The following is a 54,911-nucleotide window of genomic DNA, read 5'->3' as shown; positions in this document are numbered from 1 at the left end:
TGAATTTGTCCTCTAAGCCCTTCCAAAAGTGGCCGACTATCCAACAGCCAAATACCAATCAGATCTTGTCATCCCTCCGAAAACTCCACTAGCCTATCATCACTCTCAGGGTTAAAGGAGAGAAAGAGAAACTCAAACTCTTTGCTATCCCTACAGAATTTTGCATGATCTGGTCCCTGCCTACTTATTTAACCTCATTTGTACCTTCCTCCCTCTGGTCATTTTTGCTGAATGTTCCTTCTGCCTGAATCATCGTTTTCCTAAACCTTTGCCTGACTACTTGCTTCTGGTCATTCAGGTTTCAGCCCAAATTTCACCTACAGGTAAGGTTGCAAGAGTTAGCAAATAAAAATACAGGATGCTTAGTTAAATTTGAATTTCAGACAAGCAATGCAATAATACATTTTAGTATAAATATGTCCCATGTAATATTTGGGGCATACTTATACTAAAAAAATTGTTTATGTGAAATTCAGATGTGATTGGGAAGACTTCCTTGGAGGTCCCAGTGGTTAAGAATTTGCCTGCCAATGCAGGGGACACAGGTTCAAGCCCTGGTCTGGGAAGATTCCACATGCAATGGGGCAACTAAGCCCATATACCACAACTACTGAGCCTGCACTCTACAGCCCATGCTCCAAGACAAGAGAAGCTACCGCAATGAGAAGCCCACTCTCAGCAACTAGAGAAAGCCCACATGCAGCAATGACGACCCAGGGCAACCAAAAATAAATTAATTAATTAAATTTAAAAAATCATTGCATGATTTAATTAAAAATATGATAGGGTTTTTGTTGTTCAGTCGCTCAGTCATGTCCGACTCTTTGTAATTCCATGGGCTACAGCACGCCAGGCTTCCCTGTCTTTCACCATCTTCCAGAGCTTGTTCAAATTCATGTTCATTGAGTCAGTGATGCCATCCAACCAACTCATCCTCTGTTGTCCCCTTTCCCTCCTGCCTTCAATCTTTCCCAGCATCAGGGTCTTTTCTAATGAGTTGGCCCTTTGCATCAGGTGGTCAAAGTATTGGAGCTTCAACTTCAACATCAGTCCCCCCAATGAATATTCAGGGTTGACTTCCTTTAGGATTGACTGGTTGGATCTCCTTGCAGTCCAAAGGACTCTCAAGAGTCTTCTCCAACACCACAGTTCAAAAGCATTGAAGTTGTTTAGCTTTCTTTATGGTCCAACTCTCACATCCATACATGACTACTGGAAAAACCAGAGCTTTGACTAGACAGACCTTTGTCGGCAAAGTAATGTCTCTGCTTTTTAATATGCTGTCTGGGTTTGTCATAGCTTTTCTTCCAAGGAGCAAGCATCTTTTAATTTCATAGCTGCAGTCACCATCTACAGTGATTCTGGAGCCCAAGAAAATAAAGTCTGTCACTGTTTCCATTGTTTCCCCACCTATTTGCCATGAAGTGATGGCAAATGATTGGGTATCCTGTATTTTATCGAGCAACTCTTCCTCCTAGGATAAGTCTTTCCAACCTAATCTGTCTAAATCACAATCTCTCATTCTTCTGCAGTTATTCCAATGTGGCATTCTGTTTTGTTTACTTCATGGCATTTATTACTAGTTGAAATTATTTTATGTACAAGTTTATCAGTTGCTTCCCCAAAACTGGAATGTAAGCGTCTTAAGAGCAGGGACCTTGAAAATTTGTTCACCACTGTATCTTCAAGACTTTGAAAGGCGTTTGAAACATAGTAAGGACTAAATAAATATTCACTGAAGTAAGGAATGAATAGATGGCATCTTAGCTGGGGCTGCTGTAGCAAAACATCATAGACTGAGTGACTTAAACCACAAACATTCATTTCTCACAATTCTGGCAGCTGGGAAGTCTAAGGTCAGAGTGCCCATATGGTTGCCTTTCTAGTGAGAACTCTCTTCCTGGCTTATAGACAGCTGTCTTTTCACTGTGTCCTCACATGCTGGGGAAAGGAGGAGGGCTCTTATTCTTATTATTTTTTTAAAAAATATTTATTTATTTGACTGCATGAAGTCTTACTTGAGGCATGCAGGATCTTCATTCTTTAGCGGCTGCATGCGAACTCTTAGATGTGGCATGCAAACCCTTAGTTGCGGCATGTGGGATCTAGTTCACTGACCAGGGATGGGACCTGGGGGCCCCTGCATTGGGAGTGTGGAGTCTTAGCCACTGGACCCCCATCTTTCTCTTCTTATAAGGGCACTAATTCCATCATGGGGGCGCCATCCTCGCGACCTCATCTAGACCTAATCTTCCCCTCCTCCTCCAAATACCATCACATTGGGGATTAGAATCTCAATGTCGTGAGTTTTAGGAGGAACACAGACATTTAGTCAATAGCAGATGGAAATGTCTCTGCACTCCTGAGGGGGAATGAGGGCAATAAGACCCAGCAGTTTCTGTTTTTACTAGTCAAGATAAAGTCTCTAGATGTCTGTGCTGTGACCAAGAAGCCTCCCTTTTTTGGGGGGCACCTCAAGTTGTCAGGAAGTGTCCCTCGCTCTGCCTTTACTGGAGGATTACCTGTGCAGAGGTGGTTAGGCAGGAAGACAGTGGATCCTGGGCTGTGGGGTAGCTCATTCTGTAAAAACAAACAACTTGGTATAAAGCGAGGTTCTCTCATTGTGGGATGGATGATTGAGTCCTTATTTCTCTGAGTCTGAAACAAACAAACCCCAAACTATTCTTTCTAGAGGAAAACCAGGCCATGTCCTAGACAAGAGCGGGAAATACCTCCTCCCTTGAGACTCACTTTTGTTACCCCCAGGGCAAGTATGAGCTTAAACACAACTTGACTAGAATGTCCCTACCTCTGCCATGGTATCTGGGGAAAGTCTCTCAGAGCTGGTCAGAAGCAACCTGACACCCAGTGAAGACCCAAAGGTGTCCCCATCTGCCTCACCCTGTCCCTTTGGTCCCTCAAACAGAGATGCAAGAGCCCACTTCTGGAGACGAGAGTAGGATAATGTGTTTCTGATGCCTCAATTTGCTTCAAACCAGAATAAACACGAATGGCAAAAATCAGCCCATGAGCTCATTCAGGCTTTGATCAGAGACATAATTTCATTATGAAATTTTGAATCAGGCTGTTGTGATGTCTTGCCAAGGAGTTTCATTTTCCCAGATGATATGGTGGGTTGTTTCTCTCCTGTTCTCATACTCTACTTGCGTTTAACATATGAACTTTCCATCTATTTTTATCATGTGACCCATCAATTCTTTTGCAGCAGTATTTGCTGATCCTGACAACCAACTTCAGTTCTACCAGCGGATAAGAAGCCTCATCAAGGAAGGTCAGGCTAAAGGTATGGGTTTGGTGTGCCTGCCCTGCTCACTGCATGTGTAATACATTTTTCACATACATCCTTCCTGATGTCATGGTGACCAGAAGAGGCAAAGCATACCTCCATGTCTATACTTTCTCAGCTTTAAAACTGACATGTTAATTTAACTGCCCAGCAAGACTGCAGTGCAATCATACGAATTATAATACATGAAAGCATTGTATACCCAGCACGTGCCATGTAGATGGAGGCTTTCTCTTTCCCTCTGGACCCAGGGTTAGCTCCTCACTCCCTGGAGTCTTGCTCCCAGTAAGCACAGGTTTATGTGATTGGGAAGATCCCAACAGGAATAGAGTAGGAAGGTGGTTCAAAATCAAGCTTTGTGCCAAGTGCTGACAGGAAAAAATGGACTGGTGTTTTCATGGGAAGCAGAGAATCTTTTTTTGGTTGTTGTTGTCATTTAATTTTTTTATTGGAGTACAATTGCTTTACAATTTTGTGTTAGTTTCTGCTGTACAACAATGTAGATCAGCATACGTATACAAATCCCCTTCCCTCTTGAGCCTTCCCCTCATATACCACCCTCTCGGTCATCAAAGAGCACCCATCTGAGCTCCCTGTGCTATATATATCAGGGAAGCAAAGAATTTCGACCTCACTTCCTCCTTCATTCTGTAAAAACTTTTTCACTGGGATCTAATGGACAAGTAGCAGCAGTTTTTCATGAGCTGTTTTTTTCAAAGCGTGATCTGAGGACCACCAGCATCAGAAACACTTGGGGGAGTTGATGAAAAATGCAGACTTTAAAAAAAATGTATTTATTTATTTACTTATCTATTTGGCTGTGCTGTGTCTTGGTTGTGGCATGAGGGATCGTTAGTTGAGGCAAGCAAACGCTTAGTTGTGACATGTTGGATTTAGTTTCCTGATCAGGGATCGAACCTAGGCCCCGCTGCACTGGGAGCAAAGAGTTTTGGCCACTGGACCACCAGGGCAGCTCCCTGACTCTTTTTTTTTAATTGAAGTACAGTTGATTTGCAATGTTGTGTTAGTTTTTGCTCTACAGCAAACTGATTTGGTCACACACACACACACACACACACACACACACACATGTTCTTTTTAAATATTCTTTTCCATTATAGTTTATCATGTGTTCATATGCCAGTTGCTCAGGCATGTCTGACTCTTTGGGACCCCACGGACTACAGCCCACCAGGCTCCTCTGTCCATGGGGTTATCCAGGCAAGAATGCTGGAGGGGTTGCCATTTCCTCCTCCAGGGGATCCTCCTGACCCTGGGATTGAACCTGAGTCTCCTGCATTGGCATGCAGGTTCTCTATCACTGAGCCACCTGGAAGCCCATTATGGCTTTGATGGGTATTAAATATAGTTCCCTGTGCTAGACAGTTGGACCTTGTTGTTTATCCATTCTACATGTAGTAGTCTGCATCTGCTAACCCAAACTCCCACTCCCCCCGCAACTCCTTAGTAACAACACATCTGTTCTCTATGTCTGTGAGTCCGTTTCTGTTTCATATGTAAGTTCATTTGTGTCATATTTCAGATTCCACATATAAGTGATATCACATGGTATTTGTCTTTTTCTTTCTGATTTACTTCACTTAGTATGATCATCTCTAGGCCCCTCCATGTTGCTGCAAATGCCATTATTTCATTCTTTTTAAGGCTCAGTAATATTCCATTGTGCGTGTGTGTATATATATATACACACACATATATATATGTATATACACCACAGTTCTTTTATCATGTCTTGGCTATTGTGAATAGTGGTGCTATGAGCATAGAAGTACAAATATCTTTCTGAATGATAGTTTTCTCCAGATAGAAGCCCAGGAGTGGAATTGCTGAATCATATGGCAACTCTAAAATATGCAGACTCTTGAGTTTCACCCAAGAGCTACTGAAACCAGACCCTCAGTAGGTGGAGTTCAGAGAACATGTACCTTAAAAAACTTCTGTAATGATCCCTGTGTACATAAAAGTTTGAGATCTGAAAAGCAAAGTCTTTCCCCAAAGTCCCCCTGGGGTTTTCCGATGCACTGACCGGAACTGGTAAGACCAGTCCAAGTAAGACCTAGTTCCCTTCCCACCTATCTTAAATCCTCTCTTTTTTCTCAGCAGAGTAGGGTGAGAAAGGCTGCAGCAATGTCTCCTGCGCTCTGAAAATATATGTCTTGGCTCTGCCCCAGATGCCTTGATATTTATGCTGCAGCCAGAGGGTCGGTATCCTTTGGCAAGGCTCCATTTTAAGGCCATTAGCTCTTAATTAGTGCCAGCTTGTTGGTGTAGGCTTCCCAGATGAACTGAGAGCAGAGGCTTCTCTGTTCAGCCTCCTGTGTCTCTCTGGCGAGTCCTGATGAAGTGACTCCTGCCTCATGGGGCCAAGAGTTGGGCTCCTGGAGTGGCTGCTTCTCAGTGTGAAAGAGTTACCAGCCCCCCACCCCACGCAGAGGCTCTGGGACTCCGGAAGAACAGAGACGCACTCTAAATAAATTTTTAGGGTTTTGTTACATTTGCTGAAAACAAAAAGACAGAGTCCTTCTTCAGACACCCTCAACAGTTTACAAGGGAATATAAGAAAAATAAGGTGTGTTCAACTGGAGCTTAATGGACCAAACAACCCCCCAGCCCCATTTTCAGTCTAGAGTTCCAGGGAGGTTTTAGACAAGCATATAGCCAGCTGATGGGCTGGGTGGCTATGGAAAAGTATTAAAAGCTGAGAGATTCACCCCTGGGAACCCCAAGAAAATTCTCTTCATGGATGATGTATCTGGTCACCACTTCTAAGTGGGAAAAACAGAGTCTATATTGTTCTTGGCATTCATCTCATTACTGGGTAAGGAGCTCTTCAAAAAGATCCCTAGATTAAACTTTGGAAAAATAACTAGCAGCATTTTGCTCCCTCCTATCAGTCAGTCCCTGTGGTCCTCAGCATATTCCACTGAAGAAAATCCGAGAAGTAATTTTTTGAGATGCTATTAATGGCCTCTAATTTTCAGCCTGGTTTAGATAACTCAAGATTGCTGACTGCATCCTGAGAAGTGGACCCAGAACACACACTGATGTGGGAATCTGAAGGATAATTCCAAATCGTAGATAATTGTTTAAACTCCAAGGAGACTGGAGGGCCCATATTAAGTCATCTCCCCAGGATCAGTGTGTTTCCTATTACACTTGATATCTATCTGTCCAATGATCCTTTTGATTTTTAAGTTGTTAGACTAAATCTTTGTGTAATTCTTTCCCCATTCTTCTCCTGCCCACCTCCCCCCTTTTCCTTAGAAAAACACGTTTTTAAAATGTTAACCAGGTACCTTAGATTGCTTCCAGAAGAATGTCCCGTGGAAGCATCTGAACTCTACTCCTGAAGCCGATGTGTCAGGGGAACCTCTGTCTGTCAGGTCAGCCTTGCCCTGGGGGAAGCTTCTGCTCAGCAAGACACTGAGGTTTTCCTTGGCCTACTGCATCTCTCTTGCTCCTTTGTCTGGTCTAGACGGGGAACAAAATCTGACTTCCAAAGAAGAGACACAGACTGAGGTATGGAAGAAAGTTAGGACAAATACTTTCTCAAGCAGCGAAGGAAGAAGTGGTCAAAACCTTGATTTATGTAATTTTTTAGAAACTTGATTAGAAAAAGATCTGCCAACTTCCTCATCTCAGGAAAAATCAATCCTTCCAACTCACTGTATCAAGGCTGGAGGAATCTTCTAGATGCTTTCTATGTCTATTAGAGAGAATTTAGAACTGTCAGTTTCACTTCCAACCAGGGATGGACAAATCTCTCAGATGCTTGGCCACTGTGCCCAACACTTGGGGACTCAGATTTCTACTGTGCTCCGCTCTCCCTCACCTCACCAGTGCACTAGGCATAAACCAAGTAGCTTATTTCTGAGGGCAGGGATCTCCTGTCAAATCCGCCAGGTGCCTGTTTTCACAGAGCTCATAACCTACAAATGGTCTTCACATTTTGCAGTGATCGAAAAAAATAAAAAATAACAATAATATGTTGTGACACGTGAAGCTGTTAAGACATGTCAATTTCAGAGTTCATTAATAAGGTTTTATTGGAACACAGCCACCCCGTTTGTTTAAAAATGGTCTGGGGACTTTCCTGGTGGTCTAGCGATTGTGATTCTATGCTTCCACTGCAGGGGCTGCAGGTTTGATCCCTGGTTGGGGAACTTGGGTGCTACACGTATGGCAAATAAATAAATAAATAAATAATTTTTTTTTTAAATGGTCTACAACTGCTTTTGCACTACATTAGCAGAGATGAAGAGCCGTTCTGCAAAGCCTAAAATACTTACCCTCTGGGTCTTTACAGAAAAAGCTTGCCCACGACTCTGTCCTGGTCTCTGGTGTGTGTTCTGTGCATTGAACAAACATGCGACTGACTAGAGCTGACTGTGAGTTTCCACTACCCTCCCAGAGTGAAAGTTGCCTGTCTCAACATGGAGATAGTTATTTTTTTCTGCCCTGGGAATCCAAACGATGGGGTTCCCTACACATCTGAGTGTAGCTGATGCTTCAGTGGGCCAGCAGGGGGCTCTCTGCAGAGGTTTACATTTCAAGGGGAGGAGGCAGAGGGAGCCTGCATGGAGGTGAAACCGGAGTCTGGGAAGAGCAATGCTGATCTGTCTTTGTCAGTCTAAAGGAGAAGCAGCTTCAGGCACAAATCCGAAGAGCCCCTTTGTCCAGAGTCTTTATGAGACTTGTTTCAGCGATCTTCAGGCAAACACCACACAAGTAGAGAAGAGAGAATCTCTGCTTTGTCCAGGGAGATTTAGGTACTTTGGGGTCTTCAAGGTCTGCAGCTAGGGTGGGCAGTTTCAGGAGCATTCCGAGGCAGCCCCCCTGGGGCCCAAGGCTGGTGCACATGCTGGCAGTCATGCAGGTTAAGGCTGCCCTGAGCAGCCTCACAGCAGTGACTGATGAGGGTATGGCCAGAGAGGCAGGGCCTAGTGGATGCCTGTAAGAACCCTGTGGTGTTGCTTGTGAGCACATAGGATCTGTGCCCTGGATCTCCCTCCTCGATAAACAAGTGAAACTTGAACAGGCTGGGTGGGGGAAAGTGCAAATGTGAGTGCAAAAATGCAAAATGTGAGTTTTCACACAGCTCAGCAGCAGTGCAGGCAAACTCCTTGAGTTCAAGTCTTGGCTCCATTATTAGCCGTGTGCCCCTGCTCACTCCTCTTGACCTCTTCATGCTCAGGTGTCTCGTCTATAAAATGGGCATAATAAAGGTACCCAAGTCACAGGGCTGTGCTGAGGATGAAGTAAGGCAATGCAAGCAAAGGACTTAAGATAGTCTAAGTACTATATAAATGTTAGCCATTGTTATCTTGAGTATGTCTCCAACTGTACCCATAGCTTTGTGAGACTTGGGAAATGCAAGAACGAATCCCACAATCTCTGCTCTCAGGAGCTGACATTGGGCTGGGGACACGTGGATGTGATAAAGGTTTATAGACAGTCCATAGGAAACACAGAGGGCGGGGAGCGCCTTCACAGGCAGATTAAATCTAAAGATGACATATGAATAGATCCACAGAGGACAGCGTAGGGATCACATTTTAGGGGGAGGGAACAGCAAGGACAAAGGCACTTACATTTTCAAAAATTTGAACTAGGTACCACTGAATAGTTCTGGGTAGAAGAGAAGATGGGATGGGGGAGGGGAGTGAAGGGAGGTGACTCTGGAGAACTGAGTTGTCACACCAGTGGTGGCCAATGACAAAGAGATCAAGGTCTGGTTGTTTTGGTCCAGTGCCCTAAAGGACTTTGATGCTGGTCTTATTTTTCCTCCCAGAAGGAAAAAGGAGAAAACCCTATTGATAACTACCATCTCCAGGAATATCATGAGACTAAAGACATTCAAATGAGACCTTTTCATTCATTCACTTTTTTTTTTCATTCATTCAACAAACATCTAGCATGCAATAACAAAAGACGTATACAATTGGTGGAAAATACAGGGGACATATGGACTGAGCAAGGGCTGGGTGTGAAGAATGTGGGGCAGCACATGGAAGGGAAAGAAAGACAGAGGGTAGGGGTGGGAGGGGGCTGGAAGAGCTGTGGGGAGAGCAGAAATGTCACAGTTGGTCATTATGGAGAGGAATCAGAAGGACCAAAAGAGGGAAGAAGGTTTTTTCAAAAACGAGAGAAATAGGGAGGGGGAAACCATGGGAATGCAAAGAGAATGTGTTTGTAAGAAACTCAGATGCAATGTCTGTGGACATTTTGTTGGTTTGGTGGCAAGAAAAGAATTGTAAATATGCATGGTCGGCAAATACCTCATACAACAAAATACCTTGTGAGAATGGATGTGAGGCAGGAGAGAAATCAAACACAGTCTTCAGCGGTGGTTCTGCCCTTGGGAGACAGGCCAAGTATACATTCAAGGCAGTTGCTGTCAGTCTCCCAGCCCTGGGGCAGATGCGAAGTCTGAACCAGATGGGTTTTCTGTGAATCTCAACTGGCACACGCAGCTGATGGGTCTTCGTGAGGCTTTTTGCTTTGCTCCCCTCCTTCTTTGTGGAGCTCGGCCCTTGGAAGGTGGCCTGAGAGGCCAGGATTCCACGTGGTGGCCAAAGACAGGTAGTTCCAGCTTCAGGCCAGTCCCAGAGTAAGGCTCACTTTGGACTTTACCCTGCCTTTGACTCCCCAGCCCTATGGCGCATCAGATCAAGTGAGTAGAGAGCAGGCCAGTGCCTTACAGGATGTGGTTTCCTCATGCCCCAGGCGGTGAAGAGCACAGAGGGACACTGGCCCAAACCAGAAACCTTTATCCAAACATAAAGCCCTCCAAGATGACTCTAATGATAGAGATATTCAGGTGAAAATGCTGAGTTCCGCAATCATGAGCCTGCTCTTCACTGGGCCTGGGTCCTCCCCCTTTGAATCTTCCAAGATGAGACAGTGGGTTCAATGGCCTACATGGCCATCTGCACATGCCCTCCTGGCAGTCCTGGGGCCAGCAGAGCCAGAGCTCTTGAGGCCACCATCTCAACTGCCCCAGCCTCTTTCAAAGTCAGTGTCTTACTTCAGCTCCCTTGAGAGGACTCTTCTCATGATCCCTGAGATTGTGACACCCTCATTGTCACCACCATTGCCAAGGGAGCCATCCAGGGCTGGCCTGGGAAAGCACTTTTCTTTGTTTCTCGAGCTGCCAGCTTGTTTGACAGGCTTGGATCTGGTCTGGCTGTTCCAGCATCACTTAACCCCCTCCACTGCCCCCGAATCCCTGTTCCCCCTCCTCCCATTCCCCTGCCCTGAAGGCTGCCGGCTTATTCCTTTTGGAGATGAACTCATTGTTGACTTTAACTCACTTCGATGTTTCCCAGGGAAGCATGCTGGCGAGAGGCCCACCCCAGCTCCTAGAAGAAGACAGCAGGGCCAGCGCCAAGACGGGGTGCCAGGGGCCTTGGAACTGCCAAAATGCCTCCCATTTTTATGGACAGGCCTGGATCGACCTGAAGACATTCCAAGTATTTGATCAGAAGCCCATGGTACATATTGGGTTGCGGAGGGAGCCCTCAGAAGCCAGCCCTTTCAGGAGCTGAAACTCAGCCAGAGGAAGGAGCCGGCCTTCTCCGTGGGCCAGGCTGGTGCTCCGCAGACGGGAAAAGTGCCTCCCAATAACAATAATCAATAACCAAAGGCTGGCAGCTGCCGTGGCCTAGCTTGAGGGGCCCTTGGGGGCTTGGCTCTGCCCTCTTCCCTGCACAGGACTGAGTCCAGCCAGGAATCCATCTCACCCACCACCCTGCACCAAGCTCCGGGAGAGCGAACAGGCGAGGGAGGAACCATATTTCACATACTTTCTCTTTCAAAATGTAGCCCTGTTTCGCAATTTCCTACTTAAGTTCTGGAAGGCTCTAGGGTAGGACCCAAGCCACCTTCTCCAGCCACTGGCCGGGTCTTTCCTCCTCCTCCTCACCACCGATGTTGTAGGCCAGAGGTAGGAGAGAAAGGTGTGGATCCAAGTTGAGCAACTCTTCCACCCTCCCCCCATTAGGGCTGCTGATCCATGGTCTATTTGATGCTGAAGCCAAGCGAGGCTTCAGACAAAACCTGTTTATTCCTCACCCTGTGTCGGCTCCTTCCCTAGGGAGAGCCAGGAAGGATGCCACACCAAAGCAGGTGCACCCAGCTCAGGTATGCTGGTCTCAGCAGCCCCTGGGGCACCTAATCTCCAGATCTTCCCTACTCCCCTGTAAGGAGGCTTTTGTTCCGGCTCACTTTTACTAGGCGGGCAGCACTCCAGCCCCTTTGCAATAAACCCATCTAATCCTTCAAAATGGAATCTGTTCTCTCTGGTGGTTTTTCTCCTTTCTTACCGCCCTTCACCAGGCTTTCCACCTGTTGTCTGTGTCAGTGTACTCTGGATCACAGCTGGAGGAGTCAGGAGCAAAAAAAGCCCGCACCTGGATTCCTGGCCCTGTGTCAGGGACTTGAATCGGGGCCCAGGAAGCTGACCTTTTCCCTAAATTCCCTCTGTCCTTCTAAACCAAACCAAACACACGAGGGAAGGGGGTGGGGGGAAACCTACTTAAAAAACAACAACAAATTCAGCAAACACAGTCCCATCACCCAAAATTTTGAAATGGAAAACACATGCTTTCCCTGGAGAATTGGTCTGAAACATACCAGGGCTGGCATTGGGCAAGGTGGACAGAAATGTGCTAGTCTGAGAGAATCTGTGACCCCGCAGAGGAAGAAGCTAACATTTTCCAAATGACACCATGGCCAGATAACAGCCGCATACACATCCCACGATGTTGTTGCCTAAACCTGGGAGTAGGGTTGGCAATCTTGACCTGACTCCTCTCTCCAGCAACCCCTCACTCTGAAAATCACCAAGTGTGACTTCTCATCCATCCTGATGGTCTCCAGCCTCAGGTGGGCTGCTTCCAAGGCTGTGAGCAGGTAACCACTCCCCACCTTGAAACCCATACCTATCTCCAGCTCAAAAACACATTGTTAGTCTTGAAAGGACAGAGTGAGACAGACCAGGGTAAGGATGCACTGGAATTGCATCTGGACACTCCAGACTATCAGTCTCAGAATTTGCTCCTATGGGTAATTCTATAGATGTGGCAGCTCAGAACCACCTGGAGCCCCTAATAAGTTCCCTCCTTTAACTGCCTAGAGCACCAGGAGTGGCTCGAGGAGAGATTAAGAGGAGCAGAATGCCTCAGCATTACCCAGGTGATGCAGGAGATATGGGAGATCCAGCTCCTTCTTTGAGTCTATGATTCTGGGTTTCAGTTTTGATGTTTTAGAGGAAAACTGAAGGCAGTGCTTCTGAAGTGTTTAACATGCATGTGAATTACCGGGGGGATCTGTTTCAAGCCGGATTCCAATTTCTAGGTCCGGGAGGGGCTGGAGAGTCTGCATTTTTAGCAAGCTCCCAGATGAGGCTGACGTTGCTGATACACGGCCACCCTTTGAGTAGCAAGGACCTAGATTCTAGGAGATGAGGACAAATCAGTGCCAGAGATGTCCAAGATGAGCCTGATGCCCAGAGAGAAAAGCAGAAAAACAATGGTACACACATGTAGAACTAGAAGCTGGGAACAGAGAAAGACACAGTGACAAAAAGCAGGACAGAGAAAGGACAGAGTCAGAGAAACAGGGAAACGCAAAAGCAGAGAAATCAAATGAGAGGTGGGTGAGACTGACAGAGTTGGGGCAGAGAGAAAAGGCAAAGTAACGGGATTGGGTAGAGGCTGGAGCCAGCCGTGGTCACCCAGACTCCTGACAAGCAGTGAAGGGGCTCAGAGATCTGAGTGGGCCAAGCCCCACAGTGTGTTAGGTGCACAGATCTGAGACCCCCACCTTCCAAACCTTCCAGCCTTCCCACACCGGTACTGCCATCTCTTTGCTCCTGTAGAACCATCCCCTGCTCAGAGCCTTCCACTACTGATTTCCCCCTTCTCTCTCCTATGTGTTCAACCTCTACCTTTGAACTGCACCCTTCTCAGCAGGTTTTACACATTGCCACGTCTTCCCCATCTAAAATAAACAAACAAAACAAACAACTCTTTCTTGACAACGTATCTCTTTCTAGTCCCTGTCTTATTTCTCTCTGTTTCTGAGCTAAACTTCCAGAATTTGTGCTGAATTCTGCCTTCATCACCCTCTCCAAAAAGCTCTGGTGGAGGCCACGGTTGGTGCATGTGTTGTAAGTCCAGGGGTCAGTTTCTAGGCCTCATTCATTTGTCTCTAGCAGCTTTTGGTCCTCTTGATCACTCCCCCTGCTTTGCTGGCTTTTAGGATATGCCACTCCCCTGGTTTCCCTTTGCCTGCTCCTTCTCAGACTCCTTGGCCTGCTGATCCTCCGTTATCTGAGCTTTATCCTCGGAGGGCTGCAGAGCTGGGTCCTGAGACTTCTCTTTACCCAGGGCGCCTCCCAACCCACAATCCCAAGTATCTTCTCTATAGCAGCCAGCATTCCAGCTCAGATGTCCCCTGTGTGCTAGGCCTGCATTTGTGGCAAGGCAATGTCTACCTTGACATTTCCTTTCTGGGAAAGATTGAACACGGAAGGAGAAGGGGACGACAGAAGATGAGATGGTTGGATGGCATCACCGACTCAATGGACATGAGTCTGAGTAAACTCAGGGAGTTGGTGATGGACAGGGAGGCCTGGCGTGCTGCAGTCCATGAGGTTGCAAAGAGCTGGACATGACTGAGCGACAGAACTGAACTGAGTGTCTACCAACCACCGTCACCAGGACATCTCATTGGTTTCACAAATTCAACTTGGTCAAAACCAAAGTTTTGTTCTTTCTCTTCCTGAACTGGTCTTCCTCGTGGATTCCCCATCTCAGAACACAGCATCACCCTCTGTCTGGATGTCTGAGCCAGAAATGGGGACTTAGTCCTTGACACCTCCCTCTCTTTTCTCCCCTTGTCCATGTCCAGTTTATCACCAAACTGCCAACTTTGTTCCCCAAATACCTCTGACTTTGTCCTCCTGTCTCCATTACCACTGTCACCTTCACCAACACTTGTCACCTGGATGACGACAGCCTCCCAAACAGCTTTTTGAAAACCTGTCTTCTATACCACAGCCAACATGCTCAGTCTTTCAAAATTTGCAAAACTTCACATCTAATCATGCTGGCTTGCTGCTTAAGTCTTCACCAGTTTCCTTTGGCTCTGAGAATAGAGTCCCTACTCTAGGTGGACCGTTCTGGAAACATCTCACCTCCCTTGCCCTCCAGGCCTCCCAGCTATATTGGTTTTCTTTCAGTTCATTGAACACCAAGCTCCTTTCTGCCACAGGACATTTGCATGTTCTGTGTCCTCAATATAGGACTATGCTGTCCGATATGGCTAGCAAGCACTTGAAACACGGCCAGCACAACTGAAGAATGTAATTGTTAATATAATTCCATTTCAATTAGTTAAATTAAAAAATTTTAAATGTATTCAATTCAGCTATCAGAAAATAGTAATCTACTCTTTAAACAACTTGGGTATGTAGTAGGTGAATCTACTTTTTAAAAATTTTTTATTTCAACTGTGTTGGGTCTTTGTTGCAGTGCTCAAGCTTCTCATTGGGGTGGCTTCTCTTGTCGTGGAGCACAGGCTCTAGGGTATGAGGGCTTCAGGAGTTGCAGTGCATGGGTTCAGTTGCCCCATGGCATGTGGGATCTTCCCGGAACAGGATTGAAACCATATCCCCTGCATTGGCAGGCAGATTCTCAACCGCTGGACCACTAGGGAAGTCCTGAATCTACTCTTTAATTTTAATTTTTATTCAATCTAAATACATATCATGTATTTCTGGTGAAAATTTAGTGTCTGAATTGATATGCTGTAAAGGGTAAATATATACACAGAATGTTGAAGACAGTTTAAAAAAAGAACGTAAAAGAGCTCACTAATAATTTTTTATATTGATTACATGTTAAAAAGACAACAGCTTGCATACATTTGGTTAAATATAAGATAAAATGAACTGCACCTGTTTCTTTTTACTCTTTAAATGTGGCTACTAGAAAAGTATTAAATTAGATAAGTGGCTCACATTGTATTTCTATTAGACAGCACTGGTCTAAACCCCATTCCTTGTCTTTGTGTTAACTCCTCTTCATCCTTCAGAGCTTAGCTCAAATGTTACCTCTTCTGAAAAACTTCCCTGAGATAGCTTTTATTTTTATTTATTTTTATTTACTTTCATAGCTATGTGTGTGTTTCAGTGGTTGTCTGCCTTTAACTACACCCATCTATAACTACACATTTATTGGAAGGATTACTTGATTCACGCCTGTCCCCCCACCAACCCCTAAGCTCCACGAGAGCAAGGCCCCTGTCCAGCTCCCCGCTGGAAACCAAACATCCTTCCAGAGCTTGGTGACCAGATGGCTGCCAGTGGACACTTCAGAATGACAGGAAAGGATTCCATCTACTCTTCTGCCATCCACCCCACCACTGGGGTCCATTGGTCCCCAGCCATCTCAGGGTCCTGGACACTCCCTCCCACTAAAGTGCCATGATAACCCTTCAGTATATAGATTCTACTGATCCCAGATGGGAAGTCTTCCTTTAGAGCTGACCAGGCCTTCCTGCTGCAAGCTGGCCAAGACCTCTATTCCATCCTTCGAGGGAATGAGAGTGGTGCTTCTCAGGCTTGAATGTACATGCCAGTTACCTGGAACCTTGTTAAAATGCAGGCTCCGGTTCATCATGTCTGGGAATGGACCTGTAAATTCTCATTTCTAACAAGCTGCCTGCTTATAATGTTGATGCTGGTCCACAGGCCACCCTCTGAGTAACAAAGATGTAGAGAATCTGGTTACTGCCCCGCATATCCCCCCCTCCCCCAGTTTTCCTCCTGCTCCAGACCCTCTGTGGATGAGGCCAGCAGGGGTCTCTTAAAATTCAGCCCTGTCTCTTCCTGCTCTCCTACGCACTCCACCAAACCCTGTACCCAGAAAAGAAACATAGTACCTGTGGCTACTGTGGTCAGTTGGTTTTCGTTTTTAATTTGAAATAAACCTTTAAGCAGTTTTCAGAGTCAGGAGAGCCCTGATATGAATGTGTAACAGTACTCTCCAAGGATAAAGTCACACAGCTGGAGATGCTGACCAGTCCTCAAGCTTCGGCTGCTGTCTGCCACGTAGGCTGGTCCTATGAACTCCTCCAGAAGGTTCCACTCTGCAGAGTCTGGGCTTGGATGCTGGTCAACATTCTCTCTGATGCGTCCACTGGTTGCGTCACAAACCAAGTGTGTGCCTCTTGGACCTCTGAGGGGCAGAGATGACCCCTCTGCCTCCCCGCCCTGCTCACACAGTGATGTCCGAGGGACAGAAGTGTCTGCCAGTAGCCTCCATGTGTGTGTGTGCGTGCGTGCATGCATGCACACATGTTTGCACGTATGTCAGTTACCTGTTTGGACCTGGGGTCTGTGTGCATGTGTCCGTGTGTTCCTGTATGTATGGAGAGTGTGTGTACGCATCGCCCCCAGTGCTCAAGTTCAGTGAAGCTCTCATCACACACAGCGGCACTGGACTCCTTCCGCATGGACCGGGAGGCTGAACAGGGTCCCTAGGTGGGCCCCGTGGAGGTGACCGGCCCCACTGTCCCTTGCTGCTGCTGCTGGCCTTTGCGTCTCCGAGCGCCGGTGCCCGCCTCCTTGCTCTCCTTGCGGCCGGGGTTCCTGTTGGCATTCTCCCGCCGGCCCTGGCCGCCCTTCCTCCTCTTCTGCCCTGGAACCCCAACAGCAGGAAGAGTCAACCAAGGGCGTCCTGACCCAGCAGGAGGCCCTGGGCAAGGCCCAGAGCGGGAGGGGGAATGCGGTCAGGAAGCGGGGCAGGGGGGCTGGGGAGGAGGCCCAGAGGCGGTCTGGGTACCCTCCGGGCCTCCTCGGACCAGCGGGCACTGCACAGGGCCCTGCAACATGGGCACTGAGGGGGGTCCCACATGAACCTTTCCACTCTCCACCTGAACAGAACCGGCTCCTCTTTCCTCACGTTTCCTCAGACCTTGGATCCCAATGGCCCGAGGCATCTCCCAACCAGCCACTGAAGCTCTGGGGACAGGCAGGACGGCTCCCCAGGCCTCCAGCCCACACCACTGCCACATCATTGCCATGGGCGGGCTGTGTGACCTTGGCCAAATCACTGCCCCCTCTGGGCCGTCGCACCCCACTTCCAAGCTCCCCTTCTAAGGGCCGGTCCGGTGCCAACATCCCTTGAATCAGAAGCAGTGGGGAGGGATAGGACCACACAAGCTTCCCGCCACCGCAGCAGCCGCGGGCATCCCTGTCTGCCTGGCATGGGTTTGCACAGCATGGGGTCCTGACTTGAGGATGCCTCATCTGGCCCTGGCCCGAGCACTCTTCTGGGTCACAGGTAGGAAAGAGAGGCGCTCAGACCTCCCGTAGCTGACCCCTGACCCCCAGGCCGCAGCTCACCCTCCGGGCAGGGCGTCCTCCGCACCGTGCACCTCCGCGTCTCCTTGGTGTCGGAGCATAAGGCGTGGTCTCCCCCGGGGGCGTGGAGCACCCTCCGCGTCCGCTCCTCCAAGCCCCTCCTGAAGCCACAGAGCTTCTTCTTCTTGGAGCAAGGCCCCCACAGAGACCACTCACTCATTTCACATTGTGCTGGTGGGAGGGGAGGGAAGCAAGGGGAGGAAGGGGTCACGGCTCCTCACCTGGCCCCTCGCCTGGCCCCAGGGTGCGCCCCGGGGAGCCTCTCCCACCTGCTCTCGGGCTCAGCCCCAGGCCAGAGGCATCCTTATGGTCCCGAGGGCATAAAAGTCCCCAGAGAAACTCAGGGCGTGGTGGTCACGAGCCTTCTCTGCACGGAGCCCAGCCCACGCTCTCCCTGGGGGCCGCACCCACCCTGGCCGCCCCTTCTCCGGCCCAGACCCTGCCGGCTTACCCGGGCTGCTGCACTCCATGGTGCCGTCCGCAGGCGCAGAGCCCTCGGGACAGGCGGGGTAGCAGCGGCCTTTGTGCAGGTACAGGCTCTCCTGACACTTGGTGCAGAAGTTGTGGCTGAAGCAGGCCTCGCAGTGCTCAATCTTGCATTCTGAGGGGAGGGCCAGACCGGGGGTGGGGGGTGGGGTGGGGGTCTGTCTCAGCCCCAGACGGACCCCTCCCCTCATCCCCGTGCCCACCCACCCACACAGGGCAGGACAGTGGCCTGGAGCTGCCACTACCGCAGTGGAGTCTTGGGAGGGAGAGAAATGAAAGCAAGAGGTGGGGAGAGAGGAGGCCAAAACAGCCCCTCCTGAGGGCCGGCTGGGACTCTCCCCACCCCCCAGCTGCCCAACCCAGCCCCCCTGCAGGCCCGGGAACCCAAGGGGAGGCCCAAGAGAGCTGGATTCAGAGCACAGGAGATTGGTGGGGGCGAGAGGAGGGTCCTAGCATCTCAGGGCACCCTAAGGACCACCTAATCAGAGCCAAACTGAGGGATACAATGACAGTCTGAGAGTGACTGTGTGGTCTCCTCTTCCCCTACTGCTGGGCATCCACAACACCCCAAAGCCTGGTTCTCCTCCTGCCCAGGGAAGCAAGAATCTGCCTGGAGGATGGGGAGCCATCCCGGGGCAAATTCCTCTGCCTCTGCAAGGTCGAGTTCCAGGAACCACCTTGGTCAGACTCCCGGGTCCCTCCCTGATGCCCTCCTGCCAGCTCTCCCTCCTGCAGGGAGGTGGGGGGTGAGGGTGGCTGGGCTAGGCTGGAAGCCGGAGGGGTCTTTCACAATCTCTCCCCTCCCGGACTGTGGGCGGAGCTGACTTCCTCCCAGTCCCCGCCCCTGAAGCCTGGGCTGCCAGTTTCCCTGGAGGAGGCATAGCAAGGAATGCCCTACCCAGATCCCCGAGGACCGAGAGGGCAGTCCTGGGGTCCCACCTCCATCCGCATAAGCTCCCCACCCCCACCCCACCCTCCTCTGTGCCTCCTGGCCTCTGAGTTCTGGGTTTGGTGGCAGGCAAAACACAAACAAAAATAAGAATAAGAGCTACTCCATTTATTTTGTGCCAGACACTCAGGGCTGACATACGCCTCTCACAACAATCCTGGGGGTAAAAATGAACACCCACATTTTGAAGATGAGGTTTGGAGAGGCTGCAACTTGCCCAAGGTCACACAATGAACAAGTAGCAGAGTTGGGATTTAGAACCCAAGTCGTCTGAACTCCCCTCAGGCATTTCCCTGGGACCTTGATATTATCAGCTATGAAAAGGGTACCATCACTTAGGTCTGTCTCCCTCCCAAGGTGCTCGTGTGGCTGAACTGATAGGTCTGGAAATGCGTGCTAAACTCCAAGGCTCTGAACAAAATGAGAGGGTCACTGGCATTGTTTACGGGAGAGGGTTCACCACGTGGCCCCCAGCTGAGAGAGAGGTGTGACAGCACATGCTTCGGGGCACGTGAAACTGTAGCTGGTGTGAGAGAACAGAGCAGAGTGAGATGGGGGGTGGGGAGGATGGGGAGAGAAGGCTGACCGGGGCTTGAATTTCCCTGCAGTCAGTGGAGCCAGCAGCGATTTTGTAAGGTTATATGTCTCAGAAGCATCTTTCTGGCTGCAGGGCAGAGGGAGGGTCAAAGGGAACCAGATGAGGGTTGGGGGACAGATGGAGGTTATTGCAGTGGTCCAGGAAAGAGGGGATGGGAACCTGGATAAGACAATGGCAGTGAGGATGGAAAGGAGCTGGAGGAGGCACAATGTGGTTATTGAATGGCTAAGGTGGGGGCATAGATGAGAGGCTGGCTCTTAGGTCTGTGCCTTGGGTGATGGGTTGGGACACTGAGAGTCACCTGTGGGAACACAAGTCAGTGCAGGTTTGGAGGGAGGAGATGTAGCTACGTTACGGGCTGGAAATGTGGGTGGGATGTCTGGGGAAATGTCTGGCCAGCAGTTGGATATTTGAATCAGGAACTCCCCTCCTCAACATCTCCTCCACTCCTCTTGTAGCCCATCAACAGTTCCAAGCACCTCCGCCCCATATCCAGAGTTTCCAGCACCCTTCCCCAGCCCTGCCCACACTCACTGATGCACTTGTTCATGTCAGGGTTGCGGGCATCAAAGTATCCAGGTGGGCAGGACGGCAAGCAGACGCCCACTTGGCGGATGTCGTTCCTCTCCAGCAGGATGAACAGCTTGGGCGAGCACTTGAGGCAGCCGTTGACCTCCGAGCAGAGCTCACAGCCTTTGGCACAGGCCTGGCTTCCCTCAGTGCTGACTGCAAGGATGGAGCAAGGGTGAGAGGCAGCTCTGGGAGAGGCCTCTGTCTTTCCCAGGCTCCCACAAGGATGGAAAGTGAGTAGACAGGAGTTTCAGCCTACGAACAAATGTGCTTCTCAGAAAGTGCAGGCCAGGCTAGCAGCTCTCTGCAAGGCTCCTTTATAAACCTTCCGAGCATCTGCTTTCAAGGGAACTAGCACAGCAAGAGCTGCCATCCACCCTAAATGCCCCCTTAGCTCCAGGAGCAACACAGGCTCACCCCCCAGACTTGCTCCACCATCCTCAGAGAAGGTGCTGAAGCCTGAAATTTACAGAGCCCTGAGAAAATTTTAAGGACAAGAGGGATAATGAGAAAAAGGCCACCTACCCTGAGACAGGAAGACAACTGGAATAACCTATGTCTAGAACAGTGGTCTCAACCAGACATGAGTCTGCTCCTCAGGGCAGCAGACTTTTTGGCAAAGTCTGGAGGCATTTTGGTGATCACACCAGGGAGGGGATTGCTAGTGGCCTCTGGGAGACAGAGGCCAGGGATGCTGCTAAACATCCTACAGTGTGTGGGGCAGCCCCCACAACCGCAATCTGGTCCAAGATGTCAAAGGTGCTGAGGTTGGAACCATCCTTTGAGCCAGTGAGGTCCCCAACCCCAGGGCTGAGTTTCAGACCTACGATCTCGTTTCCTCCTTCACTTGTTCAACCAACACTCACCTGGTCCCACCCAGGTACCACAAGCAGTGCAAGTGCTAGGGACATGGAAGCAAAGACCCCTGGCTATCCTGAACTGACCTCTCCAAGGTACAGACAGACCTACAAACAGACACATGCTGGCAGCCACGAGGATCAAGAGAATCCAGAAAGAAGGAAAGAGTCACAGAAGAGGGGCCACTTGGGTCAACTCTTCAAGAACGAATAACGATTTGTCCATCGGGAAGTAGAGACTAGGGCCCTCTAGGGGCAAGACCACAGAGATGTAAAGTGACTTGAAGGAAACAGGAAGATTGGGGGTACAGGAGAGGTGGGGAGGGGAGTGGTGAAAGATAAGTAGTCTTATTTTTAAGCACCTTTTATGTCATGGCAATGGACTTGAATTCTATCTTGCAGCATTTTCCAAAGAATATTTCTTGGAACAGGATTCCCCTAAATGTTCATAGGAAGATGTGGAGAAAAGGCCATTGCATTAGATATATTTGAGAATATATCTGAGAACCACCATGTCCAACAAGTCTAAACTGGATTTTTTCTACTCCAGGGCTTTTTGCAACCTTTGTGGATCCCCTGGAGAAGGGAATGGCAACTCACTCCAGTATTCTTGCCTGGAGAATCCCATGGACAGAGGACACTGACTGGCTATGGTCCATGGGATCGCAGTCAAACACGACTGGGAGTGATTAACGTTTCATTTCATTTCATTATGCTTCTGTGACTTTAAGTGACTTTCTAAGAGGTAGACAGCATGAGCTGCACTTTCAAGACATTTTGGCCACAGAACCCTTGTTTCACAATGTTTTAGGGGGACCTTTCTCAGAACTGATGAAATTAAAAAGTTATCAGCAAGTTTTAAGCAGGAGCAAGATCCGGTCTGATTTACAGGTTGGGAAGCATCCTCTGCAGCCTGGGGAGAGACCAGAGACTGGAGGGCCATTTGGAAGGAAGCTGAGCAGATCATCCAGGTGAGAAAGATGAGAGAGTCTAAAACCAAGTTCTGTTCAGTGGAGATGGAGAGAAAATGATTTGAGAGATACTTAGGAAATACAATCAGTATGGCCATTGTGACCGATCAGAGGCTGGGGTACTTCCCAGGGTTCTGGCTTAGGGGATGGGTGGGACCAGTCATTAAAAGAGGAACCAGGCAGTGAGGAGTTGTACACAGGCTGGAGGCAGCCAGCCAGCGGAATCAGAGCAGAGATCACAGAAGATCGTGCAGCAATGGAGGACGCATGGCTTAGACTTCGCTGGTTGGACCTGAAGTCAAATGCCTAGCCTATGACCCTGGGCGAAACTTTGCATCCTGTGGGCCTCTCTTCCCACCACCTAAAAAGCGAGATGAAGATGCTTGCTCTGGAGGGCTGTGGGGGAGAGCTCCAGCTCTAGGAATGATCCCTGATTTCAGAATAAGAGAATGAGGATGAGAAAGGTGAGCAGAGGAGAAAAGGGGAATAGCAAACACAATAATGATAAACAACAACAACAAAATCTTAATCATAACCTCTGTAGCTTACTGCTAAAGGCTAAACACTTATTCTGTTGCAGGCACTGCTGTCAGTGCTTTGCAAGTATTAGCTCATTTGATCCTTAAAACCCATGAAGTGGGTGATACTACTTTTTTTCCCCCCTCTTTTTCACAGATGAGGAAATAAGAAAGGCTGAATTATTTAAACAAGGCTTCACAGTCAGTATGAATTCCAGGCAGTGAGAAGAAGTTTATGAAAACCAGGGGTGACAGGGAAACTGAAGGTTTGACCAGACTGACTGTTCAAATAAAGAACTTATTTACATAGAGTCAGTGTTACCATTTAGCTAATCAACAAATTTAAAACTTAATATCACTCTTGTTGGTTGGGTCATTGTAAGAGGAAAGGACTCCAAATGTGGTATCAGAGTTATAAGGGAGCCTGCTTGGGACTGGTTTTCTACTTTGGGCTGTTATTCAGCTATATTCCACATGAATAAGTCACTGTAGATTTTAGGTACCACTTCCACTCCAAAGATATTAAGTTGTCTATGACTCAAGGTTTTTATTCAATTAGTGGCTGAAATGAAGGCTCCCTCTAGGTTTTTGGCTTGCCCTGATGCTGGGAAAGATGGAAAGCAGGAGGAGAAGGGGATGACAGAGTTGGATGGCACCTCCGACTCAATGGACATGAGTTTGAGCAAACTCCGGGAGATGGTGAAGGATAGGGAAGCCTGGCGTGCTGCAGTCCATGGGGTCACAGAGTCAGACACAAATGAGAAACTGAACAACAAGAACCAAAGTCATCCCGGTGCCCCATTTGTAGGTGTCTATGGTTATATTCCCATAACTCATATATTCCTTCCTTATCACTTTAGTGAAGGGCACACTTGCAAAGAGCCTTCTTAGAATCCTGCTGTCTGCCTCGCACTCAACCAACAACAAATCTCTGTGTGCATTTCCCTGCAGAGGCCTCAATGACACATAAGAGAAAGTGCAGCCCATGGGGCATCTGAAATTCATTCAGCATGGCTGGTGCATGGAGTGAGTGGAGAGGAGAGCAGAGGGCAGAGGAGGAAAGGCCTTGCACCCCTGAAAAAAGGAGCACAGATATTATTCCAAAGGCCACAGGGAATCCCGAGGGGCTTTAAAACAGGAGACATGGCCAGGGTTCCATTTTAGAAAGATCCCTCTGTAGTGTGGGGAATGCACTGTACAGATGGCAAACCTGGAGGGAGGTGGACTTCCAGGTTCCAAGAGATGGAGCTGAACCAGGAGAATGGGAAGGTAGAAAGGTATAGACGCACATAAGATATTCAGGCGGTAGAATCAAGGAGACTAGGTGATGGACTGGACATGGGGGTGAGGGCCGGGGGAAAGCACAGGTCAAGGATGATGCCCAGATGTTGGGCTTGGGTAATGGTATAGCCACTGGCTCTTCACCAAGAGAGGGCCCACAGGAGAAGGAGCAGATTCAAGTGGAGGAAATGATGAGTTGGGTTGAGTTTGTGGTTCTTGTGGGATGCCCTTGGGAAGCTATCTAGTAGGCAGCAGAACCTGTGGGTCTGGAACTCAAGAGAAACATTTTGGCTGGAGACTGACACGTGGAGTCCTCAGTATAAAACATTCATCAAAGGCCAGGACATCGATGAGACGGCGAGGGAAGTGGGAGCAGACAGTGAGAAGAGGCGTTAGACATTGAAGAGAAGGACAGAAGAAGAAGAAGGGTCAGCTAAGAGGTCGAGGAGAAGCATCCAGATAGGTAGGGACACTCAGAGCATGTTGCATCATGGAAGTCGAGAGAAGAGGACACTCAAGGGAGGAGAGGCGAGCCCAACGCCAGGTGCTACTGAGATGTCATGTAAGGACCCAGCCACAAACAGGCTGTTGGCATCTCTGGTTGAGGTGGAGAGGGGAGGGCAGTGGTTAAGGAGTAAAGGAAGGTAGAGAACCATCTCATTTAAGAGGTAGGCTGTGGAAAGGGGGAGAGAACTCAGGGATCCATGCTGGGAGCTGTCACTGGGGATTAAATCCGTGGGAGGGGAAAGCATCCTGGGGAAGAAGGGGTGCAGCTTGAGAAGAGGACCAAGAGCTGAGTCCTAGGCAATACTCGAATTCAACACACAAGCAGAGGAAGGGCCTGGAAAGAAGCTGAGAAGGAATTGTTGGGGAGATGGGAGGACACTGGGGTGGGAGATGGAAACTGAGTGGAAGAGGGTGAGATCTGCAGGGCCCAGGGCTGGGAGGAGACCATGGCCAGGACCTCTGGGAAAACCTATGACACATGCAGGAAGAAATGATTGCGTGACCTCAAGAAGGGCATTTCTGGTGGAGTGGTGGGATGCAGGCCAAACCACAGGGGGCTGAACAGTTAGTGGAGGGGATGGAGGTGAGGGATAAAGTGAGGAGAAGGTCAGAGAACACAGAAAGAGACAGAAAGGAGAGACCCGCTGGGAGCGGGGACTGTGATCACAAGACAGAGGCAGGGAGTGATGGTGAAGACCCAAGGAAACGAGAGGGTCAAGACACAGAACTCAGCCAGTAGGACCAGCCTTGAGGCTTGAGACTGGGGTCAGGGACAGGGGACTGGAAGCTGAGCTCCATGAGGTTTGGGGGTTCAGGAAGGAGAGGGGGTGCTGAGCAAGGAGGAGAGGGGCTCCAGGATGGGAAGGGGCAGTTCAGTGAGGAAAGGAACACTTATCCAGGGGGATGGGAATCAAAGAGAGTTCTCAGCTTAGTAAGGCAAAAAGATGAGCAGTGAGGAAGTGGAGAGTCAGAGGGAAGGGGGCTGTGTGTGCTGGGAGAGGGGCTGTCCAAGGAGATGCTGGGTGTGGGCAGAGGTTACATAATGATTCAAAGGGAGAAACTGAGGCTCATTCATTCCACAGATGTTCACTGCACACCTAACGTGTGTCCAGAATTGCTAGGAGCTGGGGTTATGGAGGAACAGCAACAGATGCCCACCTAGGGCTGGCTGCACATTTTGGGGAATGGAGGAGCACTGGAGGATGAACCCTTACCAAGCAGGCTAGGTGAAGAGGGTGTGCAGACCAGAGAAACAGCCTGGGCAAAAGCTCTGAGGCCCCAACCATCCTAGTGCATCCGTGAAATGGAAAATAGAGCTTTATTCTAACCGGCAACGAAAGGACCTCAGAAGGGCATGGTTGGTTCACAATTTGAAACACTCCCTCTGGCTTCTGTGCCTGTGATGGGAAGGCGCGTGCCTTGCAGGGCCGGAGCCTGGTTGAGGATGGGTGGGCTCAGTGATGGGGAGGGTGCTCAAAGAGCTCAGGGGGCCTCCTTCCAACTTCTTCACAAAACTCACTCATTAAAGTTCTGCTCTTCTTACCCCCACCATACTCTCCACTCCTCACTGCCTCCCGCCTCCTAAGCACTCCAAGGAGCCCACTGCACTGAGCCAGGAAGTCAAGTCTGTGTCTCCTCCATTCCCTGCTGTTTCTTGCCTCCTTCATCCTTGTGCAAACCCCTTTCAAGCTGATTTTTCTGTAATCAGGCATTGCCCCATGGTGACTCAGCCCTGCCCCTTGAAGAATGGCTTCTGGCCACAGAGCCTCTTCTCTAGGGACTTCACTTGTTTCAAGTCCCCGAATTTCTCATCTTGGGATCTTTCCAAAACCCAAATTTATGGTGTCGTGCCCCTGCCTGTTGGTGGTTGGTGGTTTGATCACTAAGTTGTGTCCAGCTCTTTGCAAGCCCAAGGGCTGTAGCCTCCCAGGCTCCTCTGTCCATGGGATTCTCCAGGCAAGAATACTGGAGTGGGTTGCAATTTTCTTCTTCAGGGTATCTTCCTGACCCAGGGATCAAACCCAGGTCTCCTGAATTGCAGGCAGATTCTTTACCGACTAAGCTACGAGGGAAGCCCACAACCCATCAATAGCCCCCTATCTGCTGCAGAATTAAGACTCAGCTCTTCTACCTGGCCTAAAAACTTTCATGAGCTGATCTCACCCACTTTATCTCTTAACACTACCTCTAAGCAATAGGGACTATTTTTGTTTCTCTGAACACATCACACTATTTCCCATCTTTGTGTCTTTGCTCAAGTTGGTCCTTCTGTCTGGAACACCCTCTATCTCTTCCTAAACCTAACTCTTTCAAGCCTCAGAACTAAAGTCACCTCCTCCAGGAAGTCTCCCTTGATCTTGCCTCCTGGTAAAATCTGGATACAGAGGAACTCTGTGTTCCCTGCCCCCCAGTACTTGAATCCATCAGAGTAGACCCTGCCATGCTTCATTATTATCAGCTAATATGTCTTTTTCTCCCATTGGAAAGAGCTTTTGGAGAGTGCAGCCTGCCTTGTTTCTAAATGGGAGCCCAGTAAGGGGTGAGGGTCCACGAAAGGATAGGACTCTCCTAGAATGCAGGGCTGAGGATGTGGCGAGTGAGACAGAGGCTCATGTAAGTGGCTATATGAGCAGAGCTTACTGGGTGTTTGATAAAGTATGGGGCGTGGGACAGGATAGAAATGAGTGGTTGGGGGTTGGGTGAGGATCAACGGCAGGGGAGGGGAAGGCTCCACGACACAGAGGGCTGATCGTGGTTTAGGGTGGTATCTGGTCTTGGAGGAATTAGTTTCCAGGAGAGACCCATGAATTAAGTGGGTGGAGGTGAAGTGAAGTCGGGGATGACAGGACCCAGGGCCTCACTGAGCAGGCAGAGGCCACATGCTCTCCATTCCTGGTGCCCTGGTGCCCTGGGCACATCCCCCTGGGAAGACTGGCATTCTTCAACTCAACTGTTGAAGAATAAGCTAAGTTTCCCTGCACTTTTTTCTCACCTGGGTCCAAATAGCCTTTAACTGGTCTGTTGGTCTCCCACCTCAAGCTTCCTCCCCTCACGCCCCACTACAGCTGGATCAAGCGCTACTCCTCTGATTCAAACCTCTCAGGGGGTGTCTTCATTACCCGCAACTCAAGTCAGGGTCAAGGGCCAACTCCCAGCCTGGCAGGTACAAGAGCTCCACCCTCTGACCTCTGCCCATTTCTGCAGCATGGCCTGCAGCACTCCCTCAGCTCCCGGGCAGCTTCATTGCTCTACTCCCAGGGGTGTTCGGCTTTTTGTTTTAAAAGCACAACCCTTCTTTGCTGTAGACAAGAGCCTCCATGTATAAAGCAAACCAAGCAGAGCAGTTCTAGTGAAAACCGCAGGGCTCCCGAGAACTGCACCCAGAAACCACTTCTCCAGCTCTCCCCCCAGCTGCACCCCATTTCCTGCACAGTCCTGGCTCCTCACCTTGGGATACGCTGGTCCACTGCCTGACTTCCCCCGCACTCCCCCCACCCCCACTCCCTGGCCTGCAGATCACCTGTGCTGTGCTTAGTCGCCCAGTCATGTCTGACTCTTTGTGACCCCATGGGCTGTAGCCCACCAGGCTCCTCTGTCCATGAGGATTCTCCAGGCAAGAGTACTGGAGTGGGTTGGCATGCCCTGCTTCAGGGGATCTTCCCAACTGAGGGATCAAACCCAGGTCTCCCCCATTTCAGGCAGATCCCTTACTATCTCATCATTAAAATTACATCTCAAGAGTCACTCTTGGGGCTCTCACAGCACACTCGGTTGAAACTGTCTGCTCCCCATCACCTGTGGGTGCTTCAAGATCCATCTCTGCACCCAGGACCAGGCTCTGTGGGTTCGAAACAGACACATGAGGAAGGGCCCAAGACACATATACACGACTCCATACAAAATGCATAACTAATGAGAATCCACTTTATACCACAGGAAACTCTATTCAGTGCTCTGCGGTGACCCAGATGGGAAAGAAGTCTAAAAAGGAGGGGATACGTGTATTCACATAACTGATTCACTTTGCTGTGTCACAGAGACTAACATTGTAAAGCAACTATACTCCACTAGAAATGAATGAAGAGAGGCGTGAATGAGGCTTCAGCCACGGAAGAGAGACTCTATAGACCCTCTTCTGGGGGAGGAGGTGAAGGCTTCAGATGCAGGATGGGGCAGTGAGAAGGAGCCAAAAAAGGGGAGTCCAGAGAAAGACAAATATCATATGATATCATTTATATGTGGAAGCTAAAAACATGGTACAAATGAACTTATTTACAAAACAGAAACAGAGTCACAGATGTAGAAAACAAGCGTATGGTTACCAAGAAGGATAGTGGAGAGGGATAAATTGGGAGATTGGGACTGACATATACACATGACTACATATAGCACAGATGACGAATGATGACCTACTCTATCACACAGGGGACTCCACTCAGCGCCCTGCGGTGACCTGTACGGGAAGAGAGTCTGGAAGAGAGTGGATCTACGTATACATGTGGTTGGTGCCCTTTGCCGTGCAGCGGACGCTTACAGCATTGTAGATCAACTATGCTCCAATAAAAGTTAGAGAAACGGGAGAAGAGTCAGGATTCAGTGAAGGAATGCAGGCTTCATGGGGAGGTGGGGGCAGGACTGAGTAAAAAGGCCCAGGAATCAGATGCGAGAGGGTCTCAGTAGGAGGGGCACTCAGCGTGAGGCGTGGTGAGAGCAAGTGTGATCCCCATGAAGGGCAGGAAGTCCAGGGGGAAACGGGGTCAAGAGAGGACGAGGGGCAGTGAGGGTGAGTGGATAGAGGGCTCGGGAAGGGGAGGGGTCCTCGTGAGGGGGACGGGGTGGGGAGTGCTCTGCCAGGGCTCAGGACTCACAGCTGCACGCCTCACCTCCTGCAGGGACACCATCACTCACAGCCGAGACCATACGCTTCTGGACTCAAAACTGGCGTGTGGTTCTAGATCAGAGCTCTATCAGGTGACTTCTGGTGGTCCCACCAGCATGCAGTCACACAGTGACAGAGTCGACAGACCTGAGGCTTGTATACACAGCAAGCCTACCCCTGCTCCCCAGGATGCCCACTACCCTTGCATGTGGTGGGGACCAGAGCAGCCACACACGCTGTCTCCATCCTTTCATCCCTCCCCCAACTCCCCTGGAAACTCTGGGGCAAAATGGCCCACACGTTGTTTATACAACAATGACATGCATCTAAAAAAGAATGGATGTATGTACATGTATAACTGATTCATTTTGCTGTACCCCTGAAACTAACCCAACATTGTAAATCAACTATATTCCAATAAAAATTGTTTTAAATGACATGCATCCCAGCCATACAGAGCTTCATATTTCACAAATGTTTCACAGTATGTCTATTATCTCATGTAACCCTCACTGTGTTCCTATACAATCATACTTGCAGTTTTATGGTTACAATTTCACGAGTATTGCCTAGCAACATCTAGGTTCCCAAGAGCGTTACCAAGAGGGACAGTGGGGAGAGGGATAAATTGGGAGATTGGGATTAACATATACACACTACTATATATAGCATAGATAACAAATTATGACTTACTCTATAGCACAGGGAACTCTGTGGTGACCTGCATGGGAACCAAATCCGGAAAAGAGTGGAATTATGACTTACTCTATAGCACAGGGAACTCTGTGGTGACCTGTATGGGAACCAAATCCGGAAAAGAGTGGATCTATGTATACATGTGGTTGGTGCACTTTGCCGTGCAATGGAAGCTTACAGCATTGTAGATCAACTATACTCCAATAAAAATTAATTTAAAGAAAAGAAGAGGAGAGTCACCTCTCTCTGAGCCTCTGTCCATTTTGGACCCTCGTTGCACCCTGAGTCTTACCCACCTCTCCCCCTGTCCTTGCATCTCACCATTAAGGATGTCTGTCACTCATACCGCTTGGTAATAGACACTGGGCTACGTGCTACCAAGGCTGTGGGATGTGGCTGTATCAAAAGTGGAAACATCAAAATGACTGCATTTGATTGGCTGTTGCTGGGACCAGCCCATTCTGATGGCCAGGCCAGTACTTTTTTTTTTTTTTCCTAAGTACAAAAGATGAACCCAGGTCTCCTGACCCTCTGGTGTAGGTGAGTGTGTGGCTCAGCAGCGGAAGTGTGACCATTAACGCACATCACATGATGGTGAGTGGCCTCTCTCGTTTTCTCTCTCCTCTCGGAAATAGAGGAGACTGATTATAAATCGCTAAACCGCATCTGGCCAGTGGAGACCAAAATACTGGCCGCAACAGACGAGAAGGGAGGAAAATCAAGGCCTCGCTGCTGATTAAACCTAACCGTCTCTAATTGTTTGTTAAGCCGGGGATTTTCAGCTTCACCAGTTCCCTGAGCGTCTCTCTCTGGGTTGGAGTCTGGCCTCGGCCACTCCCGTGGAGACCCGACAGAACTCCATTGCTTTTCAGCCCTTCCTTGTGGGCCTTGGGCTGAAGGCCTCAGAAGTGAAGCAAGAGGTGGTGGGGCCAGACGTGAGAGGAGCTGCCCATCTGGGGGTGTGACATCTCTTCCGGGGGGTGCTGAGACACAGGCAGACTTGGGTCGGGCCTCCACCACACACCCAGGGGCCACTCCCGTGACATGATGGCATGTCCTGAACCTCCATCCCTGAAGGCGCTGAGGGAAGGATGGGGGACCTGCTCTCAGGACGGCCTAGGGCAGGATCCTGGGAGAGACAGCGAGAACGGTGAGGACAGGTGAATACTCCATCAGGCTCTGTGCAATGGAACAGGAACCACACAGGAACCAGCAGCCCGAGGTTCCAACACTGACTGTGTGTCTTTTAGACTGCGTGTCTCCCCTGCTCGTAGCTTCAGTTTTCCTATTTGCACAGTGACGGGATTTTTTTTTAGGCCGTGAGAACCGTCTTCTTCCAATGACACCTTATGTGGAATCTTCCTGAGAGCAAGGAAGAGTGCCGCCGCCCTGGTTTGAAGGGAGGTGCGGCCGGCCTTGTGCCCGCTGCCTCCCATCGCCCCTCAGCGCAGCTTCCCGAATCCCACTGGGCAGGGTTAAAAGCCACAGTGCGGGACAGTCCCACGGACACTCGGCTCCACCGTCCCTGCCCCACGACCTGGGCAGTCTGTTGCCCACTGCCTGTCTGTGTGGGTGTCCTGGCCCCCAAGGAGCTGAGGGCTGTATTTCAGGCCTCTAAATGAAAGGAACCCTGAACTCCTGTCTGTGAAAGAGGGACACTGAGGACCCCAGGGGCACCGGGCTGGGAAGCATCTCCATGGATACCACACAAAGCTGGTGTGATATCAAAGGGCATAATCCACAAACTGGATCCTCACAGGAGAGGGGTTAATCTAGAAAACAGCGTCTACAAAGGGGAAAACAGACAAAGTGAGTCATCTACAGGATGGGTAATCTCAATAAATTAATCCACAAACTGGATAATCTACTGAGTGACGTACAAAGCTGTAATAGACAAAGCAGAAATCTGCAATGGTCATCACAGAATGAAACGGCCGAAGGTCGCAGTCCCCAGACAGTGCCCTCCCCACCACCACTCCCAAGGGCCACGGTGGTCCAGCCCCATCCGTTACTCACTCCGCCTCTGCCTCTTCCCCTTGATCCCCCGGCTGCCGGTGGCCAAATGCATCCAGCTCAGAACCAGGGCCACCACACACAGTCCAAGCCGCATAGTCACTCGCCGGCTCCAGGCCCCTGGTAGGAGGGGTGGTCTCTGCGGGGGTGGATGGCGCAGGGCTCTTGCTAACGCCTCCGGGGCTGGGTCAGCAGCAGGATGTCCAGGCCTGGGCTGTATCCCAAATCTGCCCTGTATTCCAAATCCACCATAATCTCAGCTGGGGACAGAGAGGGTGTGGGGAGCCTACTTCTCCATCAGCCCATAAAGAGATCCAGAGAGCCTTCCTCAAAGGCACCTCGGGGTTTCACATGGGGAGAACTCTTTGTCACTTCAGCCAGGACACCTCCAAAAACCAACCTGTTGGGGAGGAGAGAGAAGGATTAATTCTGGGGTACCAGTGGGCCCCCCCCAACCTGGGCCTCTTGCCCTCCCATCTGGTGCACTACCCAGGAGACAACTCAGAATGTTTGAACATTACAAGTTACCCACCTGGCACCCCTGTAGAAGAGACTGACTCCTTTTCCTATCTGGCAAAAGTCCCTGATGTGGGATGGGAGTTGGCTACCCAAGTAGTTGGAATATGGTGGACACTCAAATCAAAGTTGTGGATCACTGGAAACTGGCTGCCTGGCTTTCGCCCTGCCCAAAGTGAGCCAGCTCTATCTGGAAGTCCTTCATTAGGTCTAGCCTACAGACTTCATGCTGCAGTAATATCATGACTCTTAAAGAGCAGCTCTCTCTGTCCTTCGGCAAGTGACCCCTCAGCCTTCTCTCCCCAGTGCTGAGTCACCCCTGTGCCTTTCACCTGTCTGGAGCTAGAGCAGTGGCCCCTGACAAGCTGGCAGACCCAGCGTGGCCCTCTGGGCTTGGCGGGAGAAAAGGAAGTAAGGCTTCCCCCAGCCACAGAAACTCTGACACAGCAGGCCCGGCGGGCCTGGCCTTTGTGAGAGGATAAAAGAGGCAGCGATGCCCGCCCTGGCCAGAGACACAGAGAATGGGGATAATCCCCCAGCCCAGCGAGAGCCAGGTCTCTGGACCCGCTGGCCCGGGTGATGGGGGCAGGGGAAACCGATCCCTCCCCAGCGAAATGTGTCTGGGAAGTTGGAGCCCAACCTGGGAGTCAGGAGATGAAAGCCCGCTTCCCACTCACAGCTTGCTTCACACTTTCACAATGAGGCCTGCACACGCACCCACACTCATACAGGGATGGGAGGAAACAGCAAGTCTTCAGGAAGCTTTGGAGAAGCCAGGGCAGCGTCGCTCTCCCACTGGCTGGTTAAGATGCCTTTGAAAGGATCCCTTAGCCTCTCCGTTTCCCCATCTATTACATGGGGATAAATATGCCTAATTCACAGGTTTGCCCTGAGAGTTGTCTGCCTTTCGGCCTAACTGATGAGAAAGTTGAAACGCTTGAGTGAAAGTGCCCCTCCCATCCGTGTCCCAGTCTTTCCCCCTTCGCCTCCAGGGAGGCCCCAGGGGCGCCCACCTGCACGGGAGATAAATCATTATCCCACCAGGGGGTTCAGCAACCCCTCCTCGGTCTCTCCCACCGGCTTTGAAGGCCAGACACACTCAAGTGGTTAAGCTGCCTGTGAGAAGTGTTTACACGAGACTGATGGATCCCACCTGGACCCGTGGCCGGAGCCTATGGAGATGCCCCCAGCCACCCCCCAGTGCCCCGTCAGCTGCCAGCCCCCACCTGCCCCTCCAGTACTCCTTGCGTGACCTGCCAGAACCTTCCCATCTGCCCCAGCCTCCACCACACTCTTCCACCACCCACAGATTACAGACGTCCGGCCGAGTGTATCAAACTGGGGTCTTCAGCCCCCAGTCCCAGAATCTGGCCGTCGACCATGATGGTTAAGGGTGTAAACTTCAGAGTCAGGCTGCCTGGCTTTGAATGTTGCCTCTGCTACTTATTAGCTGTTACTTTAGCCTAGTTGCTTAGCTGGTTTGAGCCTCAGTTTCCTTATCTACAGGAGAGTGGTGGTTGTTTTTTATAGCTTAAATGAGTTAATATATGAAACTGCTTAGAAAGGTGCTTGGCACACTAGGACTCAATAAATGTTGCAATTTCTTCGACCAAGACTATATTTTGTGTCTACATTCCAGTGGTCATCTAAAAAGCAATAAGACAGTTTTCATACCATCTGGATACCAATCGTAACACTGAGCACTATGATGCAATTTCCATATTTGCATTTATCTTTATGGTTGATTGCCTTGGCCCGAGGGATTGCTCAGAGTGATCCAGTTAACCTCTAATGCTGGACTTTCTCACACTAAGGTCTGAGGACCCCTGGCAGATACATTCTCAGGGTGCCCTGAGTCTTTCCACCTGACAGACATTGAAGGAGAAGACCACAGTGGACAAAGCTGGTGTTAAATCCTGGGTCTGTGAGGCTTTGGTCTCACTGTATGCCTGGGGTCCTGGGGCAGAACAGATCTGTGCGTCTCTGCACTCCATGTGCCTGCAGGGCAAGGCGCCTAGCACTTCCGAGTCAGTTCAATTGAGCTCAGTTCAGTCGCTCAGTTGTTTCTGACTCTTTGCGACCCCATGGACTGCAGCATGCCAGGCTTCAGGGCTCAGCAAAGGCTAGCACCCTTCCTCCCCTACCCTCTACTTCCCTCTGAATTCCCCCTCAGTCCTCCCCGGTCTTAGCTTTCAGTCTGCCCCCTGCCAGGGAGGCTCTTCAGACCCACTCCCACCTGTATCCCCACCTATCTCAGCGGGGAAGTGGGGAGGAGGCTCCCGATCTGAATTCCAATGGAAAAGTGGCTCTGGCCTTCCTCGACCATCACGGGATGGGATGAGTTTCAATACAGAATCAACTCTCCAAAGGGGTTGTGTTCACTCTGTCAGGGATACAAGCAACAGATGGGAGGGACACAGAGTGTGGAGGGGGTGAACTGGAAGACAAATGTCCCATCTAAAGGGAGCATCTGCTATTCCATTCCAGCTAATTGTTGATGGGCACAAAGACTGGCTCCACATTACTAGATCTTCTGTTTGTTTTTTGTTTTTTTTTTTTTAAGTTGAAAACTCTGGATTGCATGTGATACCTGATTTTAAAAGCAGGACAGGTCTCAGACTAGAAACATCGCAGTAGCAAGCCTCAGAAGATCCCAGGTCTCGACTCCACGTCCCTCCAGATAAGAGGTTCCCACCCTCTTCACCCCCACCCACACACGTGCAGTGGTACACATATAGACACCCGCAGCGGGGCTACAGCTGAGAGAGGGGATAGGAGCTAATGACTTTCTTTTAAGCAGCCGGCCTCATTTCTATTGGTTCCTCTGGTTGATCTCCTTTGCCCCTGGGCTACAAGGCACAGGCAGGTTCTTTTGGGAGGCCCATCACTACACCGGCAGAGCCAGCAGTGGGAACTGCTGGCAGTGATCACGGTCTCAGGCATCCGTGGGGGTGAGGAAGGGCACTTTGTCTCTGCCAGGGTTGGGGTGAGGGATCCACATTCATGGCATGCTTGCACCACGCGGGAGGTTCTCATTGACTCCTCACCACCTCGCTAGGAGGAAAGTACAGTTAGTCCCACTTTATGGAGACAGAAAGGTTAGGGTCTCGGGGTGATAAACACAGTCAGTGAGCTGCTCAGGGTTTGCTGCTCCGACCTGGACTCTGGAGGGCAGAGCAAGAGGCAGGGAGCTGAGAGGTGTAGGGCATGACCCAGCTTGAGGAAGGAGTGGGAGGCAGGGGCAGAGCTGGGGCCAAGGAGAGAGGCCCGCCTACTAGGTGGTCCAGGAGGGGAGGACACACGGGGGAGGGGGACACAGCCGAGGGGTGGGGCGCAGGGCGGAGACTCAACGCCCCCAGAAGTTTGCAATGACTTTCACCTTCTTCCCTGCAACATATTTGGATAAATTGGTACTCGGTCCGGGGCCGGATACAGACCCAAAAATGTAAACCATCCCGATAATTTCTCACTAGCTTTCCCCGGGATCAACTTCGGTGGAGAGGACCAGCCAACCGGGGCAGAAGAATTGCTGGGCTGGGGGCGGGACCAAGTACGTGCCCGCCCGACCTGTCCGCCAGAGCCTGGCCAGGTGTGGGGGCCGGGCCAACCCCCGCCCCCAACACCAAGAGGCGGCGGGGAAGGGTTCCTTCACGTCCCTGCAACACGACTCCAAGCGCTCAAAGTCTGCCTCCCTATCATCTAGAGAGGTCCAGCAGGTGCAGGGGGGGGAGAGGGAGGGGAACCTGAAGTGTCCCCCGACTGACCCCTACCCCCCGCCCCAAATCCAAGAGGACTCTCCAATTCTGAAAGGCGGGCTTCACTAGAAAACCCTTGCCCCAAGCGCGCGACCTAGCCCTCCTGGGAGCCCTGGGTTAACACACAGCGGCCACCTCTCCCCAACCAAGCAAGACGGTCCCTGGGCGCACCCTCGGACAGTGAACCGCGCCGCCTCGCAGCGCCCCGAGGGGCGCAGCACACACCGTCTGCCACGTCGGACCCGGGCCCGGGCTGCGGCACTGGGGGTTGTGGGGATGGTAACCGGGAGCCGGGGGATTCGGGGGAATCCAAGGCGAAGACCCTAGGAATCAAGAGCTTCTGCTTCGGGGGTTTGGGGTTGGGGGCGGTGGAGAATAGTTCTGGTGAATTTGGGGAGTTCGGAACTCCGAGCGAGGACGATCGCAGGGGGTTGCTGGGTTGAGGGCAAACCGGTGGCGGCATCGCCAGGAGGCTGCCTAAGAGCTTGAGGGATGCTAAGGGTGGGGGCGGCAGGACTTGCAGAAGGGGCCCCAAAAGGTGCCCTCTTCCGTTCTCGCTGTTTCGAGAGCAGTCAGAAGTCCCCTGCCTCTCACGGTCTCCCCCTACCCCGGCACTCATCTCGGCCAAGCCCCGATGAGAGGGCCCAAAGCGCCCCAGGTCCCAGGGGAAGGGGGCGCTAAGGAGGAGGACGGGGCAGCTCCCGGGGGGACTCACCTCCGCGCTGCCAGCCGCGGCGGGGGCAGGCCCGGGAGGGGTGAGGGCGCGGCCGGCTCACCCGCCCGCCGCGGAACTGTCCTGGGCGCCCAGCGCGCCCGCGCTCCGCCCGCCGGTTTCCAAGTTGCTCAATCTGCGGGCGGCTCACGCCCTCCGGGGCCAGCGCCCCACCCGGCGCATCGGTCCTCTGGGGCAGCCCGGTTCGGCCCTCCTCTCCACAGTCCCCACTCGGGCGATCCGCGCCGGGCTCTCCGCCCGCGCTGGGGCTCTCCGTTGCGCTTCGGCTCCACCGGAGCTCCCAGCCGGGAGAGGGGCTAGTCCTCCGCGCGCACGAGGGAGGGAATCCCCCCCCTTTTCAGTCCCACCCCCGAGCCGGCCCCCCTTCCCGGGATCCGCAGCAAAAAACGGACTGGAGCGCCAGGCCTGGGAGTTCGTCGCCCCCCTCCCGCACGCCCTTGCCTCCGCTGGGGCGCTGCGCTCGGAGCGCAGGGCTGGCAACTGCACCCTTGGTCTGGACTCTGGGGCAGAGCCTCTGTCCTCCCTCCTCTCCTTCCCCAACCCTGCATCCCTGGCGATTCCAAGCTGCCAGAGCACCGGCGCAGCTGTAGGCATCCTGGGGTCAGAACAGGCCCGTGAGCCTAGCAAGATCTCAGTTTCCCCATCAGGAACCTGGAAAGTGACAAGAACAGGCTCCGAGGGAGTCTGGGGTCCCGTCCACACTCTCCTCTTCTCAGCAGTCAACTCTTCAGAGCATTTTCCCAGTTCAGACGAAATGTGAGACTCTAACCTCCAGGGAACCCAGGTGAGGACCCTCCACTGGGAGCTGGTGCAGGATAGCCAGGTAGATCTTGAAGCAAAGCCTAGATACCAAATCCCTGCTCCAACACTTACCAGCTGTGTGGCCATTCCTAAATTACTTAACCTCTCTGAGCTTCAGCGCTCTCATTTGTTTTGAGAGGTGGTGAAATGAAGGATGCAAATGCCAGGTAGAATGGTAGGGACCCTGCTAATGTTCGTGGAATGGGTCTTGAAGGGCAGCTGACACCTGTAGTGACCCAGATGCTGTTGAAGTCAAGCCTGAAGGGGAGAAGGAGGGAGACTCACTTCTTGGGGTGGCAAACAGCTGTTCTTCAGCGTCACTTCAGGTTGGGTAAAGGGAACTGGGCTAAAACTGTAGTTAGCAGGAGTTAAGTTAGAGCAGAAAAGCTATACTGATGCAGGGAGTGGGGTGGGGGTGGTGGTGAGTAATCAAGACAGGCTGTGGACTCTCCTTCTCCGGAGAAGGGGGAGCCCTGACTATGGAGACAAGGGCACAGGGCCGTTTACAGTGACAGAGGGATGGATGGAATGACCTCTGGTGCATTATGATGGGCAGACAGCAGAGACGGTGGATGGATGGCCAGAGAAAGCAGAGTAGTACCAGGGTCTGGGCTCATTCAATCAGATCCTTGCCAAGTTTGCAGGGGGTAAACAGCCATTTCTGAGTCTGGTCCTGGGTCCCATCCACCACCTCCCCAAGCCCTCCCCCCTCCCCCCTACCTCTCCCCCATCTCACTGGCCCTTGGCCCTGCTCTGTGCCTAATCAAACAGCCCCAAATGCTGAAAACTCAATGTTTATTTTATTTTATTTTTTTACACACTTGCATAACTCCCTGACAAGCCACGCCAGGCGTTGGGCTTTTTGTTTGGTTTTATTTTGTTGCATTTAGGGGGAAAAAAAGAGAGAGAGAGAGAGAGTGAATAACACAAACCACCCAGCCCTAGAAGCTGTCCCAGGCCAGGCAGTGGGTCGGGTTTCCTGCCTGAGGAAAAGTCTGTGGGAGTTGGGGGGTGGGGGGCTCACTCCTAGGCTCAGGAATGAGCAAGAGAGGGAAGGAAGCCACCTGGGTCAGAGAAGATAATGAATTAGAACCACGTGACACAAATGGGTGAATAATGCAGACCATTTCTTGTGCACCTAATATATGCCAAGCACTGTGCTTTGCATCTAAATTCTGTTACCTAATTTTGGAACCATTTTACTTTCTTTTTTCTTTTTCTCACAAATGTGAATTCGAAGCCTCAGAGACCTCAAGTAATTTGCTCAGAGACAAACAGCCTGTAAGTGGCCAGTCCAGTTTTCACTATGTTAAATGACTTGTAATTCCCCTGCAAGTGTCATATTGCCCTGAGTTCGTCTATGCTGATCTTTCTGCCTAGAAAGGCCTTCTCTGACCTTTCTCTTACCAGCCTTCAAAATGCCTACGTGAAGTTTCACCCGGCCACCTTGCACGTCCACCTCAGGACCTCACACAGAGCTTTTTGTTACTTATCACTGGCCTGCAATTATCTCTCCCGCTGCAGTGTGAGCCCTTTAAGGACAAATGTTGCATCTGATTCAGCCTTATGATCCCAGCACCACAAGCATACTTAACTAATGTTTGGTATGGCCATGATTGCCTCTTTTATAGTTCCTACAAGCTTATTCAGATGATGTCCCAGGTCACTATTGCTATTCACCCAGGCCAAGATCATCATTCTTATTAGAAGACCTAAGGTCAGTGGGCTCAGGTTAGGGCAGTAGCTCCTAGAGATTAGTGAAGTTCTTCATAATTCATGTCATCCTTTGCCAGGCAAGAACTGTTCTACCACCTGCAGTGTCGTTATCAATATACTTTCAGCTACAAGTAATAGAAGACCAACTCACAATGTTAGACAGCAGGGTGGTGTATTATCTCATGTATCAGGAACAGCTGAGGCGGGAATGATCGAGCAGTTGAGGAGCCACACACATCAGATTCTGTCCTCTAGTCTCATTCCACCACCCTCAGTATCTTGGCTACTATCCTCATGATCCCAAGATGGCTGTAGCAGCTCCAGACACTGCATCTTCAGCCAAGTCCAGCAATCACTTAAAGAGTTATGTGGCATTTGAAAATGGTTAAAAGGATAACATTTGAGTTGTTTTATCCCAATTAAAAAAAGTTAAAGGAGCTAACTGGATCACATGCCCACCACTGAACCAACCACAGACCAGAGGGATGATGCTACTAAAATTAGCATAGACCAGTCAGGATTTACTTGAACTATGAGGGAAACAGTGCTCACAGACAAAAGCAAAACTGACAGCTCTGAAGAAGGGGAGATAGGCTTTCGGGTAGGCAACCAACCTACACAGTGTGATCACACTGTGACTCAAAGAAAAGATGGCTTTGTTATTGTCAATTTATTGCAGACTTTCTTGCAAACCTTAGTCTCTGTGACCCCATTGTTCTCTGAGATTGTGTCTTCTGTGTCTCTTTCATGGAAGCAATATAGGACAGTGCTTAAGTGCACAGACACTGGAATTAATCTTATTGGAGTTCAAAACCTACCTCTGCCACCAACTAACCCAATGTCCTTGGGCCAGTCACTTCACCTCCCTGAGCCTCAATGTCCTCATCTGTAAAATGGGTATAGAAACACTGTGCCCCACCACAGTTGTTATGGGCCTAATATGAGGTGATGCATTTAAATAAAGAGCTCATGGCAGGACTTCCCAGGTGGCCCAGGGGCTAAGACTCTGCACTCCAAACTAAGACATGGCACAGCCAAATAAACAAATCAGTTCAGTTCAGTTTAGTTCAGTTCAGTCGCTCAGTCATGTCCAATTCTTTGTGACCCCATGGACCGCAGCACGCCAGGCCTCCCTGTCCATTACCAACTCCTGGAATTTACCCAAACTCATGTCCATTGAGTCGGTGATGCCATCCAACTGTCTCATCCTCTGCCGTCCCCTTCTCCTCCTGCCTTCAATCTTTCCTAGCATCCGAGTCTTTTCCAATAAATTGGCTCTTTGCATCAAGTGGCCTAAGTATTGGAGTTTCAGCTTCAACATCAGTCCTTCCAATGAACACTCACGACTAATCTCCTTTAGGATGGACAGGTTGGATCTCTGCAGTCCAAGGGACTCTCAAGAGTCTTCTCCAACACCACAGTTCAAAAGCATCAATTCTTCGTCACTCAGCTTCCTTTATAGTCCAACTCTCACATTCATACATGTCTACTGGAAAAAACATAGCCTTGACTATACAGACCTTTGTTGGCAAAGTAAGGTCTCTGCTTTTTAATATGCTGTCTTGGTTGGTAATAACTTTCCTTCCAAGGAGTAAGCGTCTTTTAATTTCATGGCTGCAGTCAATATATAAAATACAGAGCTCACACAGTGCTAGGATTTGTACTGACTACTTAGTAATGCTAGTTTTTATAATTAGCTGTAATTTTGTCCTGTCGTTTATAAGTATTAACTGCTATTGTATCCCAGGCATTGGACTGGGGATGGAGAACAGATAAATGAATGTCAAGGAATTCCCTGCTGGTCCAGGGGTTAGGACTCAGCACTTTCACTACAGTGGTCCCGGGTTCAATCCCCGGTCAGGGAACTAAGATCCCACAAGCTGCATGGTACAACCAAAAAGGGAGAGGGAAACAGGTTTTATACTATCTTTCTAAGGTGCTTCTTGTCTAGTTGGGGATACATTTATGACAGCAGGTAGATGAGAAAGACAGATGGAACAATGAAAGGGGCAATCGTGACTCCTTGAGGGCATCAGAGAAGCTTCTCCAAAGAGGAAATTCTTGCTTGAAAGACTTGGCATTTTCTAATCATGTGAGAATGTGAGATTAAAAAGGTGTTCTAGGCAGAGGGAATGGTGTGTGCAAAGGCCCAAAGACCTGATGGGTCATGGTGCCCTTAGAGGCATAAGTCATCCTGCTTTGTAGGGATTTAGGATGAGAGAGGTGAGAAGTAAGATCCTTCCAGAAGGGCCTTGTGTACCAGGCTAAAGAGCAGGGACTTCAACTCAAGGGCAGTGGGGCTTATGACATGGATAAGAGGCAGGATGGAGTTGTACTTTAGAAGAAGTGCCTGGCAGCTCTTTTGTAAAAAAAAAAAAATATGTATTTTTTAATTATTTATTTTTTGGCTGCATGGGTCTTAGTTGCAGCCCACAGGATCTATAGTTGTGGCATTCAAATCCTTCGCTGCAGCATGTGTGACCTAGCTCCTGACCGGGAATCAAACCTGAGCCCCTTGCATTGGAAGCCCGGAGGCTTAGCCACTGAACCACCACGGGAGTCCCTGGCAGCTTTGGTGAAGGCTGGATTTGAAGTTGAGAGCCTGGAGGGGGTTAGCAGCCCCAGTGAGAGAGGGTAAGGAGGGAAATGCCCGGGAACACGGCTCTGCTCCTCCTCTTTCCTTGCTCAGTCCTCCCTGCCTGAGGGCCAGTGTGTCCTCTGGAAGCCCGCTCCCACCACAGGCCCACCCTCCCAGAGCCTCTGACTTGTAGGGAGCTTGGGCTCCCCTAGCAAACCCCTTGGGATGCCGCAGCTCTCACCCCTTGGGGTCTGGAAGACCCACTCCTTCATTCTTCCCCTCGGCCGCCCTTTGTGGTCATCGCTCTACCATCCTGGGAACTTCCTGCTCTTCATTCTTGCTGTTCTGCCTCCCTCCTCTCCTCACTGGGGTTTCCCGCCCTCCAGGGAGGTCTTTGGTTACCCAGGACTTTGATGTCTATCTCAAGGTGCTCTTTTCCATCAGAGGCACAACCAGCATCTCGGGGACCTCATGCTCCATGTCAATGCCACTTTCAACGCCTCCCAGACCTCCCAATGTCAATAGTCCCTTCAGCCTCCTGTCCACAGGACCACTCCCTCTTGGCCTCACCTGAACTGCTCCATCTCTGAGATCTTAGACGCCCCCCCCACCAGGCCCCCATGAGACCCCCTTCCCCCTAATTCAGATTCCTAACATTTCAAGTACTTGATCATGATTTCTGCCCTGTCCTTGCCTCAACATCTCCCCTACCCTGCAAACCCTCCATCAGTTCCCGCTGAGTTCTGGAGGAGAATCTTCCCAGCTAACCTGCCAGCTTCCACTGGGCACACAACCACAGGTATCCACCCCTCAAGCCACCCAGCCTCATCAAGACAGCTGAGACAGCCAAGAGTGACTCCTTTAATTTCCCGTCCCTAAAACTAAACTCGTGGGACTTCCCTGGTGGTCCAGTGGCTAAGACCTCATGCTCCCAACACAGGGGGCCCAGGTTTGATCCCTGTTCGGAGAACTAGATCCCACATCTCGCAACTAAGAGTTCGCCTGCTGCAGCTGAAAGATTCTGCATGCCACAACTAAGACCCAGCACAGCCAAATAAATAGAATAAATATTTTTTACAAGCACACACATAAAAAACTAAACTCGTGACCCCCTACCTAGAACCTCTTTCTCTGCAGATTTCCCTTTGGTAAATAGCAGTGAACCTGATAAACAGGAAACTGGGAGTTGTTTTTCATTCTTCTCCCTCTCTCACCTCCCACATTCACTCCATCGGCAAGTTTTGTCGGTTCTCCCTCCAGACCATTTCCCAAACCCATCCACTGCTCACCTCTCTCTACCGTTTATGCCATGTTTGCGGCTTACCTGGCCCACACGTACGTATCTCTGACAGCCTCCCCTCTGTCCCCACCCCACCCCCAACACAGCCTTCACACAGTAGCCAGAATAAACTTTAAAAGTTGTAAAGCAGATCCCATCACTCACTCCCCTGCTTAAACCTTCCAGTGATTTTCCATCGCACTTAGAATCAAACCCAAACACCATCCCTTATAAGGCCACATCCCTCAGCTTCATCTATCGCCTCTCTCCTGGCTTCAGTGTTACCAAGCTTCTTTCAGCTCGCTGATCACTCCAAACTCTTTCTTGTCTCAGGGCCTTTGCACAGGCCCCTCGCCAGCTCACAGTTCCCACAGCCCTGCATGTGGGCAGCTTCTTTTCTGCCTCCCAATCTCAGTTTAAACATCATTTTGTTCAAAGGGCCTTTCCTGACCTCTCCATCCAAGTGGTTCCCTTGATAGTATTCCCTATCACAGTTTTCTTTCTGTTTTAGTGGATGCTGTATTTTATTTATTTATTTAAAAATTTTAATTATGCATTAAAAAATTTTTATTGAAGTACAGTTGATTTACAATACTGTGTGAGTTTCTGCTGTACGCTAGAGTGGATCAGTTATATATCCAGTCCTTTTTAGATTCGATTCTCCTTTAGGTCATTACAGAGTATTGAGAAGGCTTCCCTGTGCTATATAATAGGTCCTTGTCTGTTACCTGTTTTATACAGTAGTGTATGTACATCAATCCCAATCTCCCAATTTATTCCTCCCTACCCTTCCCTCCTGGGTGTTCACTGGAAGGACTGATGCTGAAGCTCATTGGAAGGACTGATGTTCATTGGAAGGACTGATGTTGAAGGACTGATGCTGAAGGATGCCAATACTTTGGCCACCTGATACGAAGAGCTGACTCATTGGAAAAGACCTTGATGCTGGGAAAGATTGAGGGCAGGAGAAAAAGGGGACGACAGAGGATGAGATGGTTGGATGGCATCACCGACTCGATGGACATGTGTTTGGGTGGACTCCGGGAGTTGGTGATGGACAGGGAGGCCTGGCGTTCTGTGGTGCATGGGGTCACAAATAGTCGGACACGACTGAGCGACTGAACTGAGCTGACCTTTCCCTCCTAGTAACCATAAGTCTTTCTACATCTGTGACTATTTCTGTTCTGTAACTAAGTTCATTTGTGCCACTTTTTTAGATTCCACATGTAAGCAGTATCTGTCTTTTTCTGACTGACTTCACTCAGTATGACAATCTCAAGTGGACGTTCTATTTTGTAATCATTCACTCGCTGCCTCCCCTGTGGGACCCGAGTTCCCATTGCTCGAATGTGAAGAGCCTTCTTCCTTTTGTAATCCTCGCTTTCCCCGCACGACCCATTGCTAAGGTCACCAGCAACTTCCTAATTGCCGAATTCTGTAAGTCCTTTGTCTTCCTTTTCTGTCTTGCTGCAACTTTATTTATTTATTTATTTTTGGCCTCACCATGTGGCTTGTGGGCTCTTAGTTTCCTGACCAGGGATCAAACCTGTGCCCCCAGCAGTGGGAGCTCAAAGTTCCAACCACTGGACTTTCATCTCTGCTACTCTCGTGACCCCCTATTTCTTAGAAGGTTTCTCTCAAGGTTCCTGGCTCCCGTTCTTTGTCCTTTGCCGACCTTTCTTCCCAGGCCTTAAAGGTAACTCCTCGACCTATGTTCTTCTCTTTGACTAGGAACTCATATAGATAAAAAGCACAATGTGTGATAGTTAGAAAAGTAAGTGTGAGGGTTAATTTTGTGCATCAGCTTGGGAAGGCCGTGGTGCAAACATTATTCTAAATATTTTTATGAAGGTATTTTTCATATGAGATAAACATTTAAGACTTTTAGGAAAGCAGATTACCACCATAATGTGGGTGGGTCTCCTTCAACCAGTTGAAGGACTTAATAAAATAAAAACTGACCTCTACTGAGCAAGAAGGAATTCTGCTAGTCTTTGGAATTGAACTACAACAGAAACTCTTTCCTAGGTCTGCCTCCAGCCTACCCTGAAGATTTTAGATTTGCCATGTCTCTGCAATCATGTGAGCCAGTTCCTTATACTATACGCACACAGAGAGAGAATACATTGGTTCTGCTTCTCCTGAGAGCTCCACTAATAGTGTTAACTAAATGTTAGCTAAAACATCTCCCAAACTCTTTTCCTTAGTGAGATCATCCTCACAGGTCCAAACATGTTGGGCCTGAGGGTCAGGGCACCCAGGTTCTAGTTCCGGGTCTCCCACTTGCTGGCTGGGTGACCTTATCCAAGTCCTTTGACACTTCTAAACTTATTTCTCCCATAGCCTTTCCCGTATCAATAAACAGCCCCTCCAGAACCCAAGCGCTAAAGGTAAAACCCAAAGCATCCTAGGTTGCCATCGCCTTACTCCCTCCACCTGATCCATCAACAAGCTGTTGCACTTCCACCTCCAGACGGTGTCTGGAACCAGGCACTGGGCTCCATCTCTCCTCCCATCATCCTGGTCCAGGCACTGTCATCTCCTGCCTGGTGATGTTGGTCTCCCAGCTTCCCTTTTGTCCCCACAATTCACAGCAGCCAGGTTGATTTTTTTTTTTAATACAAATCAAATCAGGGACTTCCCTAGTGGTCCACTGGCTAACACTCCATGCTCTTAGTGCAGGGAGCCTGAGTTTGATCCCTGGTCAGGGACCTAGATCCCACATGCTGCAACAAACAGTGCTCATGCCAGAACAAAGACTGAAGATCCTGGGTGCTGCAACCATGACCTGGTGCAGCCAAATATATAAATGTTTCCTTTTAAAAATCAAATCATAGCACTTGTATGGGTTTCCTATTGCTGCTGTAACAAAGTACCACAGCTTCAGTAGCTTAAAGTAACACGAATGCATTATCTTACGGTTCTAGGAATCAGAAGCCCAATATAAGTGATTAGGACTTCGTTCCTTCTGGAGGCTCTGTTTCCTTGCCTTTTCATCTTCTAGAGGCCACCCACATTCCTTGGCTCATGGCCCCTTCCTTGCATCACTTGGACCTCTAGTTGCTGTCATCACATTTTGTTCTCTGAGCCTCCTGCTTTCCTTTTATAAGGATCCCTGTGATTATACAGGGCCCACCTGGATGATTTGAGATTATCTCTCCATGTTAATCACAGCTGTGAAATCCCTTTTTCCAGGTCAGGTAACACATTCACAGTTTTGGAGGATTATCAAGTCGGCATCTCTGGGGGGCTGTGTACCATGGCACTCTTAAATCTTCCTACTGCACTCAGAATTAAAGTCAAACATTTCCACCAGAATCCTTGGTGGCTTGCCGCTGCTTGCTGACTCTCCCTGTGGTGACCTCTTGCTATCCTATGAGAGCCCCAAACCTGATCCTGCTGGACAGTCTTTCTCTTGCTTTTTCTTCTTCCTTGAACATTCTTCTTGCAGTCCACATGTGGCCTACTCTTCTCGTCATTTATGTCTTGGCTCAAATGTCACCTCCTTTGAGAGGCTTTCTCCTGCCTAAAGGAGCTCTGAAAGGCCGTTTTGTATCATTTTCTTCATAGCACTTTATTTCTTTATTTTCTCTTTCTCTCTCTCTCTCTCTCTCTCTCTCTCTCTCTTTTTGTCCTCTTCCAATGAGTCAGCTCTTCGCATCAGATGGCCAAGGTGCTGGAGCTTCAGCTTCAGCATCAGTCCTTCCAGTGACTATTCAGAGTTGATTTCCTTTAGGATTGACTGGTTTGATCTCCTTCCAGGACCTTTAATGCTTCGTTTTCTCCCACCCAGTCCCTCCCAGACCCCTGAGAACTCTTATCTATCTTCCCTTCCCGCCCACCAGCTAGAATCCCCGGATACATCACTGGACCCAACCTCTTGCCTATGCTCTCAGCATCCTTACTCCTTTGGACATTCTGCTGCACCAGCTCAGCAAAATCACAACCCACATCAGTCCAGATGTTAACCTTCTTTGCTCCAAACCCAGGCTGAAGTGCATGACCAGGGGAAGTCACCCAGCCTGGAGACAGGCGCCACTGGGTATTCCTGGTCTCCAACCTCTCCTGGGTCCTCAGCACTGCCCAGCGAACCCTCCACAATCCCAGTGACCTGTCTGTGACATCCAGTTCCTGGCATGGCCTTAATCCACCATGCATACATTGCTCTGAGACAATTAGAACCTCAGATGCATGGCATTTTATTTCTGCCTGAGGGTTTCTTATTTCTTATTTATTTGTCTGTTGTTTGTCTCTCCCATGGGAATATAGGCACCTCCAAAGCCAGCCTTTGTCTCTCCAGTATCCCCAGCACTGGAACTCAACTAGTATTTGTAGAATGCATCCGTTAGCCCCAATTTCCTCATCGTTCCAATGGGTAAAGCAGTACCTTCTGTCTCACCAGTTTACTTTGAGGAGTAAATGAGATAGTAAAGCTACCTTTTTTGTTGTGCCAATAATGTGCCAAGCACTACGCTAGGCCCTATACACTTGAGACAGAATGTTCTTGTGTTAGTTCAATGTCATTTGGTGGCAAAGAACAGAAACCCTCTAAAGCCAGCACAAGGGAAACGAGGCTGATCGGAATGCTACCTCCAATAACCTCATGAGGCTCCAAGGAGAGGAGTAACATGCAGGAGATACAGGATGTCTCCTGGGAACCAGAGGCTGACGGTCATCACGCTCCCTCTGTTCCTCTATGGGGCCACGTGGCCCCTTATTACCTCTTCTGTCTGGGCAGCTGTGTCTTCTTTCTGAAGACTGGCTTCCACAATGCCACTCATGGCCCAACCCGGCCTCAATATTTTCTCTTGGCTGAACCATCTGGCTTGCAGGATACCAGGGGCAGAACCCACACTCTTGCAAAGAAAGCACTGGGTCCTAACCACTGGACCACCAGGGATTTCTCCAAACTTTGCTAATTTGATAGGCAGAAGGGTTATCATTGCTTTAATTTGCCTTTCTTTGATGATTGATAGGATGGGATATATTTTACAAATGTCTACCACTAAATATGTGTAATTTCCCTCTCTGTGACTTGATAGTGTGGCTGCCCAGTATCTACTTCCATCTCCCAGGGTCCCAACCCATTCCAGGGAGAGGTGTTTACTGCCCCTCAGTTGAATCTGTGGTTGACCCCTGGTACAAACCACAGATGATGAGGTCGGATGATGAGGTCATGGGGCACATGTGCCTTCAAGAGGAATTGTGGATAGAGGACAATTCTTAAAGGGGTGTGACTGGACAGGCACCCCAGGCACCCCAAAACACAGCTGACATAAAACAACTCATAGCACATCCTCAGCAAACACTCTGCCTTCCCCAACTGCCCTGCCAGCCTCCTAACCCAGCGCCCTGGGGCTCCTCCATATATCTCTCTCCAGCTTGGTCCTCCTCTCCTCACATGGGTCAATACGTCCAGCTACCTGCCATCTCTTCAAATCCAGCCTACAAAGAGTCAAATCACTCCTCCCCGAGAAACGAGCTCATGCCCCTAGCGCCCCTGTCTGACTCGCCGACCTCTTGCAAGAAGCCCAGCTCCGCGTTCCCGTGCCTCCGTCTCGTGTCTCAGGCCTGTGGAAGTAGTATGTGCCTTCCTCTACTTTTCCTGCTGCGGTTAGTCATCTCCCACCTCTGGTCTACAGCACCAGAGAGCAAATGAGTGTTTGTTCTCTCACAGCATGGCAGGGCAAAGTGGCTAAACCCCGTGCTTTGGAGCCAGACTGAACTGGGTTCAAATCTCAACTCTGCCGGGTTAATTTTGTGACTTTGGCAACTCTCTTGAAGTTGACAACTTCTGTTTCCTCGTGTGTAGAATGAAAGTAATTATAGCTCCCCCACTTACAGGGTTGTTGGGAGAAATGACATATAAAGGATGCTTGTAAAGCAGGCAAATACATAGTTTCTCAATGACTGATTGATTAGGATCAGCAGTGTGCTAGGAAAACACAGATAAGCAGGAAATGATCCCTGGCTTTTAAGAAGCCTGAAGTTTCTTCATGGATCGGCGTTACTCACTGTGATAGCCTTTTGACTCCCTGCCTGACAAGGCCCTTCTGGCAATACACCAACTGTGAATTATAGTATGTAACATTAGTTATGTATAACTAGTTCCTGGTTATGAGAGCAATTATGATCATTTAGAAAACAAAGCAGGAGTAGACTCATCCTTAATCACCTCATTGTGATAGAACTCATACCTTCTGGGGATGCTGTTTTGCAGCGATTATGTCACTTGTCACGTACCATCAACTGAAATTTTGCAAGTATTGGGCTATGTCATTAAAGATCTTTTGCTGTACCATTTTTAATGGCTTCTATAGGTGATGTAGTCAATGGAACAACATATATTTGCCCCTCTCCCATTTTTAGACACTTGGGTGGGTATTTCCCCCCATGATAAACAATGCATAGTGGACGTCACATGTCCATAGGCTCTGCCACCCATGGGGAAGTCACTTGAGGTCTGATGTCATACATTTGTTGGCTTTCTTAGTGCTCGACAATGCTGTGGGCTGGATATGATCATCCTCGTTGTTGTTTAGTCACTAAGTCACGTCCAAATCTTTTGCGACCCCACGGACCATGGCCTATGAGGCTCCTCTGTCCGTAGGATTTCCCAGGCAAGAATACTGGAGTGGGTTGTCATTTCCTTTTCCAGGAGATTTTTCTGACCCAGGGATCGGTCCCACGTCTCCTGCCTGGATTCTTTCCCTCTGAGCCACCAGGGAAGCCCATCCTCATTGTACAGACAAGCTCAGGGCTTGGCCACTCAGGCAGCTCTGCTCAGGTGCCACTAACGACACCCAGGTTTGCATCCACTGCTCTGTGACTCAAGACCCAGCTCAACTGGGTCAGTCAGTGCTGTGGACACGAGTTCTAGCTGCACTGCTGGTGCGCCTGCTTTGAAGGATCCTCATGGACACTGTCAGCCTGCTTTCCAATACCCAGCATGTCACATGTGCCTGAGAAGTATTGAATGATGAGTAGAGAAAAGGTGGTTGTGTTTGAGGCTGTCCTTATTATGATTTTACCTCCACTGGGTATTCTCTTTAAAGGAAAAAAAACTTTGCTAATATGATAGGTAGAAGTGTTACCATTGCTTTAATTTGCCTTTCTTTGATGACTGATATGGATGGAATATATTTTACATATGTCTACCACTAAACATTTATAATTTCTCTCCTGTGAATTAAAAAAAAATTTTATTAAGTAATAGTTGATATACAGTATTATATTCTGTCCTGTAAATTTTGTATCTGTGTCCCATTAATCTATTGAGGTCTTTGTGGGGAGTTTCCCCCTTAGGTTGAATGAGACTGATAGATGCCAAGAATATTCATTATTTGTCATATCCATTGCAGCTATTTCCCCCAGCCTGTTATTTGCCCTTTACTTCTCATTAATTTTCCCCATGGGGTTCCTGGCTATGCATCCATCCTCTTGGTTAGATCATGAGTCCCCCAAAATTGGCAGCAACTTTCCCAAATCTCTCAGCTCCTTGTCAGGGACTGAGCATGAGGCAGGTTTCTAATAAATCCTTCTTGAGGGTCACACAACATTCAGTGTGCTTCACAGACACTAGCTTCCTTGGATCAGAAGCGTCCCCACAGGGAAGATATTATTGTTTCCAACTTTCTGATGAGGACACTGAGGCACAGAAAGGCTAAGTGCCCTGCCCATGAATGCTCAAGCCTGGATCTGAACCCAAATAGTCTGATTTGATGGCTGGTACTTCCTCCATCACACCGAGATGCTGACAGCAGGTACAGGCCCAAGCCCCTTTTTTTCTTGTGTGTGTGTTGTTTTGCCCAGTGTCCATGAGAGAGAGAGTGTGTGTGTATGCGTGTTGTATGGGGTGAGGGAAGGGAATGAAATAAGGAAGAAGTTGAGACTGAGACTGGATGGTGGAAGGCCTTGAATGCCAATCCAGGGTCAGAGTTTATTCTTTACAGTAAAGGATATTCAGATTCTCCTCTCATGGCCCTGCCCCTCCCAGAAAACTGGAGCCAGGCCACCCAGACAGCATGGCCCATGATTGGTGGCAGAGCTGGAAAGATGTCAGGAAGCACCTGGCCATCAGCTCCCCTCCACCTCACAGAGGAGGGGACCAGGCCCAGTGAAGGGAAGTGACTTGCCCAAGGTCACTTTGTCACTTAGAGATTAGAAGCCAGGTGTCCCAACTCCCAGCTAAAGGCCCCACCTTCTAATCACCCAGCCCCTCCAAGCAAAACCAAGAGTGTCTGGGAGACTGGGCTGAAGCTCTCATTCATTCATTCACTCATTTCACGTATTCAATTAGTATTTATGAAGCACTTACTATATGTCAAGTTCTAAACTAAAACAAGGGCCTCGCAGGTGGCTCAGTGGGTAAAGAATCCATCTGCCAGTGCAGGAGACATAAGCGATATGGTTTTGATCCCTGGGTCAGAAAGATCCTCTGGAGGAGGGCATGACACCTACTCCAGTTTTCTTGCCTGGAGAATCCCATGAACAGAGGAACCTGGTGGGCTAGAGTCCATAGGGTTACTAAGAGTCGGACGCGACTGACCATGCACGCAAACTAAAACAAAACAAAACTAGAAAACAATGAAAGATAAGAAAGATTTGGCTCCTGTCCTTGAGGGAAGTCCAGAGGGGGAGAGGAACAAGCCAGGCAGCAATTACATTTCAGGGAAAGTGGAGGGTAAGTCATCATCACAGGCCCAGAGGAAGCAGGAAGTGGTTGAGTGTGCACTGTGAGGTTGGTGTGATGACAGATGATGTTCCAGAAAAAGCATCAGGTGGTGGGCCTAAGTCTGAGCCCACGGAGGGCTGTCCTATCTGTGCCAGCCTGCCCCAGGGGGGACTTACACAGAGCAGGCTGGACAGCCAAGGAGATTCAGGTGATCCGGGCCCTGGACCCTTGGAGAGTGGACAGAGAAAGGAGAGACAGCCCTCACTCAGCCTGCTGAGTGAACCCTCAGTTCAGTTCGGTCCAGCTCAGGTGAGCTCAGGGAAAAGGAGGGGACGGGCAGAGGGAGAGGGTGAACAGGCCAGGTAGAGGGGTCAGGCAGGAGCTCTTACGATGAGACCGGATCTGCTCGTTGCAGCATGTATGTCTGTAGATCTGTGTGTTCATCAGGTGTGTGTGTGTGCGTGTGTCTGTGTGCATGGGAGGCCGAGTCAGTGCGTATGTCCAGGCACATCTGTGCGTCCCGTCTGTGAAGACATCTGTGTTTGTCTGCATGGGAGTCAGTGGTTATGGTTGTGTGCTTGTATCAATGTGTGTGTTTGTATGTCTGTGTACATGTGTGCATGTGTTCTCATGTAACTCTAGCACTGATGTCCTCCTTTTCTGGGATGGGGGGAGGACAGGGGGAATTTGCTAATCACCAGCCCAAGCACTCCTCCCCACCCCCCAACTCCCCAGGCTCGTGCCCACCCCTACTGCCCGCTCCATGACGCACTCCCACCCAGTGGCACCAGGCCAAGAGCTGACTTCTTCCAGCTTCTGTGTTCAGCCTTCCCAGGACCTCATGTTGTTTGTGAAGAGCTGAACCCTGAGGTGGGGCAGGCCAGGGTCCCTGAGGCAGAAGCAACTCAGGTTCACATGCATACACACACACACACCTGATACACATGTGCACAGAAATGTCTGCACACACATACACCGGTGCAAGTACAAATATGCACAGGCATTCACATCCTCTGGGCACTGGTCCAAGGGAGACAGGAAGAGCCGGCCAGGTCCAGTGTGCCCCAAGGAGGCCTGGTTGCCCTGTCCAGTGTCTTGTATCATGCATCCCATATCCAGCTTCAGTGGGTGTCCAGGTACACGGATGCTGGGACAGGTGGAGAGGCAGGTTTCTGCGTGCAGAGCATACAGAGGCGCCCTCACAGGTACCCTGGGGCACCAGAACACACAAGGATGTCTATGTGTGTCCGAGGGACTATAGGAGCAAAGTGCCCCATGCCAGGGCACCCGTGCACGCAGAGTGACTCTGATCCCCTGCGCCTGCTCACGAATGAAGTGGACAGAGTGAGGGACTGACAGCAAGACAGGCCCTGTTCTTCTATTTAGTTGGCTGTGTGATCTTGAGTAAGTTGCTTACCCTCTCTGAGCCTCTGGTGAAGATAATGTAACATGGAGATAGTAACTGTACCTCCCTCATAGAGTTATGAGACAGTGACAGGTACACATTCATTCTTTCAATATATATTGAGTGTCTACCCCATGGCACGCACTGTGCTAGACACTAGGATTGTAACACTGAACAAAACTAAGATAAAGATCTACCCTTGTGGAGTTACTTTCTGGTACATACAGACTAATACATGCATTGCCCTCAGGCAAGGCCTGGCATACAGTAGGGACTAAATAAATATTTACTTCTTACTCTCTCCTCCCACCTGATGTAATTTCTTGGTGAGGGGCAAGGGAGGAGCCCCTCTGGAGTTCCCCAACCTCTGAAGGAACTCTCAAGCAGCCCCAGGTAAAAGGAAGATGGCAGGGGATGGGATGAAAGATCAGGATGATGACTTCTCTGGCCAAATGGTCCCCTGATTGGCACCTCCTGTTCACCAACCCTAACCCCCAGATCTGGGCCATGAACTTGGAAATAAGAACCCCTCTCTCTCTGCCTTCCCATCTATCCCGCTTCCCAACAAATACACATGGCTTCCATCACAGCTCAGCCAGACCAGACCAGCGGTCCGGTGGGCTTAGCTGACCCCTTCACCAGATCCCTTTGGCCCCACACAGGGGTGGGCATAGGGGTGGACTGCTGTGAGGCAGAGGAGCTCTGACGACCAGAGAGCAAGAAAGGGGGTCTCCAAGGCCCACCCTGCCGCCCTCCACTTTCCACAAGCTGGCCCTCCAGCTGTGAACCACAGCCCCTTGCTGACCCAACCCAGACCCCATAGCAGGTGGGAAAAAGGGTCTTCCTTGTTAGACCTCAATGAGCCCAGAGCAGCCAGCTCAGCACTTGAGTGTGTTGGGGGGTCTTAGTTGCAGCCCAGCATTGCCACGCATCTCCCCGCGCCGCCCACCCTAGGTCCCTAGAGTTGGGTGGGTCTATCCTCCCCTCCCCCTGCAATAGGGCCCCTAGCCTGCCCAGAAGCGGGAGAGAGTAACTTCCTCCCTCAGCCTCCACCCCAGATGTCCAGCCTTGGCCCTAGGAACCCAGACCTGCCCCTTCCCAGCTGATCCGGGCTCTTCCACCAGTGTGCCGAGCTGGGTGTGAATGTGTGAATCAGTTGAGAAGGGAATTGTGCCCTGCGGAGGGGGTGGGGGTGCCTGTGAGTGTGTAGGGAAGGGTGGGTGTGTTAAGGATTGTGTATGGGGGAGGTTTTGCTTCTGAGCGCACGTGCCTTTGTTTACCCCTGCACCTGTGTGTGTGTGTGTGTGTGTGTGTGTTGTCCTGGGTTACTGAGCACTCAGGCACATGCAGCTGTATACATGTGGAGGCCG

The 54,911-nt window shown here is 50.0% G+C and overlaps 1 protein-coding gene and 1 non-coding gene across 2 annotated transcripts; one reads left to right on the top strand and one right to left on the bottom strand.

The window, feature by feature from the left end:
* Nucleotides 1-16,302: 16,302 nt before the first annotated feature.
* Nucleotides 16,303-32,408, bottom strand: RSPO1 (R-spondin 1). Its single transcript, XM_065930161.1, has 5 exons — nucleotides 32,088-32,408; nucleotides 20,327-20,518; nucleotides 18,211-18,360; nucleotides 17,742-17,930; nucleotides 16,303-17,034 (listed from the first exon to the last, which is right to left on the bottom strand). The coding sequence occupies exons 1-5, from the start codon at nucleotides 32,179-32,181 to the stop codon at nucleotides 16,874-16,876; spliced, it is 786 nt and encodes a 261-aa protein (XP_065786233.1). The 5' UTR covers nucleotides 32,182-32,408; the 3' UTR covers nucleotides 16,303-16,873.
* Nucleotides 32,409-41,397: 8,989 nt separating this feature from the next.
* TRNAE-UUC (transfer RNA glutamic acid (anticodon UUC)) lies at nucleotides 41,398-41,470 on the top strand. The gene has a single exon. It is a non-coding gene; the product is annotated as a tRNA-Glu (tRNA).
* Nucleotides 41,471-54,911: the final 13,441 nt, after the last annotated feature.

Source organism: Muntiacus reevesi, chromosome 1, assembly GCF_963930625.1.
Source record: "Muntiacus reevesi chromosome 1, mMunRee1.1, whole genome shotgun sequence".
In the NCBI taxonomy this organism is placed as follows: domain Eukaryota; kingdom Metazoa; phylum Chordata; class Mammalia; order Artiodactyla; family Cervidae; genus Muntiacus; species Muntiacus reevesi.
The sequence above is the reverse complement of the archived record's forward strand: the minus strand, read 5'-3'. Positions and strand labels throughout refer to the sequence as shown.

Excerpts from the sequence above, each read along its gene's own strand:
- RSPO1 (XM_065930161.1), bottom strand. The coding sequence starts at position 32,181 with ATGCGGCTTGGACTGTGTGTGGTGGCCCTGGTTCTGAGCTGGATGCAT. Across the intron at positions 18,361-20,326 it reads TGACATGAACAAGTGCATCA|AATGCAAGATTGAGCACTGC; the intron begins GTGAGTGTGGGC and ends CCCTCCCCTCAG. Across the intron at positions 17,931-18,210 it reads CATGGAGTGCAGCAGCCCGG|CACAATGTGAAATGAGTGAG; the intron begins GTAAGCCGGCAG and ends CCCTCCCACCAG.